The following is a 72,089-nucleotide window of genomic DNA, read 5'->3' on the forward strand; positions in this document are numbered from 1 at the left end:
CTGGAACAACTGCTAAAATAGAAAACAGAAAAGAGATAAAAAAGATAATCTTATATAATCTACATACAAAACAATCAGAAAAATATTTTGTGTAAATTTTGTTTCATACAAATGTGATTTTCCTGGAAAAATATTTGTGAATAAGCAGTGTCAAGGATTTTTGTGTTCCAGAAAATCAGTAAGTACGATTGAAGATGTAGATGCAACAGGCTTCCTAAAAGAAACTTTCATATGTGACAACAAAGTGGAGATCAAAACTGGCCCCTAATATTGTCAAAATAGACAGGAATAATCGTCCTGGACCTGCATTGGGGCCATTAGTGGCCTCTACACAATGATTTAAGCTTGACCAGGCTCACAGAAATAATTAACGGTTTGTTAAAATTTACTGTTCTCACTGGCAAAAAAGCCACAAGATAAGGACTTTTGCTGTTATTTCCACTGGTTATTGCTTGTCTCTTTCTCGCCTCATTCATGTGGGTTTTTTTGTATGTCTGGCTGTGAAGAAATGTTTCTGCATGATCAAAGTTTCCTGACTGTCTTTAGAAAAACAGATCAGCTCAGTTTCTCCATCTTGGGAATGCTATAAGGCTGCGTTTCTGCCTTCCCGAGGAGGATGTCAGATCACTTAGCTGTAACTGCCTTACGTCTTGGCTGGACTAATGGAGCTTTCTCTCTTTGGAGACCATCCAGCGAAGCTGTACGCTGCTTATAAATTTATTCCAAGTGCCTCCACCGCATTTTGTTAACATGGGCTGAAATGTCCTCTCTCATTTCAGTCACGCTGAGGTCACTGGACTGATTTCCAGTGCAAAACAACCTGGAGAGTTTGACACTGTTACTGCTTGTGTTCAAGGCAACTTGAGTTCTCCTATCTAACTGTGCTTAAGCATGACTTCAGCTACTGGGAACAAACGAGTTACCAAAAATCCATGGGCCACCTTAGCCAGTACTCAAGCTTCTATACTTGCTGACATCAGATAATTAAAAATGACAGCGTGTATGGATGTAAAAACCATGATGTATGTTTGTAGATTATCTGAACATGCATAGTAGGGACTTTTATCCCCAGCACTTCTATTATTCCCTAAAACTGGAAGGGTTATACCTCTAATGGGGTTTTGTTTCAGGTCTAAGATGGTCTTCTTTACATACAACATCATTGGCTGCCTAGGTCAGCAGACTGCTGGAAACAGCAAAAACCCACCCTCCACATCCTATTTTGACCAGTGGCATCATCCTGGAAAGCCTGGATGGACTCTGCTACCGCGAAGGGAGTGATGAGGTAGCATGAGGCTGGAGCTACTGCTTATAGAGAGAGCTCACACTGACGCAGCGGTCACCACCTTCCTTCTCCCATCTCCCTGGAGGCAACATAGGCATCAGCTGAAGGCATATGCGCATTTGCATTCACATGCATGCATTGTACGGGCACACAGCTGGGATAAATCAGTGTATCGCTATGGATGGTAATAGACCGTGGCTGTCTTTTGCTGCTAAAGAGACGGAGCTGTAAGCATCACACAGGGATTCTTGTGGATATATTAGGAGAGAAGTCATCTCAGTTGACCTCAGACTTCTAAGAGAGAGCTAGGTTTAAGGTTTAAGCTAGCCTTGACTCCTCGAGTCAAAGAGGGAGCTCAGCATGCCGGAGAGCTATTTGTTGTATTTATTTTAAAGTTATTTTAAAATCAAATCAATACTAATGCCTTAACAAATTGGATGACAAGTTTTCACACTTTATCCAAATTATCTGAGGTCATTTTTTTCCCTCATATTAGAAAATAATTTGGAAATAATTTTAATTCTGTCTCAAAATTGCTTTCTTCAGTGGATTTAAGATTCTATTACATAATTTACTGTTTCCTGAAACCATTTATCCTTTCTCTAATCTTAACCAAAACACCATTAGCTTCCCATCAAATCCTTCTTCAAATAAGAGGCCATACTAAATCCTCTGGTGGGGGAAACTTAGACCCGCTTATCAACACCTCTAAGAATCACTTTTATCAGCCCGTCGATGATTTCTGTACAGCATAAAAAGGCATTCTTAAAATGTATTGTTTCAGAGAAATCAGGGTAGGAGGAAATTTCAGCATATTGCTTAGATCATTCTCTTGCCCCAAAACAGGATCAGTTACAGTTATGTGATTCCTGTTAGATGCTCATGCAACTTGTTATTAAAAACTTGTTAAACTTCATCAGTCCCTCCAGACAATCTATTTCAGGCCCTATTGATGCTGCAGTTAACACATTTTACCTGAGACTTATCTTGAATCTCCCTGATTGAGTTTTAAGTGTCTTAGTGTTCCACTCCCCAGAAAATACAGAGAAAAGTTAATTTCATTCCTTTGCAATAATCTTTTTACGTGTTCAAAGACTGTTACCATGTCTCTGTACAAATTTTTAGTCCATTTGAGATTAAATAAATCCCACAAAAGTGTTCCTGTAAAAGAACAGCATTGCCTGCGCTGAAGAGATTCATAAGGAATGAACAAGCAGAAGTGTGTACAAGGTGCTGCATACGAAAAGAGAAGAACCATTTATGATCCAAAACACATACTAGCTGGGGTGACCTTATTGATTCTGAAAACACAGCAACAGTTTTTACAGGAAGCTGCTCAAAAAACAGAGTAAGATCTTGGATACTTTTGGTACAGTGTTTTGAAAATGTCTGTATCAATATATTGCATTCTCATATTTTGTACATTCCAGTAGATTTCATATTAAGGGGAATAGAAGAGGAAACTATAAAAATCTTCTGCAAGAAAACTGATACATTAGAGTGAGGTATAATTAGAATTCTGAACCTTTAATCTAAATGACATTTCACACAGCATGGATCAAGATTTACCAACATTGGTGCCAAAAATCAAACTCTGATGTTAATATTTAGATAATAAATACCAGGCTTGATTTCTGAAAGAGGCAATTTTTTGACAGTTCTGTTTAAATGAGATGGGCATCATTTCTAAAAGCAGTCCATAGGCTAGAGAATCTAAATATGGACTGAAATTCTGGATTCTACTTTTCAGAATCTTGTCTTAGAGAAGTAGAACACATGCTGCCTAGATGGGAGAATGTGAGCCTCACCAGCAGTACCTGCCAAAGGGATTTAGGTGTCAGGTTTTATTAAGCATTAAACATTTATTTTTCTTACTTAAACTACATTGAAAAAATGGAGTATAAGTAGGTGTATTCAGGAATTTTTTTCTTCTTTATATATAATTATTTTCATGTTGTACAATGGATATGGCTGAGTGAAACAAGATAAAGTCTCAAGGATTTGAGCAGTGTCTCATTTCCCCACTATGCCGGTGATGGTCTCTTGAACTGAAGTCACGTATGTGAGCAAAGGACTAGATGTCAGGGTGTTAGCTTAGAGCTGTTTCATTTGTATAGCGATGCAGCATGTACCATTCATACTGTAGTTGCAACTAGTTCTAGAAACTCCAGGAACCTGAAAATGAGGAGCTTCAGCTCTGTAGGATGAGGGAGTAATGAATCAGACCTGAGGTCACTGCTCTGCTGGAATCCAGAATAAGTTCAAACCACTGTTGATCAGCAGGAACCAAAGCTCATCACAGACCAAGGAAAAAGAAAGGTTCACAAGAGCAACACGGTTTTACAAGTGATGACTTTCTCACAGAGTTAGTTGGAAACTCAAAGCCTGATAAAAATGGCACATTTGCTGAATCTGCTATTTTGGGGATTTTGAAGGAAAATTTGCTAGCTGAACTACTAACACTGAAATAAGGGATGGGTTATATCCTGCTTATCTCCTTTACTTCCATGCCTGGATTTTATTAAGTAGAATTGTTTGAAATCCTTGGGAAAATGATGACGTCAAAAGCAAATTTTCTATTGACCTCAGTCTTCTTGGGATTTCTAAAATAGATCTTTTTCTTTCCTCTTAGAGAAAATGCTTATTGTTTGCTGGCCAGCTGTACAGGAGTTCATGATTTAAAATCCTACTTGGTCACAGGATTCTGTCACAGGATTCAGGTAGCCAAAGTATCTTTGTCTTTCAGATAATTTCTTCCTCGCAGAGGGTTCCTCTGACATGGGGTTATGCATTTTGTGAGCCCTTCAGTTGCTGCAGAGTTGAGGTCCATGTAGAAAGATAAAGCTCTCTTGATCAAAGCAGATGTTGCTGGAGCAGAAAATATGGTTATTCATTTAGCTTTATTGCTGCGTGGTGGCTCAGATTCAGCAATGATGCTGTGAAATGCAAAGATGGGTAGCTAAGGATAACAGGTCATTATATGACCTTGCTGAAATGAGTCATATGATAATCCATAAGAACCAAAGCCCAAAATTTTGTCTTCAGCAAATATTCTGTTTTATAGCCATCAAGGAATTGAATCTTTTCTTTATTTTTTAATATATTCATCACATGAACCCATATAACTAATTTATATTAAAAAGGGATTGAACCTGATATGCTAGACCCTCAGACACTGATTAAATATAATGATTAGGTCTGAATCTATTGACAAATTAAAAAGGTTCAGATGTGATTTTGGAGGAGTTTAAAAGATTTCTATTAATGGTCTCCTTACTGCTTACCCTTTAGGATTCCAACAGCAATTTCTTTTAATCATTGAACTTAATATACTCCAAGGTGCTGAATTCCATGTCAGCTGTAAACATGCAGTAAAACATTTACATGTAGGCTTCTTTCAGCTCCGCACATTCAATTCAAGGAGTGAACAATGAAGCAGCGCTGCTGTGCAAGATCCAAATTGTGCTGCTGGCAAGAAGATTCTCAAATAACCATGGATCTCCTGGGAGAAGGAATATTATAGCATGGAATAGAGAGTATTTGCCATAGAGCAAGCTGGTCTGTAGGCTTTTTTTACTCTTTTTTCATTCTATTTATTTATTTGTTTGCACTGTCACTGATGTCATTGGAAGCCAAGAAATGCAATAAGGTTAAATCCATTGCAGGAAATTATTTTGATCCTCCAATTAAATGAACAAGTTCACCTTGCATATAATATGCCATCAAACATTGGTATGAGCATTTGGTGCAATCAATCTATTACACATCAATTTTATGGCTGTATAATGAGGTTTAATTGCTGCTTTATTAGTCTGACTAATATTAAGTGTCAGTAATTGCTTTGCATTCAACTTGGCTTTCTCATTTAAATTACACATCCAATATTTAACCATAAATGTAGACCTTCTTTTTATCTAATGAATTTTTGCTTTCATCCTTGTGGTACAAGAAAAGCCCATTTGGGGTGATTTTCCTCCTTCGTACAAGTTCTCTGGCCCTGAGGAACAGAGGCTGGAAAAGCTAAATGTTGTTCTTAGTAAATGCATGGTCCTTTGGCATTTGGAAAGTGAACTTCAAATTTCCTTTTGACAGAAAAGTAATATGGGGTTTGTGTCCTAATGAGTGAATTGCTAAGGTGTGTGAACACATTTGTCGTCCCACTGAAGTCTACAGGACTACTCGTACACTTTAAGTTATGCGTATCCATGGGTGAATGGTAGGGCTAATGCTTGCTACCCTGGAGCACACATGAAAAACAAGTCTGGCAGGATGCAGGATGCATTTTGACGGGCAAGCCACAGACCGAATGTCATTGCCAGCCGGGTTTTTAGTGCACTCTTAACATCATAGGCTGAGGAAACCTTTTGCAGACCCAGTCTTGTTCTGTGGCTTCCTTACATTCACCAGGGCTACACTCAGGTGATGAATTATCTGATTGTTCAAGTCAGTAGCAGTTTTGCCATTTCAATTGGCTTCTTCTGATTTCCTTTTTTTTGTTTGAAATAGACTCCATCTGATTTTGCAGGGATGAGCTCAGCTCACTGAATAGACATGCCAGTTGCTATTAATATCATCTGATCCTCCAGTGACAGCTGGCTAATATCACCCTGCAAGCACCTCATGAGCTAAAATCAAGCTGTATTTTGGGAAAAAAGGCATAGTGGTGTGGTGTGTCATATGTCTGGTTCATATGACATTGAACTGCTGAAATTCTGATCAGGAAAATGTAGCAACTGAATCAATAACATTTTATTGTATTTTATTGCAATTCTCTTCCTGGATCCATGAAAGAGTTAATACAGCTAGAGACCCTCTGAGAGTCAAATATCCGTCGCTGGATATCTACTGGCCTGCAAATCAATTACTGAAAAAAATGTAAGTCTCTTCTTGTTTATTCTTTGGTGGTGGTGGGAGTCGCCTTTTTTTTCTTCTCCTTTTTTTTCCTTCTTGTCAAGAACAAACATTTTGAGGTAATAAAAAACTTACCTAGCAAAGTATAGGTTTTAGGAGAGATTGCTTTCTGGGAGAAACTTAATTTGTCTTGTCTATCCAGTTTTCCTTGAGTAATATATTAGTTCTGAAGTAGCAAGAGGTAAGAACGTGTGGACCCAGAGCCTTCCGAAACTAGGACTTAAACCTACCAGCTACCTGGCAGAAATCCAGGCCACAGCCTATCAGCACCATTAATACTAGTGTCAACCTTCAGCTGAACACATGAGGTCAGAAGTGTTTATTCGGTGCAAAAAGAACCAATCAATCCTCCCAGACCTGATCATGAGCCAGGCCTTGAGCATCAACTAGCCTTTATATCAAACAAGACCCTTACATAGTGATTAGGCCACCCATATTTACCATGGTAGCATAATATTTTACAGTATGCACTGAAGAAGCAAAAGACCTGGGCTTCAGGACGCCTTCAGCCTGAATGGTTGGAAATCATCTATTTGTACATCCCAAGAAAATATTGTAAACACTGTCTTACAGAGCATTCTGGGTGAGTGTACAGCCAGGAATGTAAGATCATGGGACCAGGCAGACATCAGGCAAGAAGGAACCTGCCTTGTACATCATCTAGAACATTTGGTGATGGAAGGGGACACCTGGTGGTTTCATCCCCCATTGAGAGACTGTTTCTTATCCAAGGATTGATCTAAGGTAAAGCATATCCACATTCCAGAGAGCAGGTGGGACCTTGTATGTGAGATCTGGTAGCTGAAGTAACTGCAGCCTGAGAAGGGCCCATGACTTTGGTCTTTTACCAAGGAGAGTCCTCTAACCACTAGGTCTCGGTGCTAAAAATGATGGACACTGCCATCACAATAATTTTTTTAAAATATTTGTTTCAAATAATCAGTTCTTTCTCAGTAGATATATTTTCAAGAAGGCAGGATCTTGAGCAGTCATTGACAGCTCCTCACTTCTACTGGATTATTATGTAGTCATCGCAGACATGGTTATCTTGAGAAGCCTTGAAGTTTTCCAAGGTCTCAGAGACACTTTTCTCAACTGACTTAGTCAAAAACATAGCCAATTAGCCCTGTATCCCCTTCCTTTCTCTCTCCCTCCCATTCATGACTGGAAATTGCAATTGCTGTACTCTGGATTTCACAATGTGTTCTACACCAGCAGCCTTAACAGCAGTGTCTGAGAAGCCAGGTGAGACTATTTGCACCATTTCGAGCTCTGCTACGTAACACTGAAAGGCTTCACCACAAAAACAAAGAACCTCAGTGTACAGCTCAGTTGACCTGAAAGTTAAAGAATAGTGTTTCGATAGGGCTGAAATAAGTAAAATCATCCTCCTGCATTTTTCTTATTATTTTTGAGTGCTGGGGAAACATATCAGGCCCAGGGAGCTGATCTGCTGAGTGAGAAAGTGCTATTTTTGCACATCACTGTTCGGAGCCAGACTGCATTTTCAAGCGTGGCTCTCAGTCTTTTCTCTGTCACGTTCAATCCTTACCCATGGTGATTCTTGCTCCTCCGCACCGACTGTCAGCACTGAGGTGAGGAGCGAGCTTCCCCCCATGCCCCGTGGCAAGTTGGCAGGGCGTTGATGTGTAGGGCATTAATCCACCTTCCTTGGAAGCAGTGAGCTGAGGTTCTCGGTCAGGAGCAAAAGGCCAGAACAAAGGTCTGAGATTACAGATGGACAAACATTTGCAGCCCTCTGTTGCTTCCTGTTGCTGTTTTAATTTTCTTTGATAGACATTGCCAGACCATTGTAGTCCAGTCCAGGCCAGTTCTGTTTCTGACAGGCAGAAGAGGAGCCATAATGATGCTTTGGCAGGTAGGAATACACATCCACCTTAGGTCTCAGCTGCACCTTGGACTTCGGACCTCAGATCTCAATTATTCTCTTCAGGGTTAAACTCTGCTTATAAATCCCTCTCAAATCAACCAGGATGATTTTTCTCTCCCAAATGCAGAATATTATCTCTTCAGAAACCCCCAGACATCAGCAAATAAACCTTGACTAAGAAGAATCCGTCAACTATCTTGCAAAGACCCTCTCTCCCCATTACAATTCCCTGCGATGTGCATCCCATGAAGTCTAAAGACTGGAACAAAAAATCTGTGGTAGGGCTGAAAGGCAGCCTCCTAGATTATGCTGGAGACTGTGTTGAAACCTGCATTTGAGAGACCAAGGAAAATGTCTTTATATATATCAATATATAATGTGGGCTTGTAAGAAATATGGAGAAAGACTTTTTACCAAGGACTGTAGTGACAGGACAAGGAGCAATGGTTTTAAACTGAAAGAGGGGAGATTTAGATTGGACATAAGGAAGAAATTTTTCACTCTGAGAGTGGTGAGGCACTGGCACAGGTTGCCCAGAGAAGTTGTGGCTGCCTCATCCCTGGAGGTGTTTAAGGCCAGGTTGGGTGAGGCTTTGGGTAACCTGGTGTAGTGGAAGGTGTCCCTGCCCATGGCAGGGGGATTGGAACTAGATGATCTTTAAAGATCCTTTTGAACACAAACAATTCTGTGATTCTATGATTTAGGTCCTGATATGCTTAAATTCAGACATGAAGGACCCATATTGTCAGCATAAATATATATCTCACCTTGATCTAGATGTTTAGGCAATGCCTAAATTAATGACTTTCCCAGAGCCAGGGAACATACCTTAGCTTTGGAGCTCATTCATCCAGACTTCTTCATTCGCAGTCAAGTCTTCAGCTCAGACCAATTAGCACTTTCCCAAACAGTTCCCAGGCATGGTCTGGGAGCTAGTAAGAGCCAGGGACTGTTTCCATAAATGAATTTGGATGTGAACAGCTTGTTTTGGAAGCTAAGAGAACTATGGAAGTGGTCAAACCATGTCAGGTGGCTTCAGTGGCAGACAACAGACCCCTGCAGTGATTCTTTTAGCAACAAAGATGGAAAAAGGAACTATTAACTTTCTTTGAAATCCAGAGAGGAAAATCTTCCCAGGGTCAGATTCTCAGCTAGTGTAGATCAGTATCAGAGCTGTGCTGGTTTACAACAACTGAGCAATTACCTTGCATCCTTAACAACAAACAACTGGACAAATATGGAGCTGCTTATTGTTTTCTTCAAGAGTCATTTCAGCCCTCCCTTTCTTCCTCCCCTTCCCTCCATGTCTGAAAGTCTTTACCACAGCACAGTGAAAGCAAATAAACAAGGAAGGTTAAAATCTAAACCCACTCATCCAAGCTAATTAAGTTCAGCCAGCCTCAACTACATCATCTGGTAAGATCTGGCAAGTCGTGTGCATGTCTATGTGTGTATGTGTGTACATGCATGCTTGTGTATCTCTTCCCCTATTCAGGAAGAATCCTCCAAAAGTGCACCTCCTTTAAAATACATTATTTATATGTCTGGCTGTGAGGTTTTTTGATTCCCCCCTCCCTTGTCTGTTTCTGTTCTTACAGCTGCTTTCATATTTTTCTCCAACTTCCCATTATTACATTTTCCTCCTTTTATTTATGATGCCTGATTCCCAGTGTACATTATTGCTGCTCTGTTGGTACTTTATTAAATACGATACAGATACTAGAGCGAGAGTGAGGTTTTATGTCCCACACATGGTGTGTCGTAATTGTGGCATTTTTGCTTTCCATTAAGAAGTATCTCCAGGAGGGGAGGATGGGGGACTCGGTTCATTACTTCTATAAACCAAAGAAGAAACCCCAGACAAGCTTGATGAGTTGTTAAGTAGTCTTTAAAGAAGTCTTTAAATCAAGATTAGATGTCTTTCCTAAAGAGACTCCCTAGTTCAACCAGAAGTTACAGGCCTGATAGAGGGATCTATGGTTCAATCCTGTGTCTTGTAGTATGAAAAAAGTCAAACTACATTAAAATAATGGTTCTTCTGGCCTTAAAATTTATGAGAGCATGATCAGAAGATAGTGGTTTTAGTTAGTCAGACAAAGACAGTGTAAAACTATAAACATCTCCATGATGAGAAGATAAATTTACTTATCAAAATCTTTGTCTAAAACGAAGGATAAAAGACTCAGGACAAAGTGAGCGCAGGCTAGGCATAAGAAATATTTTTCGGGACCACAGATTTCTAAGAACTCCTTCTTTTATGTCACCTTTGAGTACGTTGAAATTTTAATGTATTTTATGTCCACAATCTCCCTGCCAGGGAAGGATTGCTCCTACCCCACCTCTACTGTTCATTGATGGACATTTCTGTACACTGTCACTCTGCTGAGCCCCTCAGAGTCTAAGCACTGAGCAGGGCTTAGAGACTTTCAGCTGCATCAGTGCTGGTGTCCTGGCATTAGTGATAAACAAGGAAGGATAGTAAAGTGGGATGATTCTTCTCTGGGTAGTAATTTTCCTATGATAAGCACCAGACTAGGTCAAAGGCAGAGGAGTTCCAGGAAAGCAGACTGCTTCAGCCCATAAAACGGCCGTCACCCTGATTATTTCATGTATGCCAGTCCTGGCAAGGCAGAGCCTCTTCTGGGAAGCAAATCCTCAATGAATTTTGGTCACTGCTCCTGCTTGCCTTCCCTCAGGACCAGTTAGCATCTGAGGACTTTTTCCTGGGTCTCTGACCCAGCTCTATATTTTTCTCTGTCTCTCTCCCTTCTGCAACAGAAAAGATCCAGCTTTGACCTGATTGCAGTTCTTCTCCTTCTTGCCTAAAACTCTAAGAAAGTTTGAATGCTGATGGCATTCATGGTAGGGATCAATATCTGTGCCTTCTTGCCATGGTGGGACAGTCCACTCTCTCTTGCAAACCCCCAAACCACAACTCCAGAGATATAAGAAATATTAATATGAAGTTTGGGATGCACACAGAAAAAAAAAAAGAAATATGCAATAAAAATACAAACTGAGCACTCAGGATGACCTTTCTGGCTCCAGTGAAGTGAAACGAATCTGCAATGAGAAGAGGCATGGTGCCAGTTGAAAAATTTGCTTGATTTTTTAATATTTTTTCCACATTTACAGAACCTTCTCTGTAAGTACTGTTATCTCTATGTGTATGAGCCAAAGAAAGAAGGCAGGAAAGGACAGACAATGACAATCACACATTTATCTGCTGCCCTTTTTGCTCACCCTTTGTTGTGTGACACTTCTTCCTTTACAGTTCAACACCTAAGGAAAGTAGTATTGGAAGAAAAACTAACAAGCACACATGCAAAAAAAAAAGATCAGAAATAAGATCTCAAAACATTGATCTCTAGAGACCAGCTTAGTCTGTTGTGGAGTATCAACCCAATAGGTAAGGCAGGATGACAGGAATTTGTGTTTGTGGGTATGTACTGGGTTTGCTTGAAACAACTGAGATACATTGAAGTTCTTAAAGTCATTACTTTTTAGCAAAATGACTTTGTGTCCCTCATTTCATGGCTGGAACAATATGAAGTTTTGTAGTTTCTTGTAGTAGATTGTTATTTTGATTGGCTTACTCATATCTCCAAATTTTACCCACCTGGCCCAAAGGAAAGAAGGAAGGAAACCTAACTGTGGTATTCCCAAAACACCTCAAAGATGGAGATGTTCACATTGCACTGAGAAGAGTCAGAAACCAGAAACCAATATGCAATTGCTAAATCCAGTTGATTTCAACACCCGGATGATCTCTGCTGGCTCCCAATTCAATGTGCCCTAATAAGTTTTCAACTATGCTGTATTTAGCCTGTCAAACTCAGTCATTTCCTTTTAATCATTTCAGTCATCCTTACGTAATATTGTGCAACCAACTGGAGAATCTCTTTTTACTTCCTTTCCTTTTTTTCTCCTTCAGTCTCCTCTCTCCCCATGGATACATTCCCTCCAAGTGGAATTCAGGCTTTAAACACTTTAAACACCTTAGAAGGTCTCTTTGTAAAACTTGTATTCAAAGAAAAGGACTTCTGTGAATCAGCAGGGGTAACTGAGGCAGGGAAGGTCAACACCAACACAATTTCAGTGAAAAACCACCTCTACTATTTGCTAACTCATATTTTCTTGCAACTTGCGTGCTTTCAATAGAGAAGCACCTGTATTTGATGAATCCCAAAGCTGTGAGTCTGATAACTGACTCCTTTTCTGAAAGCCATGATCAGGCATTCACTCAAACAGGACAAAATGAAGTTTTAGATGCAGGATCAAGAGTTAAGGTTTTTGGTTTAAGCAAAAATCTACCAAGGACCCCAACGCAGTCAGCAACGCATGCCCCAGAGCCCACTGAAACGATGGAGAACGAATCCAGCCCCTGTGCAAGCCTGCAAACTAATTAGAGTTGGTGGCAATATTTGCTTTGTTGTTGTCAGCCCCTTCGCCAGTTATCAGCAGCAGAACTGCAGCTGTCTGCTGAATAACACATTTGTTTATACAGTAGATTGAGAATATTTGTGTGCGCAGCAAACTCCTTGGGGGTATAAACAATGTGTTTCTGAAGAGGCCCAGTGTCATTAGAATAATCAAGACTTGTAGTATGATAAACAGAGCCACAAACAGAAAGTACTACATAGACTCTCGAGTGTGGTATCGCGTTTGGTGTCAAGTCCCGAGGATGATCTGTTCAAACAGCTTTTCCTGTGGCGCAGACACAGGTTGCTACATGCTTTACAGAGGAACCAAGGGGGAAACATGGTCATGGTGCATTTTTGATGAGACCTTGTCAGCAGCATGCTGACATGTAGTAGAAATCTCCTTTTCATTTCAAAAAGCCCAAATCCTTTTAACTGTGCAAACCAAGTGAGATCTATCAGAGTGAAAGAATGTCCACTTTCCTTACCAAGCAGACCAGACCAAGGCCAAATTCCTTTTGTGATATATTTTCCTCATAGTCTGTATCAGGGATATTGTCCCCTCTCAGCTACTTTATGTGAGTTAATTGTGTCTACAGCAGTCAAAACTGTGACCATCTAATGTGGGCCAGCCATACGCAGTGCAAAGCACTTGGCCTGGGTATCTGCAGCATCCCAAATGCTGTTTCTGTGGTCTTGCGACAGTTATTAATTTTGTGAGTGTCCTTTTGAGTACAAAGGGTGCAAAATAGTGAGAGAGATGTGCTGCAGCTCTGTGCAGTGGTGCTTTTTCATACCATAGTTTACCACCATGAAAAACCGTTGTAGGTTACTGAGCTTGTCCTAAGGCCATATGGAAGTGTTTGAGAGTGAAAATCCTCAGGGTACGGTGTTGGGAAAACTCTCTTGGGTAGGAGTGAAAAAGCCACAGCTTCTGGAGCGGACCTTGAAAGCTTTGTCTTGTAATGTGTGGATTTACTGTGGTTTTTTTGAGAAAAGGAGCCTAGGAGTGAACAGAGGTTAACGCAGTGAAGGCAATCAGGTGTTGACCCAATCTAACAGTGTAGGCAAAGGCTTAAAGATTTCCCTTGGAAAGTCAAGTCTGATAGAATTCCCTTGGAGTTGGAGTACCGATCATATGATTAAGCATATCTTCAGAAATGGCTAAATGGGGTTTAGCCCGGATTTCTCCATCTCATGAAAAGTAGAACATATATAGAAATCTCAATGGAAAAATGGTCTTCAAGAAAGTGAGTGGAATCCTAAGTTGTGTCATGAGCAAAAAGAGGGAAACAATGGGAAAAGGAGAGTTACGGTGATAAGAAGGTAGTAAAGTTCTGATAGAAGAACAGAGACATTACTGAATCTGTGCTTTGGTGACATGCACAAAGATGAGCAGTCCACCAATTTCAGTCCTGTTCTTTCAATAGCATAGAGAAAATATTGCCTCCTCCTTTACCAACTGTATCAAATGACATTAGTTGTTCACATACTGTCATGAAATAGTTGTTATGAGAACAGTGACAGTGTAATTTTATTATTTTTCAAATAGTAAGACCTGAAGTGTGCAGCATAAACCAAATGTCTGCATTTTACATATGTATTTCTTTGGTGCTGATAACTTGGTGAGCTGTTAAGATTAGTGCAGCCATAATGAGCTGGTCAAGAAGGAAGAAAGGAAGAAAACCAGACATAAAATCAGTAAAAATATGCCTAGGGCTTTTGACTTCTTGACTTCAGTCTCCTTCTCACAGCATTGTGATGAGTGACAGAAGTCCTCTGAAGCCTGTTCATTTTGGTTTATTCCTTCTGTCTTGTTTTTCCACTTCACTGAACTCAGGTTCTTCCTCTGAAGGTTAAAGATCTCTCCTTAAGAGTATTGCATCTGTTCACTTGTAGAAACACCATGTTCTCAAAATTCATGTGCAGCTAATTAACTTTCCTCTGTATCCTGCTCCTAGTCTCTCACTCTCTTCCTTTACCCCTCTCCCATTCTTCCCATTGCCCACTCAGAAAACAGTCAAAAGGCAGCTATTAAAGACTGTAGAAATTCTGGCAGGAAAGAGTTTAGATGAATGGGGCAGTTGGTCTGCTTTCTTCAGTAAGAGTTGTATCCATACCAAAGAAAATAAAAACTTCGTCTAATCCAGGGTTCCTTCTCTAACACTCTCCAAGAGCTGATGCCTGGATAAAAGACCCAGTGAAGAGAGAGTAATTGTTTAATTATACCTCCAAGCCTCTAGCATTTGCAAATCCTGCTGTCCCATATTTCCCAAATTACATTTGATTTCTCCTCCACATTTCTAACACTTGACATAATTCAGACCTCCTTGTTTGGTATTGTATCTTTTTACTCCTTAGATCTGTACCATCTCATCCTTGTGACTCGACCTCCTCCCACAGATTTCCTTCTCTGGAACTAACAGCAGCTGTTCTACTCTTGTTGTAGTGTCAGGTCCCTTCTCAAAGGCATATCACTTCTCCTTTGTAGAGCTGATGCCTTTACCCTCATGGAGGCAAGGTGGAGGGGTTACAGAAGAGATGTCTACAATTTTTAGAGGTTGTCTCCAATTTTTCTATGAAGTTGCTATACAAATTTGGTAGAACTATTTCCGTACCAGCTCTGTTCACCAAGTAAGCTTATGAAATGGTAAGGACTGGTGTGTACCGTGGCCAGCAAACATTGGTTCACATTTCAGGAAAGTGCTGAATCTCCTCATCATGCGCGTGTCTGCAAAAGCAGAGGCATGCAGACAAAAATAATGTTGCAAATTTGAGGTGTTGTCCCACTGATCTGCCTCTTCACCTGCTTGTACTGGGGCATGTAGGCTTTGAACCCGGGTCAACTGGATGTGGAAGCCAAATAAAAATGAACCAGCTCCTGTCCGCAACTTCAAGTACGGAGTGGTCTGGCTGCAGCTAAACTAAACTAAACAGGTCCGGGGTACATTTCTGAGTATTGACCCTCAGTCATATGCGCTGGTAAATTGCTAACACAGTCCCTGCATGATTTTGACTTCTACTAATTCAGACAACTGAAATTGTTTCCTGTTCTTCAAATCTGGAGGCACATGAAATCAAAAATAACCACCTGATCTGACTTCCTAAAATATGTAGCTTGGGAAATTTCACCCACAGCTTCCCAAAGGGAATGCATGCATCTTGTTGGAATATGTTTCATTTGAATTTTTGCTCTGCTTGAATAACAGTGTTGTCCAAAATAATGTATAAAGTAAGAGTCAATGTGAGGGCATGAAGGGTTTGGAAGCTTTTTCCTATCCTGTGTATCAATGAGCTTTGTTCTAGACAAACTATAGGATCCTGTGCCTTATATTCCACGTCTCAGAACGATACAGTTTTCATCTGATTTAAAGCACTCATATCCTTCCCAGATTGCTGTTGTGTATTGACAGACTAGGAAACATGTGAGAGTAAACTCTTATAAGAAGTAAACAACAAAATAGAGAAACAATCTCAGAGTGGAGAATGGGGAAAAGGGGGAAAGTTTGATTCCCTCATGTTCACATTGGCCAGTGGTAAAACAGCTGCACAGTCATTTCAATTAGACAGCTGCTGCATCAGCTCCTATGCATAAAAACTATATAGCTAAATAAGTTTGTGCTGACCTAAATTCTCTTCATGCTGTCACCAGCTCCTGGTGTTATCGACACGAGATGGTTCTCGTGCTTTCCCCCAACTTCTGTCTTTCCATCCTTCCATTACCGGTGGCATGTCATTTGTTGCGCAGATGTTTCTCCCAAGCCATTGCAAGGTTATTTTTCAAGTGACTTGCTCCAGCAGATGTTCCCCGGTTCCCAGGTGTATGTCTTGTCCTCTCCACTGAGCCGAAACTCAGCCAATGCGCTTGACATATTTCAGTGCCACTGCCTCTTTGAGCTGGAGGGTCTGCAACATTGCACATCACTGGCATCTCTCTCCTCCTGCCAGGCTCCTTGATGACAGCTTCCCTCAGCAACAGGCCTCCCTGCTCCTCTCCTTGCTGGTTCTTCAGGTTACAAACTCACAACCTGGGCTGCACAAAGCAGCTTTCTGTGGTGCCTGAAATGAACTCAGGTAATTGCCGTGTAGCGTGTGCCCAAAAGAAGAGTTAACTTCACCTATTATTCAGGCAGCCAAGTCCTATTTCCTTGTAGAGTCAGAGAGGAAATCCAGATACAATAGCTAATGGACATCTATAAGGTTGTCTTTGGAATACAAGACCTTCTTCTTCCCTTTACCTGGGGAGTCAAGGTCATGTAACCAGGTACAGCAGGAAGGCTGAATAAACCACTGAGCTCTTTCCCTCAAAGCCTGAAATCTAAGTCCACCTCAGGTTCTGTGGTAGATGACTAAATACAGGTATTTGGCCCTGTCTTCCTCTGCAGCCTCTGTTTTCCTGTACAGTTCAGATTCTTTCCTAGCTTTCATCTTTTGGCATTAATTTAACTTCTTTTTTTAAACATCGCAGGGGTGCAGACTGGCTCGTAATGACAGCCTTGTTTGGTTCAGCTAATATCTGGGCTAGCTTTAGCCTCAGGCTATGGAACAACTCCTTGCAAGCCTTCTGTGAGACAAAATGATACGTAGAATCTTTAGTGATTATTTTTTTTTTAAATGGATACTATATATTGAACTCAAAGAAACAAAAACCTGTGTTCAACTAGAAAATATCTGAGAAGAAATTTCTTCTCCCCACCCTTCCCCTCGTTTCTCCCATCTGAACTCTCTCTTCACAGTCTCTCCTTCAGGTGGCCGTGGGCAGAAAAAAGATGGAGCCAAACCCTCAAAACGTCTCTGTAAATAGACAATCTTGGGCCATAGCAGGAACAAGGCTATAGCTAATGGGTGCTGCCTATTAGCACTCAGCTGAAGTAGGCAACGATATGAACAAAGTTTTGCTGCTATTTGTATCTGTGTCAGAAAGACAAATGGATTCCTGCAGATGCGTGAGGGCTGAGAGCCTGTGTGTCTGGAGTACATCACCAAAAAGCAAAAGTTGCCTCTTCTGTCCTCACCACCATGCTGGCTTCAGCAGGGACAGTGAGCTGTTTTTTCATGGCTTTTCTTCCAGCTCTCTGTCTCAGATTGTCCACTTAATTTCTTCCCTTTGTGTTGAAGGAACAGCTCTCTCCTCATCCGTGGATCAACATAATTCAGTGTTTCAGCTCCATACTGCTGAGCCACAGCAGAGGAGAAAGGAACTTGTGTTTTTACTGCCAGTTGAGCTTGCAGAAGTGAGACCAAGACAAATCTCCTGCCGACATTTTGGCTGCATCTCTGCAAGTAAGCTAAGCAGCATCAGGATCGGCGCTCTGTCTCTGAGGCCAGCTGGCACAGTCTGGCCATTTCCTTAGTATTAAACAACCTTGCCTCCAAAATAAAACAGCCAATTCCAACTTGCCTACCGGGGACAGTGCCTGGCGCATGCTGGCACCTGAGCTGTGCCTGGGAATTGTCTGGGACAGTGCTAGCTAGCCAGGATCAACAGCATGCCAGGGACCATCTGACTAGCCACAGAGACTGTTAAATTCTGTGCAATGGTGCTGGTTTGTTTACTGGCACAGACAAAGCCCATGCAGATATGCATGTTCACACACACACACACATACACATGTGCATGCATGTGTGCATCAGTGGGTAAGCGTATGAAAATTCCTAAGGAAGTTCCTCCATGGCCTCATCCCCTTACCACCAGCTTATTGAAGGGAACATGGGTAAGCAGTTGCTTTCATAGGCAGGTTTTTCATATTGTTGATTACTTAATTTCATTCTTGCTGATTTTCCCTCAAATTCACAATATCAGTGCCTACTGTTTACACAGATCCATTTTATAGAATCATAGAATCATAGAATGGTTAGGGTTGGAAGGGACCACAAAGATCATCTAGTTCCAACCCCTCTGCCATGGGCAGGGAAACCCTCCACTACACCAGGCTGCCCAAAGCCTCATCCAACCTGGCCTTGAACACCTCCAGGGATGGGGCAGCCAAAACTTCTCTGGGCAACCTGTTCCACTGCCTCACCACCCTCAATGTAAAAAATTTCTTGCTTATATCTAACCTAAATCTCCCCTCCTTCAGTTTAAATCCATTGCCCCTTGTCCTATCACTACACGCTCTTGTAAAAAGTCCCTCTTCAGCTTTCCTGTAGGCCCCTTTAAGTACTGGAAAGCTGCTATAAGATCACCCTGGAGCCTTCTCTTCTCCAGGCTGAACAGCCCCAACTGTCTCAGCCTGTCTTCATAGCAGAGGTGCTCCAGCCCTTGAATCATCTTCGTGGCCCTCCTCTGGACTCTTTCCAGCAGCTCCATGTCCTTCTTATGTTGGGGACTCCAGAGCTGAACACAGTATTCTAGGTGGGGTCTCACGAGAGCTGAGTAGAGGGGCAGAATCCCCTCCCTCGACCTGCTGGCCACACTTCTTTTGATACAGCCCAGGATACGATTTGCTTTCTGGGCTGCCAGCGCACATTGCTGGCTCATGTTGAGCTTCTCATCCACCAGCACTGCCAAGTCCTTTTCCTCAGGGCTGCTCTCGATCCATTCTCCACCCAGCCTGAACTTGTGCTTGGGATTGCCCCGACCCACGTCAGGACCTTGCACTTGGCCTTGTTGAACTTCATGAGGTTCTTACAGGCCCATCTCTCCAGCCTGTCAAGGTCTCTCTGGATGGCATCCCTTCCCTCCAGCGTGTCCACAACACCACACAACTTGGTGTCATCTGCAAACTTGCTGAGGGTGCACTCAATCCCACTGTCCATGTCTCCAACAAAGATGTTAAATAGCACTGGTCCCAGTACTGACCCCTGGAGGAGGAACACCACTCGTCACAGGCCTCCATGTGGACATTGAACCATTGACCACAAGTCTTTGAGTGCGACCATCCAGCCAATTCCTTATCCACCGAGTGGTCCATCCATCAAAACCATGTCTTTCCAGTTTAGAGACAAGGATGTCGTTTGGGACAGTATCAAATGCTTTGGATAAGTCCAGGTAGACAATGTCAGTTGCTCTTCCCCTATCCATCAATGCTGTAACCTCGTCATAGAAGGCCACCAAATTAGTCAGGCAGGATTTTCCCTTAGTGAAGCCATGTTGGCTGTTGCCAACCACCTCCTTTTTTTCTATGTGCCTTAGCATAGTCGCCAGGAGGATCTGCTCCAAGATCTTGCCGGGCACAGAGGTGAGACTGACTGGCCTGTAGTTCCCTGGGTCTTCTTTTTTCCCCTTTTTAAAGATGGGGTCTATGTTTCCCCTTTTGCAGTCATTGGGAACTTCACCAGATTGCCACGACCTCTGAAATATGATGGATAGTGGCTTAGCAACTTCATCTGCCAGTTCCCTCAGGACTCGCGGATGTACCTCGTCTGGTCCCATGGACTTGTCCACCTTCAGGTTCTTAAGATGGTCTCAGACCTGATCTTCTCCTACAGTGGGCGGTTCTTCATTCTCCCAGTCCCTGCCTTTGCCTTCTGTGACTCTGGCTGTGCCGCTGGAGCTCTTGCAAGTAAAGACTGAGGCAAAGAAGTCACTGAGAACCTCAGCCTTCTCCATATCCCGGGTAGCCAGGTCCCCCGTTTCCTTCCGGAGAGGGCCTACATCTTCCCTAGATCTCTTTTTATCACTGACGTATCTATAGAAGTTTTTCTTGTTGCCCTTGATGTCCCTGGCCAGATTTAATTCTATCAGGGTTTCTATTTTACACCTTTACGAATCATTATGAGGCCTAAAAGAATGAATGGGTTTTGGAAGTTGAGTCAGCAATAACTAAGATAGCCTGAATGCCAGAACTCCACCATGAACTACAACTCGATCTTTCTCAAGCAAATGCAGGTGAGGAAAGGTAATTAATGCCTGCATAGATAGGTGCAGACCTGTCATGGTTTGATGTGGAGAGGGGGGTGGTTCTGGTGGCAGGAGAGGGATTTTGCTCCCTGCGACCTCCCCGGTTTTGGATCCGGGTTAGGCTTAGTTCTGGCCACCGGATCAGACTGCCATCCCCCTCGGGGTTGAGCCAATAGGGCGCCTCTGCGAATTGCCCTATTTAAGTCAGGACAAGGGAACCGGAAAAGGTGCTTCGCCCAGGATCGACCAGAGAAGGGAGGAGGGCACTGCCCCCGCTCCCTGGCTCCCGGCCGGGCGGCTGCCTGCGTCGGGCCGGCGCCGCCCACGGAGAATGGCGGCGGCGGAGCCAGCTGGGGAACTCGGGGGCACCCCACTCCCAGGGTGCCCACTGGGCTGAGTTCACCTGGAGAGGACTGAGATCTGAGAGAAACAGCCGCATCGACAGCAGGTCAGTGAGGATGGAGCGGGAGGAGGTGTGCCGGAGCCGAGTTTCCCCTGCGGCTGATGGTGAGATAGCAGGCTGCCCCCCTGCAACCAGGACGGCCTCGGTGGAGCAGCGACCCACTCGCAGCCCGTGGGGAGAAGATGCCTGAGCCCGAGGATGGTCGTGTTGGGGGCACGGCAAGGCAGAAAGGCATCTGGAGTCTTCGTGACGACCCACGCCGGAGCGAGTGGCTACAGCTCCCTAAGTATCCGAGACTGTGGTATAGCCCACACCGGAGCAATCTGTGGGGAAGGATTGTTTCCAGTGGGCTGGACTCACGTTGGAGAAATTTGTGGATTTTTCCTCGTGGGTAGGGGATCCATTGGAGCAGGGGAAAAGGGTGTAAGGACTCCTTCTCCTTTAAGAAAGAAGCAGCAGTAACAGCACGGAATGAACTGACCTGCACTCCCCCAGTCCCTGCCCCCTGTGCTGCTGGGGGGAGGAGGTAGAGCCGGGAGGAAAAGGAAGATGGGGGGGGGGGGGGGGGAAGGTGTCGGTTTTAAGATCTGGTTTTGTTTCTTTCTGTCCTCTCAAGTAATCGGTTTTTATTTCCCTTTGTCCTTCTAAGTAATCATTAATAAACTGTTTTGCTTTGAGAAAAGCGCTGCCTGTTTTGCCCAGGACCATGGTTGGTGGGTGCTCCCTCTGTTCTTGCCTCAACCCTCAGTCCTTTTGTTTTTTTTTCCTCTCCTCTCTACTTTATTGGAGAAGGAGAGACTGTGTGAGTTTTAGTTGCTGGATCAGCCTAAAACCACGACAAGACCGATGCAAGCTTGCATTTTCCGCTGGTTAGACATGAGTCAGCTGCTGCCTACAGTTTGATCCGCTCATGGACACTAACATGATCTGAGACTGCATTTCCATGACAGCCTAAGCCAGTCTGACTCTCCCAAACTGAGCTGTGTATAGGCATGTATCTGTGCTCCTTATCATCGTATTGGTACACTCAGCACAGCTGTCATGGTTTTGATCCAAGTCAACCAGCAGAGTCATTGGCTGGTCATAGTTTAAAGTTAACATAAAAGAGGGATTTATGCAGTAAACTATTCTTTTTTTGGTGTGGTAAGAAAGTTGGGTCGTACAGGTGCAAGCAGCGTTGTGTTGTATGGCTTCAGAATAACTAAGGAATGATTCTACTTATTCATTAGTGTAGACTTGTCCCTAAACATAGGCTTGTGTATTTCTGTTCTGAGCTCACAGTTGCATGTTCTCATCCTCCTTGAGTCAGGTAATTCAACTGTGTGTTTTGGTGGTCTGGCAGAAAACTAGTGCAAGGCAAGAAATGTACTAATTTTTATCAACCAATGGCACTTGTTCACTGCCTTTTTTCAGCGCAAGAGGAGAGAACAGGTTTGTGCACATGAAACTAGGGGATAAAAGAGAATACCGTCACTCTGGACTTGGGATTAGATTAATCTTTCCTGGAGTTTGGCTGGAAGAACTGAGCAGCCACAAAGATGCCCTGGGAAGTTGTGTTCATGGCACCAATCAGTGGTTTTATGAAGGATAAAACTTCCTTTGGACCCCCTCTGTCAGGCCAAATAAATTCACATCTTTATCTCTCTACCTATATCACATGTATAGCCAGACAAGCACAGTCCCAGGTCCTAGCTAAACTGACTCACCCTTAAAGATGCTTAATTACCACAAGGGTGACATTGCTTCAAGGGTGCAAGATCTGGCTGTGTATCTGTCTTCTAGCTCTGTTGTACACACAAAGAGAGAGATACGAAAAATAGTAATTTTACTAATGTACTCAAGTTCTGCACTGACATACAAATGTACCAAAATATGCACCAATTTTAACATATTTTTGAAGTTGTATTTATAAATGTAAATATACATCACAAGCATTAAAAAAATTAGCAAACAGAACTGAAATATTTCTTTAGGGGAACTGTCTCTCACTGAAAGGACATTAAGAGAATGATGGGAAAATGGACATCACTGAAAAATGGAGGGTTTGTCATATTTAGATGGAAATAACATTAAAGTACAGCCAAATGAAAAGCTGCAGGTGTTCTAAGAAACCATTGCGCTCACAGGAAAAGGAGAAAGAGAAGGGAATGGATAACTATTGGAAGCAAAAATGTTATTACTATTTTATTATTACTATTAATTACAATGCCTATTACTAATTAATAGCAAACATATACAAGTACAGAATTAAATCACTCCAGTCAAAATATCAGAACAGGAAAAACAGCCCTATTTTTAGCCCATTACATGAATATATCTTTGATGTTCCCACCTTTCCCCTTCCCCAGCCCTTTTGGAAATAAATAAATAACTAGATTCATATATTCATAGATTTTCAAGGCCAGAAGGGACCATTACAATCATCTTGGTTGAGCCTCTCCTGAAGATAGGCTTTATAATTTTATTCTTATATCTGGCCCATAACTTTTCTGGTGTACACTATACCTTTTCAAGCTGCATATAGTTCTGATTTAAGTGCTTCAAGCAGCAGACGGTCCACTCATATTCCTGGGCGAGTTGATTTGATAGTTAATTACTGTCACTGCGAAGTGTTTTGCTGTTGTTTCCAGTCTGAAATCATCTAGATCCAACTCCAGGACATGGGATTTTGGGTAGCCTTTTTCTGCCAAATCACAGAGCCCTCAGCCCTCTATGAATTAGTAATGTCCATCTGTAAAAGATTTGGCCTTCTTTCCCAGGTCCTAAAATCATATTATTTTTGTCACCATGTTCAATCAGCCTCTTGATTTCACAACATCCAGCAGTCTTTAAGCCGTAAAGAAGTCAACATTGCAAAATATCTAGGAATCCACAACAACTCACCTCTACCTTAGCCCCAAAAGTGGCCTTCAGTTTGTTCTCTGCCTACAAAGTTTGTTAAGCACTCTGAGAGCTTTGAATGAAAGCCATCTTATAAATGAACATTATTGCACTGTCATTATTATTGTGTTGTCATTCTATCTTCAGCCTTTTAAAATTGTTTCAGCCTGCTGTAGCTCTTGCAGTTTAATTTCTTTTCTTTAAATTAACAGCCCCATTGAACAAAGGAAGTAAGTATGAGGACATTACAAATAGACTGAGTTTTCTGTATTCTTGCTATTATTGCTGCAATTTCACAGCTTACCCTGTTATGACTCCAACTCGTTACAATGAGTGCCAAGAATGTGCAGAATAGCAGGCGGCATTTGTGCAAAGAGGGACTTGCAATACCACTTGCTGAGCAAAAATATCCGAGGAAAAACACTTTTCAGGCAGTGGCCTGATCCTACTGGGTGGGCTGTTGTACCTCAGGCTTTCATGGGCTTTGCTGCATGTATGATTGGGAAAGAGAGAGATCCCATCTTGTTCAGTTCCTGCTAAACCCAGAGCTGTAAGGAGTGGAGAGCAGAAGGTAGAGATATCCAAGGTGTATCCGTAAATGCTAGCCTTGTAAGAACCGAATGCACTGAGGTTGGCACCATCATGACTGCATGGACATGCTGCAGGCCTGGGATCACACTGGACAGGGTAAGCAGGGTCTAAAGCCTTCAGCTGGTGGCTCCAGCATGAATTCATGAGAGGCAGTAAACTGTGCACATTCTAAAGCCTGTCCTGCATTGTGCGGTCTTTTCTTCTCTGGTGGTTGTGAGCTCAGATGTTGCACTGTATCTTCCTTTTACAGAAAGTGTTCAAGGCCAGGTTGGATGAGGCTTTGAGCAACTTTGAGGCAACTTTCTAGGGGAAGGTTGGAACCAGATGATTTTTAAGGTCCCTTCCAACCCAAACCATTCTATGATTCTACAATTCTAAGAGGAAGCCAAGGCAGCAGTTTCCTGATCACGTATAGCTAGTTGAAGTGCAGGATGCCTGCCCCTGCTCACTGCTACAAATCTCTGATAGCTCCTTTGGACCAGCACTACTACTTCAGCAGCCAAGGTGAAAGATGGATGGAGGAACAGATTTGATTTCAAACCCAGCCCTTCTCCAGGTTGACTCTGATCCAGTTGTCATATGACAGAATAAGAGGAAAACAATTAATGTACATCCATGGCCATAAAGTACAAGACAAATTAGTTAATCACTTGTCTATAGACCCATGAAAGCACAGGTTTAACATGAGGAGAAAAAGTGCTGTTGTCCAAAATGACCCAGCAAGCCAATGGCAGTCGTGGGAATAGACCTTACATTTTCTGAACCTTTGCTCACTGTGCACAGACTACAGCTCGAAAATGTTTTGATATTTAAAGAAAATTTCTTTCTGAAGGTTCGTACAGAGGAAAGTTCCTTTTCCATCAGTTCTTTCCTATCCTTCACCTATAATAAAGAGAAAAGGTATGCAGCAAGCTTAAACTTAAGGTTTGGGGGTTTCATGGGAAAAATGGCTAGCTGTGTACTTTGCTTGACACCCACTAAGGAGAATTCAGCATTAGAAGGACATCACATGAGTTAAAAACCATGTATACATTTTTGCAGAATGACAAACGTTGATACCAATTTCAACATGTCTGTGAAAGCCAGACACAATATAATTAGTGATGACAAGATGCTTAGAGCTCCAATCTGAGCTTTATTTGGATTATCTGATTACACCTGTAATAGTAAACAGCTCCTGAGCACGAACCAGGACACTGAAATATGCTCTTTTACACCAATGAATCATAAATATGGTCCCTCACGTGAACTTGCTCCAGGTCTCTTAACTAATTCTCCATTCCTGAGGATTATGAATTAACATAGTTCAAAAACTTCATCTAGTTCAAAGAGTTGGTATAGAATCATAGAATCATAGAATGGTTTGGGCTGGAAGGGACCACAAAGATCATCTAGTTACAACCCATCTGCCATGGGCAGGGAAACCCTCCACTACACCAGGTTGCCCAAAGCCTCATCCAACCTGGCCTTGAACACTTCCAGGGATGGGGCATCTACAACTTCTCTGGGCAACCTGTTCCACTGCCTCACCACCCTCAGAGTGAAAAATTTCTGCCTTATATCTAATCTAAATCTCCCCTCTTTCAGTTTAAAGCCATTGCCCCTTGTCTTATCACTATATATCCTTGCAAAAAAAACCCTCTCCAACTTTCCTGTAGGCCCCCTTTAAGTACTGGAAGGCTGCAATAAGATGACCCCAGAGCTTTCTCTTCTCCAGGCTGAACAACCCCCAACTCTCTCAATCTGTTTTCATAGGAGAGGTGCTCCAGCCCTTGGATCATCTTTGTGGCCCTCCCCTGGACTCACTCCAGCAGCTCCACGTCCTTCTTGTTTTGGGGACTCCAGAGCTGAACGCAGTATTCCAGATGGGGTCTCACGAGAGCTGAGTAGAGGGGCAGAATCCCCTCCCTTGACCTGCTGGCCACACTTCTTTTGATGCAGCCCAGGATACAGTTGGCTTTCTGGGCTGCCAGCGCACATTGCCGGCTCATGTTGAGCTTCTCATCCACCAGCACTCCCAAGTCCTTTTCCTCAGGGCTGCTCTCAATCCATTCTCCACCCAGCCTGTACTTGTGCTTGGGATTGCCCCGACCCACGTGCAGGACCTTGCACTTGGCCTTGTTGAACTTCATGAGGTTCTCACAGGCCCACCTCTCCAGCCTGTCAAGGTCCCTCTGGATGTATCATACTCTGTTCTCTGTGTAGCTGATCAGTGTAGATGCTCTTTCCGGCCTTCACGTGTAAAAAATCCCCACCAATTGCCACAACAGAATGGATTAATCCTCTCTAACTTTAGCAATTAAAATGTTAGATATTTCACTTAAGTCAGTCTTCTGGAGATGAGATGAACATCCTTATGGGGTTGTTTGCTCATCCTAAAATAAATTTCTAAAAGGGATAAGGTAAAACAGTCTCTAGAGAAATATTTCTTTTACCTTTTCAATAGTAGGAGCCTAATTAGAGAGTCTAATTTGCCTAAATGTTTAAAGCAGCAGAAATGAATCTTATATCTAACTCTGTACATTTGATGGTGACTTAAACCTCCATATTAGACCTCACCAAGTGCTGCAGATCAGGCTGAATTCATTCACTAGATGGGACCGGTAATATTAATAATCAGTAATATTGTTATGTGTTATATAACAGCAACAATAAAAGTTAATTATTGGAGGGATCGTTGTTTGAAATTAGTGAAAAGAAGCATTAATAACAGAAAAAACCCACAAGAGTTACAGTACAGAAGGAAAACTCAGTTGAAAAACAACTCAATGCAGCTGAACAAAGAATGCTTACAAGATTCAGACTGGCCCCAGTGCAAATTATATGATAGCATCTTATGATTACTTTGTGTCTGATACAGTTTTAGCCTAGGATACAATCTGTCATGCTGGATTTCCACTGTGTGTTCTACACCAGGGGAAAATATTTATCAGTAAAATTTACCATCTGTTTCATTATGTGACTACATAAATTTCAATAGGAGCATATTTGTTAGTTTTAATTCCCAGATATTATTTTTTTTTCTCACTAAAGTTATTATTTATATTAGCTTTCATTGTATAAACCTTACACTGTGTTTAGGGGTCTTCTTCAGACGCTGGAAAAAATCTGAAACCTGTATTATTCATAAACTTCAGGTCAGGGAGTGCAAAGCTTTTACCTTAGTGCCTTTTTTTTTTTTTTCCAGTCATCCTTACAACTAAAATTGACACCTAAAGGTTAAGGATCACCAGCAGTTATGGTGGGTTAAAGCTTAGCTGCTAATCACTCACTCTCTCCCTCTTATGTCATGCTTTCTGTTGGGTTGCCACTCCGTAAACATTGTTTGATTAATCTTACCCATGCTCTAACGCCTACCTGTGAATAAATATAGGCTGCAACATGAGGAATGTGGAAAAGTCAGTGGAGGTTTAATTGGATTAATCTCTGTGTTCTACATATATACTGGCAACTTTCGTGACAGCTTAGCTAATGTGATGATATGCAACAAAAGGATCTGGTATTTGGCAGGGTCCCACACCTTAGCTAGGGGGAATACACCTGGGGAAGCTTCAGTGTGCAACAGAATAACAGGCAGCTGACAACAATCCTGCTCTGATATTGTCACAAATCGCTGTACCTGAAGAGTGTTTTTCAATGAAACTCATACCCTATTTTTAGTGGTTCGGAGGGACAGCTTTCAGCTAGAAGCTCCTTCCTGACATGAGCTCTGCACAGCACCTCGTTTCTTTCCCTGGGAAAAGCAAAATTGCACTAAGAGACAGTCTAAAAGTATGGGCACAGTGTCTGTGAGATGAAGAGGTGACAGAAGGAAGGAGCAATGCTGAACAATGCCAGCATCATCCAGGGAAAAACGCCTGCCCCACTGGTTCTCAGGGAGCAAGACAGATGTGGCCACGCTGAATGGAGAAGGGAATCCCACCATGGACTCAAGCTGGTCTTTGTACCATACACTCAGGCAGGAGGAAGAGTGTTTGGCACACATAAATAGTACAGAACAGCGTTACTATAGATATGAGCTAGGTGGATGAGAAGCCTTTGCTTGTCTACCTCTGACCTATCCGAATGGATTGGGTCATTTTACTTCAAAAAGTACTAGCTCCATCTAAACATAGCTTCGTTTTATTCCAGTCCATTACAGATGTACCTGAAGAGCTTGATAAAAGCTAAGCAGACTCATATAAATGATCTGATCTCCTTGTCCCATATGCATTACAGATTTTGGTTTCCCAGACACTGCTGAAGTGCATATTTCTCTGTCTTGAAAAGATTCCTTAAATTATTTTATCTTCCGTTGGCATCAATGAATGGTTATAATGTACCCCACTCATCGAAGCCAGAGAGGGTGAGATTCATTTCACCTTTAGAAATGGAAATGTTAGTTATATAGAGAGTAATTATGGTCTTTCTGTATGATCAGCAACTGTTTAGATGCTTTAGAACATCTGCTGGCAACTATAGGATGGGACTATGGGAGGCTTTGTGCTTCTGGACAGGGAACTGGAGACCAGAAGGGGTATCACCTTCTGGAGGTACCTGTCTCCATCCTTGGTTATAGTCTAAGATGAATAGTTTGGACCGTTTGCCTAACTTCACCTCCCTTCCTTTACTTTTTCTACCTGAATGAGGCAACTGTCCTTTGATATTAGTTCCCACAACCCAGAAACATTCCCACTGGTAACAGTGGTTATTGCTTTTAAAAGTAAAGTTTCCTATTTAACTTTCAATACTATTAATCCTAGTGGCCGGTGATCGAGGTAGTAGCTATAAAAGGAGTTAAAATACAATTCATATCTAAGCACAGCCATGTCTTTATGCTGTTGCTATTGCATAAAGCACTTTCTAAAAGATTACAGAGGAAAAAACAGACACTGAAATCAGATCTCCATTCCTGGATCTTGGTCCATGTTCCTCTCTGAAAGTCAATGAAATGGATTGGATATTTTAATGGCAAGCTAACTAATAAGTTGACTAGTGCCAGGACCGGTTCTTTTGTCCTGAATACATCTGCTATCTCTCAGCCACATAGATTATTAATTTCTCTTAACCTCCAAAAGATAATGATCACATAAATACATCTACTGAAAGAGTCCCTTTCTTGTGTTAATTCGCAAATAATGCCCAGGAATGGCTTAGAAGAAAGTCACCAGGATGGGCCAAAAGCAGAACAGGCACCATAAAAATTTAACAACGAGAATGATCAAGATCCTTTTCCCATGTTTACATATTAACATTTTTTTTACTTCCTAGTGCAGACATGGTTGTATATTCACTGTCACATAAAGACCCATTCACGACTATACAGCATGATTGTGTATAATTGTCAACTCATACAGATCCCAATCTCATCAGAGCAGTCATACGTATCATTATAACACTATTTAAGACCAGGTTGTCATGTTCTGTGAGACAATCAAAATCCTCTGGCTTAGAAAAGACATCAAGCTTCTTTCAACTCTGGGCCCCTGCTACTTTCTTAGCTTAACTGAACTTCTTTTGGCCTCTGGTCTCATGTCCTTTGGGCCTTTCTTAATCTTTTCTCTAGCAGTTCTCCTGTTCCCACCTCAGAGGTTTCTGTAATAAGTTCTTACCTGAGAGTGTTTGTTTTGCTTGTTTTTGCTGTTAGACACAAACCAATACGGATTAAAACAGAAAGTTGTGCTATCAGCTTAAAGTAACACAGGCAGAATATCAATCATAAATTAATATGATAATTTCAATCAAAAGTAACTTCTGGATATCATATGGTCCAAACAACCATCAAAGCCATTCTAACCAGTTCAGGTTGGTCTGGGTCATGTCCAGTCCTTGTGTCTCAGCTAGTTCTTTGTCCACCCTAATTCTGGTGGCATCCTCTCTCTGGGTTTGAGGTTCGAACATAAAGGCACATGAGGCATTTGCCCTATGATAGGAATTAGTTGAAGAAGTTATTCAATCAGTGATACTGATCAACTTTGAGACAGAAGACAGCACTTACTGACCAGAGAATCACAATTAGTTTGAGATTATCTATTAGTCTTATATATGAATTTGAATATACACGACTTCAAAAGACTGCTTGACTGCACAGTGGATTGAGGCTGGACTCTTCATGAAAAAAAGTGGATGTGGTGGGTAGGAGATGGAAGGCAGTAGACATCAGTACATGTGAAACCACCAGTTTCAGCATCTGCATTCCCAGGCTTGGATCTCAAATAACCCAAGGTTTTTATCTTCAGAGCATGACAGGAGGTGTCCATTTTCACTCAACCCTAGAAGAAAAGTGGCTCAAGAGCACTGGTTTTATAGGGTTGGACGGGATTCATACTTTGCTGGTTTATTTGTTTGATTGACCTTTTAACCTGTACACTAATTATGGAGGGGTAGAGGGTGGGGAGAGAGAGAGAGGTATTTCATAGAAATGTTATGAGTTTGGATAGAAATCCTGAATCAAACTATGGCAGTAGTAATAACTCTGAGTTTACAGACATCCAGAAATTATGAGCACATTGCACTTTTGGAAAATATATTACGTGTGGGATAGCTTGTGTCCCTAGGGGAAGTGTTCTGCTTCTTTTGTGACCCATAACTCAAGAGTGTGGCAGGCATTAGCACTTTACAAAACATCTTCATTCTTCATGACTGAGACAGAACTCATAGCATGCAGAGTATCTTACTTATTCAGGAGTGATTTGAGTCGTTTTATTTTAAACACTGACTTTATGTGGTCAGTATCCCAGATAGATGAAGGAGGGGAAAAAAAAAGGCAGTAGAAGTGTATCTAATTTTTTATTAAATATATCACTATTGCAATCTGACTTGTACTGTAACGGGAAATTACACACCATAAAACAGTAAGAAGAATGGATCTGATGCATAATACAGGAGTCTGCCTGGAGAAGAGTGCATCTCACATAAAACTGTAAATACATACATACAAATTCATGCATTTATGCACATTGGGAAAACAGATAGATTTTTGCACTGTGCCACTTGAATCAGGAAAAGGGAAACACATTGATATAGTTTTCTATTTGCCCCAATCCTCCTTTGCCAATATCAGAGGGCATTCTTTTATCTTTTTAATCACAATCACTAGAACCTTAACAAAAAAGAGAAATTCATACACAGGAACTCCCTGAAACTTCTCCTATTCCAGTGTAACAAGTAGGTTGGTTCTTAGCATTTAATGCTACTTTCCTGACCTTTCTGTTTTAGGCCAAGATGCCAGAAAAACAGCAGCACTTCAAAGAAATTGCAGTATTAGTTTAAGTTCTGAGGAAAGGTAAGTCATTTTAGGTTCAAACATCAAACAGTCTTAGGATGGTCTCTCTATATGAGATACAACAAGACATCTTTTCTTAGGATTTTCGGAAGTGGATTTGGAGGAAAGTTTTTCATCAAAACTTAGAAAATCCTTAAGACTCTCAGTGAATAAGGAAATATTTCATACGTTTGTTTTTTCTTTGTTTATTCACAATAGGCAGAAAACTACACACTGAAAATATATAAGCTTTTAATTTTCCATTTAGAAGAACTTTCTATTTAAAATAATATTTCATTTACTTTTCACAAGTTTAAAATCAATACAATTGGTAAGAAATGAAATTAAAGGCTGCTTATTTTAGTTGAAAAATTCAGTTTGTTCAACTCAACATAAAGATCACCTTAGCTTTTTATTTTGTCAGTACATTATTTCCCTCAGACAATATCCTTTATACATATATCAGCAAACTGCAAAAATCCACTGCTTGTCCAGCCCTAACTAAACTATTTACCACTTTAGACTTTATATGTTTGCTCTCCCACTTCACGATACTTTTCAATTATTGAATTATTGAATTATTTCAATTATTGAATTATTTTTAATACTTTTCCATTATTGAGTTTAGTCCTGAACACTTGAAGATCCTATGATTTCTCTTACAGGAGTAGGAAAGGTAAAGTACTCAGTATTTTGGTGCTTAAAATGTCCTTTTGCAGAGGTGCATCATAGTTTGCCTTGCAGATCAAGGTATCAGATCGGTGTCTGTAATTAATATTGAGGTATCAGCAATTAACAAAAAGCTGTTGTTTTCTCCTGGTAAATTTTTTTAAGAAGGATTTTTACCTCTAAGTGTACTCTCAAGTGTTGTCTGTTTTTAGATAGGAAACAAAACAAAACAAAGCAAAACCAACAAAACATAAACAACAAAACAAGCTTGTTTTGACAGTGGAAAGAAACATTTTTTTTTTTATTCAACGAGATGAATATTTTCCATAAACATTCTCACTTTGAACAAAGACCCAATTTCCATTCAAAGCTGTTTAAAGGGAAAATGTTCAGAGCAGTCCAAGCAGCCTTAGGTGACTGCATTTCACTGATGGGTGAAGCAAATGCTTAAGAGATGTCACATTCGTAAAGCTTTACAGGATCCTTGGGAAAGGCAGCTGCTTGCTAAATATTAGGTGCTAATGTTTAATATTATTTTATCTTTGCCTTTTTCCTTTCCTTCTTATAAATCAGAGCCACATATAAGAAATGTGCACATGTATTTGAAAACTGCTGGGTTCAATTCACGCTGGGACTGTGCAGAAATAGAATATCTCAATTTAGCTACTAAGAGATATATACATGAGCTGAATATATCAGTTATGACACTATCATATCAACAAAAATTGAGAGGTAGCAGGAGATAGAAGATCTTTAATTATAAGTGATTAATTTTTATAGCATACAAATTTCCATTAATCTTCCTTATACCGCTTGTCTTCCCTGGCCTTAATCCCACAGCACTAAAGTTCGTATCTAGCTTTACTCACACAGGCAGAATAGCTGGGACTAGCTGCAGAGAGCACAATGTCCTGCTCAGAAAAGTTTAGCTCAAGCTCGAACACCGCTGAAGAAAAAACAAACAGCCTTATCCTTTCTAAGAAAATAAATACTATTTTTTCTGACACAGTCAGGATCAAGTATTGGTGGTTTATGTTATCCACACAAGAGTAATTTTCTGTCCTGATAGAATAAAATTTGCTGGAATATAGATTTTTAAGACTAATTTCCTGGTCACAATGTTAATGCCTCCTGAATTCTACATTGATATCACTAATCATAATGATAATTTTATTACAGTTAAATTAAATGTATAGCATTGCAAAAGAACAAGCTACAACAAACTGTATGAAAGGTATAAATAGAATGTAATAAATATGTTATCACGCATTCTTCCCACTAATAGCTCTGGCTGCATACATTATGCTGAATCCTATTAGAAGTCCGGTTTTCAAAACCAGAACTGGGAGAGTAAACCCACATTTTTTTCTCCTGTACTCTTCTTTAGCACCAGTTTCTGGAACTGGCTTGTTTTACCAATGAACCATTTTGTCTTGTCAGCTTAGATTAGGTCAAATTAGTTCTCATTTCAATGACTGACAAAGATCATCTTTGACAACATCAGTGACCTCACGTGTCCGGACAAGGGCACATAATCAAAGTCTATAGAATAGGAAGAAAAGTTTTTTAAATTTTGTGCAACAGGAAGTAAGTATTAAGCTAACACTTAGGTTCTCCTTTAGATATACAAAGCCTTGAATGAGAATTATGAGTTTTCAGCTGTACTTCATAATTAGTTTTGAAGCTTAATAGATAGATAGATAGATAGATAGATAGATAGATAGATAGATAGATAGATGGATAGACAGACAGACAGAAAACAAAACATGACAGATAAAAGAGGTAGGCAGGCAAGAAACGAATTAAACAAGAAAACAAGTAACAAATTCATTGACTGCTGTCTTAAATGTCCTATATGTCAAGGATTGTAACTACTTTAAAATTTGCTCTCACCATTACTAACACAAAATTCAGGTGTATTTTTTTCCTGTGAAAATCTGTATAAAGTCAGTTTAGGCACCTCCAAGCTAAATCGCATCATATGGTGAGACAAGACACAGTCTGGAAGATATATATGTATATAAATATTTTCCTCACTTTGAGGAATTGATTACTGATATAATACACATCTTTTAAGTTGAGCATCTGAGTTTCTTTACTGAATCAGGACTGTAGGAAGTCTTTGCAAGGTGAAACATTCTCATGTACGTGAGAGATTCCCTGCTGGAGAGCTCGAAAGAAGTTTGTGTCATGTCTCTGGTACAAAAGCCTCTGTACAAGACCCATTCGTGAGGGGTAAATGTCATTTCCAATAGAGTAAGTTGTTCAAGGAGGCAAGGGAATGCCTATCAGTTCTGTTTCTCCTGACTAGACCTGACATTCATCTGGTGGTGTCAGGGATGGTTTAAGGATAGTGAAATGCATCTTCTGTCCTTCTATCATTCAGACAAACAAAATACCAGATAATCCTTTAACCAAGGAGATACTTCACAGCAGACATGCTGGAATCCCTTAAAATGGGAAGACTTTAGACAAATGTATTTCTTATCTCCCAATACAAATCCACTTTCGTTTGTTTTAACTACTGGAAGAACTTGTGCCTCCAAAATTTTTAGCAACTATTAACAGTGAATTCTTTATCATTTGTGCCCCTCCTATCTCATTGTTTAAGGATACATAAAAGGATTGCTACTTCCAACAAGACATGGCTATCTTGGGGTGGAGTAAACCAGTTGCGCTCAATAGAGGGCCAAACTCTTTAACACTACAAATCTGCCTGAGAAAGATAATATTAAATCTAACAGAAGCTTCAGGATCAGTTATATAACAGTAAATTGTTCAGGAGTTATCTTCTCTTGCTTTTCTCTGAAATATGGAAACTAAACAATTAATGATTTTGAATACAGCTCAGAAATTTTGTTATATATATTAAAGGTTAATTATTTTAAAAGAGACTTAAAGATATGGATCTGCTTGTATGAATGTATGTAAGCTTTATAGCAGTTTTGTATTATGCAGTGGATAATATGAAATGCAATAAAAGTCCAGCATGGCTGTGGGGAGATTAGTCTGTTTTGTGCAGAAGATCAGGTTTGCATGGGTTGATTTAGTGGTGCCTTTCTAATTTAATCATGTCACTTATTCCTGACACCCTAGACTACTAATCTTCTGTGTCTGATTTTTAGTTCACATATAATGGTCATTATATCCAAGAAAGCAACATAACAATTCTCTGCTCCTGAGCTTGAATCTTACATATTTCAGAACTGAATGTAGGAATACCATGTATTACCAGTACTTAGCATAGCCTCAGACTGATGGAGATCCAATTGCTCATGACTTTTGAACAGGCATGCAAGAAAAGGTTACCAGATGCTTTACCGCCTTACACGTGCCATTGATTATTACAAGAACAATTCTATAATAATCTTGGGGAAGAGGTTGCAGTGTATAGGGCTCCACATTCTTATTAATCTTTGCTCTCTCCCCACTTCCATGGCATGTGAGCATTGTCCAGCACCTGGAGCACCAAATTGTGACTGTACACCCAGCCTAATTCCAAGTGAACACGTTAGAAGGACTGAGGAAGAGGTTAATAGAAATCCTACCATTGATTTCAGCTACATCACAGTCATGCCAGTGGTGGATAGGGTGGAAAACTTCACCCTCTATGCTCTCTGTCTATATGTCAGCTGTATGTCTCGTCTAGATTAGCTATATACTCTTCATCTATAACTAATGGAGAAAGATGGGTAAGTCCTGGAGTAATTAGTCCTGCCTGTCTTAGATATTTAACAAAGAATGAGATGACTTACCCTCTGAAAGTGCCGATAATGATAGTAGCAGGATGATCAATCAATAACAGAGAATAAATGGTGAATGAGTACTACGAGGTCAGGCAAATCCTTTCCTCAAAATCATACTCCACATCCTCAGCCCCGATACGGGTAGGATGGCACCTTCCATTATGAATGTTAACAAGACAGCATTAACAATTGCTTTAAGAACAAATGCAACATCCTCTTCATGTGGAAAAAAAAGGTTAAGGATAAAAAAGCTGTATTATACTCTTCCAAGTGACATCGTTCAAAGTCAGCAGATAGACTTAGCAGATGACGATGGAGAACTGGAAAGAATGAATAACAGTGTAGTTCAGTGTGAATACCAAAAAAGAGTATTAAACAGTTTGATTTCTGTAGTCAGAGCTGTTCATTGGTTTTCTCAAATTCATATATAAATTAAAACAAAACAGTCTTGATTGAAAAATTTCTAGTGGTAAAGAATCCACAATGCTTGCTATGTTATTGAAGTGATTAATTACCCCATCTCTTAAAAGTGTGAGCTTTACATTTACTGTGAATTTCCCTAGGTTTGGCTTTTTATTTTTTATACCTTTATCTTCTGAAAGTGCACATGGCAACTAGAAAAATGTTGTCTTGCCATGTAAATTATTAATCAGACTAAATCACTTATCAGATTTTGACACATTTGAAGATTCATTTCCTTTCCCCAATTAACCCATTAACCCCTCAACTACCATTTCATTAAGTAAACGGGAAGGCTGTGTAAACCAGTTAATATTTATTAACAATGTTGTGCCAATTAGTAAGGAATATATTTTTCCTAGGCAAGGGCCAAATAGCCCTCCAGTCTTTTTTGTGTACACTTGTTTTCTTTTAATTTGGCTAGTGAAAGTAGCAGGTGTTGAAGGCTAAGTGTTGTATGCGATTTGAGATTGTTCAAGTCTACTGATCAGGTGATCACAATTACAGAAATTCTCACTGGAAGGCAGAATTCCTTCATTTTGGTCAGTCTGTAAAATGTCTCTTTGCAAGTAATATACTTGCTGAACTTTGCTGCAGAAATGCGCATCAACATTTATCCCACACGGGCACATTTTGAAACGATGATCTTCACAATAAAGGCATGTACACAAAATATTGCATAAAAGGGCTCACTGCCTCTGACAAAGATCAAATAAAACCTGGTTGGTTGATCTGTCCGTGCCTATAGGGTATTAGTGATTATAATATTGCGCTTTAATGGACTATGGACCCAATTTACATAACATTTACATGTCATCTACATACTCTTTATGAAATAAAAAACCAGTGATTCAGACACAAAAAATATCTAAGACATACAGATGCACTCTTCAAACTGATTTCTTCTTTGCTCTTCAGCTTGAAGCCTAGAGTTTTGACTTTACCTGTTCCCACTGGAACTCAAAAGCAGAGCAGAGTGATCGCTGCTGCACCACTGCCATTACTCACAGTGCAAAAATGGCCACTAAATGCCCGTTGAACCAAATAAGCATTTCACTTTGAAGGAAATTACATTTTTTAAAAAATATAAATGCATTAAAATGTTCCTTTTTTTTTGAGGAATTTCTACTTTTCTGGGTTTCTACCTAGAGAATCCCTGGCATAGACAGAAACAGAGGTTTTGAAACCTCTTCACAGTGCTGCTGTACCACTGCTCTACATTTAGAGAAAATGGACTGCAGAAGACAGAACTGTGGCTCAACCACAGTGAAAAATGGCAAGCTTTCTGCATGATAGCTGCCAATCAAAGATAACATTTAGGAATTTCTGTTCAAGAGAAAAATGTAAGGAAACCCTTTGTCAGGTTCCTGGCATGTCTTCGTCATTTAAAGATTTGGAAAGAAATTCATAGAGCTCCTAAAATGTTGAGATGCAAAGTAATGTCCCAGTGATGGTTGAGTTGGCTGTCCTGGCCCCTGGAGGCCTGAACCATGAGAGGAATCTACAGAAGCCACACAGAAGCCATGGAAGGCTATTGTGTCTCGTTTGAGCTAAAAATAAAATGGGTATCTCAGGGCAGTGACTGCTTTTTATGTTTTAATCAACCTATGCAACCATAATAGCTCTGATAATAACCAGAAAGTAAAATTGCCAAGGCCAAAGGGATACCATATTAACCAGGACACATCCTACGCTTAGGATGAAGGTTCATTTATCATACAATAAGCACGAAAGCGAAATGATATTAGAATTCAGACAAAAACTGAGAGGTTTGGATTCTAGGCTTTCCTGATCTGTATTTGGGATCCGTACATTTTAAAAACTATCTGAGCCACAACATTTCTTCTGTTGGAAAAGAAATAAGAAGAGAAAAGGAAGGAGGAAGAAGATAGAAGAAAGAAAAAAGACAAAGAAAAAAAGAAAAAGAAAAAGAAAAAGAAAAAGAAAAAGAAAAAGAAAAAGAAAAAAAGAAAAAATGAAGAAGAAAAAATGAAGAAGAGAAAAAGAGAAAGAAGGGAGGAAAAAAGAAAGAAAAAGAGAAAAAAAAGATAAAAAAGATGTTAGGACCAGTGTTTTGGACCTTCTACTATCCCTGGGCAGGAGGTTAAGGAAAAGAATAAAAACACAACACGTAAAAACTTCTTGCAAAAACTCTACAAGGCACTTAAGTACAAGACAACAGTTCCAGGCTCCAGCACAGATGGGCAACTCCAAAATTTGACTCAGATACATATGGCTGGCTTAAACCTGAGTGCCAGGAGTCACTCTAGCATCTCTTTTTTCCATAATAACTAACTTCTTGCCCAAATCAGCTTTGTGACTTTCTATCTCAAGTTGGGAGAGAAGTAGTTTAATGCAGAGCTGAAATCTACTTTTGCACATTATACATTAGCAGAATCAAGCCGAGAAAGTGATTGAGGCAAGCATGTTACGGGCCTTGAGTATGCAGACGAGGTAGTACTGACTGATCACCTTGTTCTTCTACTGTTCCTCACAGAAAAGACAGAGAAAAGGGCTAGATGGGCTTTGGGTCTGACTATGTACAAGAGATTTTTGTCCTTATGTTCCTATAACAAATTAAAGGAAGGAACTCAAGTAAATACCTTGCATGTGAAGCTTTGGCTGGGCATATTCTTCCCGTATTTTATAGTGTTGGCACAGGTTGTGTGTCCAATTCTACCCTCAAAGATTTGGCTCATATTCTTAGTTTTGTAATCTCTCACTGAAAACTAAAGACAAACCTGGCATATTCTGCTGTCTCAAAGTCACTGAAAGAGATTACTCCATTTCTTCTGAAACGTCTGTGACACTGCAGCAAACCTGGCTGCAAGTCATAGCTCCCTTGTGAGCTGTGATGAAATCCAGGTTTCTGTTGAATAGTACTTTGACAAGAGAGTATGATATATGAAGAGTAATGCCAGCGCACTGCTATAGTCCATTCGTCATGGAACAAACCTTTTCTCCTCCGTATATCTTCCCTGCTGGTACCTGTAATGGTATATGTCAAAACAATAAAACATGGGTCCAGGTCTGAAAGCATGGAGCAGGGAGAAGGACCTCTTTACCAAATCAAGCATGCAGGAACATCTTTGAGGAGAGGAGGCCCCAGTGAGAGGAGCAGGGATGTGTGAGGATATGGTAGTAGCTACAGGTGGCATATCTTCTTGCAAAAAGGCTGGCTGTGGCTTGAGAATATGCAGGGAGAGGGTTGCAATGGGGTGAGTCAGAAGCTAGCTGTGGCTCTAGGAGCCAGGGTCAGCCAAAACAGCTTGGATCACTTCCAGCACAGCTGTAGAAAGGAGGTGAGAATGAAGGAAGACAAAGATGAGCGCTGCTTATGTAAACAAACAGGGGAAGCGATTTCATTCCTTCTTATCAAGGCTTCATCTTGGAGTCTTCCAGAAGGGAAACAGAAGCTTTTTATCTGTGTGATGGGACAAGCAGAGCAGAGGCGCCTGCTAGTCCACTACCAGGAGAGCACCCAACATGTACACCTTGGGCTCACAGTGGGACAAGAGTGAGAAGATCTCAGAGGCTTCTGGGAGTTTGGAGTTGGTATTTTATCTGGGAACTCATTTTGTTAAGGAGGAGAGCATATACAATGCTCTCTGCAAGCCAAAGCTTGGAAATGTACATATATTGTCTGTAGAAAGATGGCGAAAAAATGGAGTTGGGAGAATCAACCTGGAAGACCCATATGTCTTGCTTCTCTATGATGTGTATCCTTGTATTGCAGGGATGTGTTCATGTCTCCTGCTCAGCTGAACACATTAATTAGACTGTCAAATGGCAGATAACTAGCATCACATCTACAGTCCTAACAGGGGACCAGGCTAAGCTGGACCAAATATGAAAAGAGCTTTTGACTAGAGCAGTTCGTAAGCTGAGGATCATGGCAAGGGGAAAAAGGAGGGTCCCACTTAAAACTGAAAGAAATTTGAGGAAAACTGTCATGCTTCACATCTTAAATTTAGGACAAGGAAGATAAATTGATGACAGCTGATGATACAACCCTGACCCAAACTAACACATAGTCAGTGACAAGAGAGACCTGTAAGCAGAAGCTGTAGGATATGTTGTCTCCCTGTACGCATATTGACACAAGGTTTTAAAGTAGGGAGTATTTTATCCATAGAGTTCATAGCTGAGAAGGTCTGAGCAGAAAGATGCTACTGGATGCAGAGATGAATTGGACAGGGCATGGTGGAAGAGACAAAAAGATCTGTGGGTAATTCAGAATGTTTTGATAACCACTAATCCAGCAGAGTGCAAGAGGCTGGGCAGATGCCTGTAAAAGTAAGATAATAAGGCAAAAGAAGAGTTTCTTTGTTGGAAGATCGAGTTGAAAAACAAGTTTTCTGAATAAGAGAACTGTGGAAAGAAATGGGCAGAAAAACAGGTGGAAAAGAAAAAAAAAGAACAATTCTGTCTTACAAAAAGAGATTAAGAGACATTGGAGAAGATGCTAAGAAGAAACAAGGTCGGTGTGCAGCTAGTTGGAGGGAACATGGAAATTTTTGCAAGCAGAAGGAGGAACAGAAGAGACAGATTGTGGTTCACAGAGTTCATGGCAGCTCCATGAAGGCCTGTGTTGCTGTGGTCTTCTGTCGGGGAGAACTGTGAAACCCGTCGCAAGAGTGGGTAGAGAGAACAAAAGACCGTGTCTTCTTTCCGAAGAATGCACACCAGAGGCAAAAAAACCTCACTGTATGAGAAGAATACACCAGTTAGCTCTTCCCCAGTAAGTTCATAGGCACTCTGCTTTTCCCAGCTGGGGAAAATGAGGCACATAGATTAATTAGTGTGTGGCTGGTTTTGCAGTAGACTAGAGACAGAAGTACGAGTAAAACAACCTCTGTGTAACTTTGGGCTAATAACTCTATTCAATGATCATTGAATAGACCATGCTTTCTCCAGAGACAAAGGTTTGAGTTCTGCCATATTTTGAACACCCTTGCCAATACTCTATTATTGCTGTTAATGTACAGTGAGACTGTTTTGACAACACGGTCACAAGTTGTTGACTCTGAAAATCTGATTAACATATTAATTTAAATCATTTGCACACCAATAAGCCTTTGTACTTTTTTTGGAAGGAGAACATAAATTGTCCCCTGTATTGTGAGCAGCAGATCTGCAACCATGTTCACCGCCACCAACATGTTGTTTCTCTTTACAAACCAGACCCCTTGATGTAGATTTCAAAGCGGTCTCGTGTAAAATCCTGCTTGACCTTGTTGCATTGTCAACAGCAAACAACTTTTATGTGCAATCTCTGGTGACTTTCTTTTCATTTTTTTTTTTTTTAAACATCAATATGTAATGATACAAAAGGATTTCTGATAACATATTTTTTTGACTGGCAGCGAAATAGCTGCCACTTCACTCCACTGTCTATATTATTATGGGTTTATTTTCTTGTCATATTTTTCTTTTTCTTTTTCCTCTTTACAGAAAGGGTTGTTTTAAATCTCCTTTTAACTGGAAAACATACTCAAGCCCTTTTTGCATTTGCTTAGCCTCCACTTATTAATTCTTCTGTTAGACAGCAAGGAAGAGAGGAATAAAAAGGCTGCTACAGTTGTTCCTGTAAAGAAAGAATGTGTGTTTTGTAGTCAGAGCAGGAATTGAAAAGAGTAGGCTCTTGGGCTCCAAACAGTTCTACTGTGAGTTAGGGGACTTCTTTTTATTCACTGTGGTTATGATTAAGGCTGTATGTTTGTATTTCTGTGATGACTGCAACAACACCAAGACATTCAGGTTGGTGTCTTTCAAGTGAAATGAGATGCATGAATCAAATCCCTTGCTCCATCAGTGCTTAACGTATGGGACTGTGGGATACAAGTGACTTGCAGAGTATTTGAGCCGAACTAAGATCAGTAAAATTGTGATAAATTGTCGGACTCTGCCTAGGCGAATTACCCCACCAGGTCTGATGCACATCTGTTCCTCTATCTTATGCTGCCATTGCAATTATCTGACTAAACCAGCTCTCTCCTCTTTCCTCCTTCTAACTGGGACAAAATCTCCTCTGTTTCTTTCATTATTGTGCTACCTAGCCATAGCAAGCTACCTCTTTTACCTTCACCCAGCACTTCGATTTAGTAGTGCAAGTTTGGTAAATAACCCCACTACATCTGAAGAGGTCTGCTACCTTCTTTAGAAGAGACACAAAAAAGTCAGATATATGCATGTTAAGTGCATCAAATTCCTCACACAGGAGTTGTTCTTTGTGACATAATGACTGTGTTACGTCAGACTGAAGGTCCAGCCAACCAATCATTCTGTCTCCGAGTGTAGCCAAAAATATGTGCCTGTAGAGGAATAATAAGAATGAGCATATCTGACAATTATTTCTCGTATTTCCCCAGTTTCCAGCATTTCCAAGTCAGGTGCTTCAAGAGTCAATTGTAATTTCCATATACTTAGTAATCGTCGATGTATTTCTTCTCCATATGCATTTCTGATCTCCCCTTGTAGTTCCAGTGAGTTCAGATAAGCCCTGTCACTTGTTCCTCAAATGAGAAATTGTTGCACAATTCAGGTCCCAAGGGTCTGCAAACAGCTCTTGTAGGAAAATTGCCATCGTGGTTTGACCCATGGTCCTTCTCTAGCAGGTGATGTACCCAGGAGTGATATTTCAGAACAGAAATAGACACAGAACCAATACTTCCAGCATTCATGTCTCATGAATTTGTTGATTTCCCTTTCCTTCTTAGTTGTCTTCTTGTGTAAGCCCTTCTTTCTAACCAAGTGGCTTGACTTATAGGGTAACTTATTACCCTTTTGTGGTGGTAACGGTTTGTTTCTTATAGTTAAGAGCAGCACTAACACTCAATCTTCAAACCTGCCCATACCGGTGGCTTCTGTATTCCCCTGAAAAAGTGGAGAGCAATGATTCAAAACTCCTCAGGCTTTAAACAGCCAAATGACTGAACCTAGGTCTTGGTACATCTGTTCCAAGGATTAAATTCCTCTAGTCATCCATTGAGTACCAGAACTAGACCCTCAACTGTAGCCCTTGCAGGGATGTAGAGAGTGAGCAGTGATTTTGCCTAAAAAGTTATTATTTGGCTTAGTGCAGAATGTCAGTGCAACTACTTTTAACCCTTTCTTTTCTTATGTTGTCTACAGGGGGAACAAATACTGCCCAGACCAAGATCCACCAGTATAAGAATCTGCTGAACGTCTGCAACCTTTTCATTTGTTCCATAAATGCTATTAAATGTGTCTTTTTATGTATTCCACACCGTAAAGAAACCCATCATTAAAACAATAACATTTGGAGAGGAGGGGGCAACCAACCCCAAATGACGAATCATTCCGTGTAGAAAGGGCCACAGTCCCGTTAATTCAAATGACATTTTGACAGTAGCATGCTGTCAGCCCAATGGTTTGACCTATACAACAACCTCTAATTATTACTAATTAAAGAATTAATTATTCATGGCAGCACACACTATTAGCATAGCAGAGATGTGTTGGAATATGAGTTATGCGCGTCTTATGAATCTTCAGAAAATAGATTCTTTAATAAATTAATAAAGGGGCTCTGGGGTTTCATTAAAAGGTGGCTGGAGGGGTTGCAAGCCAGTTTCCAAGGAGACCACAGGTGGTTTGCTTGGATTTTTTTTTTAGTTAAACTTGTTTGGGCCAGATGATTTCCCTTCCTCCCTCCCCCTCTCACCCTGTCCTCACTGCTCTTTCCTCAGGCAGAGAGGAGAACATTTTAATGAAACCCCTGTTGTCCTCATATCGCTTTGATCCCCGTGTGGTCTCCAACCTCCACGTTGGCCAGTTGGAGGATGATGCAGTTGGGTTTTTTCTGTTCTTTTTTTTTTTGTTCTTTTTTTTTTTTCCTGTTTTGATTGAAAGCTGCGACCAGCTCTGCCATGAATAAACAACAGAAATGATAAAAGCACACGGGTAAAGGAAAATAGAACAAACAAAGGAGAAAATAAAGGAAATTGCATAAATTCAAGTGAGACCATCAGTATGGGAGCAGAGTTAATTACCCTGTTTTCTGTCTTAAGAGCAGATTTGGTGGTTGTTCTTCTTATTATTTTTCTATCCATTTTTATTTCTAACATAATATTTCTTATTCTTTGGATTGTTTTATAGATTTTAGTGTTATTAAAAAAATAGGAGTGAGAAAATTCTTCATTTTTTTATTCTTTTTTTTTTCATACTGTCATGAACAATGTTTCCCAACATTTATTTCACTCTAATAATGCAGAGGGCAATATTAATACCTTTCAGTACTACTAACTAAACAGTGATATAAATAGCAATAACAGTGTTTCCAGGCTTTTTCTCTGACTTCCAGATCACATTAAAATTCCAAATTTGGTTAAGGAAAGCCTCAACAAGATGGCAGCTACATTAATCAAATAAAATTAAATGTCCCTGTCTTGTTTCATGAGGGCTTGTCTTCCAGCCAGTCTCACTAGTGATGGGCACAAGCACCAAGTGGAGAGATCCTTGCTGCTACGTAAATCACACCAAAATTAATGGTACTGCTCTCAGCAGCCAAGAACGTCCATCATCTCAAAGGAATCAGGGCTCCATAAGGATGATCATGAGATAGGATTCATTTCCTCTGTCATTGCTCATCTCAATGTTATGAGAAGGACATACTGTTGGAGGTGACCCTTCCCACCTATCTGAGACACTGATGTTAGGATAAAAGGAGTTACCTCCACAGGCTATAGGAGGAGCTTGGTCTTAGGTGCACAACTTTTCAACAAGATGCAAGATGAGTCTCACACCTTGCACCTTCAGGTTCTTGCATGAAGCTGATCACTTCTCATTCAGTTACAACACCACTTCCAGACAGACACAGATATATTTGACTTTCAAATCTCCCTTGATGTCAAGTTTACTCAAATTCTTTGCAAGCAGTTGCAATGACTAGTTACTATGGGTGTTACTTATTTATGTATTAATTTCTGTTGATGTCTCTTTTGGGGCAGTGATCATATATTTCTACCTCTATGTCCAGTGTCTAAGACAATAAGGTTTCAATCTCAGGTGAAGTTGCTGCTCTGATAGTACCAGTTATACACCTCTGTTGCCTTTGTGATCATTTTTACTTATTTTATCATAACACTTAGAGACTCTGATAAGGAATTGAGACTCTACTTTGCTCTGTGTGGTATGTACATATACATAGGATCACATTACAATGCTACAGCAGCTGTTTAAACTTGATCTCCCCGTGCCTGTTTTGCAAATTGACAAGCGAAGCCCACTCTTGTTGAAGACGGATATTTCAAAGAATGTGGTTGATCTCGAGCAGTTAACCTAGTAGGTTAGAAAATGTCAGCTTCAAGAGCCTAAGAGTCTGGATAAAACGTTGTGCTTGGAAAAGACCACTTACCAAAGCTAAATTTCCCACAGAAACATATCATGTGTCATGCCACATATTTTGAGACAACTCCTCAAGTCTAGCAATGAGTTCTGTGGTCAAATTAAACAGTCAGAATGTATTCAGATTATGATATCGATATCATAGTAATAATATCAATACCAGTAATACTAATATTTCAGTAATAATACCAATAACCCAAGTCAGCTGGGACATCCTGATTTACTGGAATAAGAGCAAAAGCATGCATCTGGTGCTCACTTCCCAGCTGAGCATATGAAGCATTAGAGAAAGGAAGTGCCTCTTATTTTCCCCTGAGAAAAAAGTAAAAAACTTTTGATTTCAAATGAAAACACATGCTGAAATTTCCATTTTAAAATATGCAGGATAATTCTTGTTTTCCTATATGGATTAAGTCCCTGTCCTGAACAAGATATCTGTCTCTGGGATGCTTTATAATAATTTTGCTCTTGGCAAGATAAGAAATAAACTCAGGACGTAATTCAGAATTGAGTTCCTAATCCAAATTGGGATTTAAAATATAAAAAGTCTCAGTTCAACTCAGACGTGGAAGATGCTGCTACACTGATCATCTAAAGTTTTAATGAAGCCTGAAGAAAATTGACTCAGAAGATTCTCAGCTTCTCAGAAAACCTAACCAATTTTATTTAAAGACCTGAAAAATAATTTATATGCTTAACTTCAGGCACAAAGGTTTGAAAACCTAATTGGCTTAGCCAATATTACACAGAAAATTAACATTACCCTTTTCTGTCTATAGCAGTTAACTAGAACCAGAGCACGAGCTGAGATATTTTCCAAAAATCTGCTATAGATTTTAATTATTGGCTTGCTCTCTGCCAAGGTTTTGGACAGATATACCTAGCAGTCACCAAAAAAAATGAGCAGGTGAGCTCACACAGGCCATGGCCATTCCCAGGAGATGAGGAGGATTCTGCCCTGGGGAGGAAGCCAGCTGTGCTGCTTCAAGTCAGAGAACCAGAGGACCTCTTATTCATTGACTTACCTCTAAACACAAAGACTAAGATGCTACATGCTGACAAGAGACTCCTGCAACACCTTTACCTAATGTCAGTTTTCACCTTTCTGTAAATAGAAACAAATGAATTGAAATAAAAAATTTTGACTGAAGAAGATGGTTTGAAAACATTCTCCACTCAATTTATTTTTTATTTGGGGGGGGGGTGGGGGGTGGGGGGGTGGGAAGGAGGAAGTGTTTTGAAGTGTTCCAACATTTTTTACATTAATTAGGTATTTAAAAAGTTCCATAATTTTGCAAATATTTTTACAAAATAAATAATTTATAAGAAATATTTATTTTACACCAAGCCTGAGAGGAAATGGGTTTTATTTTATTAAAGCAATATACACACAATTCTGCACTTCTGAGTAAATACATGTACTCCCAAATCTATAGACAGATACAGATAAGGTTTATAGTCATATGCGTGTTTCTGTGTATGCTCATGTTTTGATACTTTGAGGAACAATATCAACATTTTTATCTTTGTCTTGAGTCACAGGACCAGCGAAGCATTTCAGTTGTTTCTGAACCACTGAATAATATTCTTTTCCTTCCTTCAGTTCTTCATCTGTCTTTGAGACACTTTTACTACCTGCCAATGAAACTCATACAAACTTTCAGGGATTAATTCCACAGTGCATGATGGTTGTTCTACTTCAGACATTTCCTGACATTTGCAACCTCTGTGGCTGAAAAACGTCTCAGGTGTTTTCAGGCCAATATTTGGAAATTTCACAGTGATTCTTAGTCCCGCAATACATTTCCCTCTTTCCACCATATTTATGCCCCAGGAGTATTTATTTCTGATTTCATCAGATATTTTTCATCAAGCTTCTTTAACGAAGAAAGATATTTCACTTGCTTCCTTGTGCCTCTTGTACTTTGCAGATCAGTTTGTGTCTCGACATTTATAAAAATATTTCAACCAAGAGTATTAGGAGCATTTATCTCTGCATTTTGAGTATCTTTTCCGTGAACTAGCTTTTTTTTTTTTTTTTTCCTAAATGATATTACAGCCTGATAAAAACTCGATTTTTGTTTCCCGGAGAGATTTTATATTCTGAAATTTGAGTTCACTAGCCTCAAAATCTCAACATTTTTGTAGAATTTTTTTCTGTCTGGTTTATCTGCATCAAAAACAAAGGTCCAAAGTGATCTGCTAGCTCAGCTGTGGGGCAGATGGAGATCAGCTTGCGCCAGAGGAAAGATGCTGACTTCCAGGGTAGCTATGTCTCAACTTTAACTGAAAAACAATTGTCCAAGCAGTTCCATCAATGTTATTATGGTGTTGCTCACCTAACAATGATCTGGACTGAAACATGAAATCAGGAGAAATAAATGGATATCTAAACACTGAAGTTAATTACTAACACAAATGGATGCTTACAAATATATATTGTAGGAGCAGTTTTCACTTTAGGAAAATATTATCAGACCCTATGGGCATCCATTCCCCACCTTTTTTTTTTTCTTTTAATGAGCTCAGGAAAGATTAAAGTCCTAATTAAACACATATTTTATTTCTGTATTTAGGGTTTTGTTTTGTTTTTTAAACTGCATCTTTTTAATGTAAAACCGACATTCTGGCATTGCTCATATGCCCAGAAGAATTAGATAATCAACAACAGTTCATAATAAGAGTGTGCCAGAACAGAGTATGAAGTTCAATAAAGAGGGTGTGTTTTCCTTCACTCAGTTAGGAGAGATCAGATTTTCTTCTAGATTTGAAGCTTTATTCTGCAAGTCAGGTTCAGGATTGCAAATGTGCTACAGTTCAAATCCGTTTATTTGAACTGCAGTCAAAGTTGGGATCTGTTCTGCCAGGAAATGATAGACACAGCATTAAATAAATAAGTAAATAAATAAATAAATAAAATGTTCATAATCTGGGCAGGATAGTGAAACCAAATACAGACAACTATATTAATACAGATCATCAAGCTGGGACTCAACTCTCCTCAACGTCACACATCTATGGTGTTGGTGGCCACATGTGGGTAGTTTAGATCCCATTTCAGGCTAAGACTGAATTAATTTAGTCAATAGGGTGTAAAGATCAACATGATGAATCCTGAAGGAAGAATGTACCTTCAAACAGATGAAATGCTTTCCAAAATCTGACAAATCTGCTGCCTCAACCTCCACTGACAGGCATGGGGCAGCCAGCAAGCGTGGAAACACCTGCAAGTCATTAAAGTTATAGTGCTAGAAACTGACACTTTCAGTGCAGAATTGCTGCTTGAAATAAGTTAAAAGGAGACCGCAGTAAATAGCTGAGATATAAAAGTCTATTTCTGTGGCTGGTGGAGTTATCTAAAGTTCATCCCATTCTTCCTGTCCCAAATACCATCATATCCTATTCGCAAGTGGGTGGAATAGGCAACATCAGGATGCTTATACCAATAAAATGATGGATAAATGTATTTGGACTGTGTCTAAGGAATATAAAATTTGCCTGTAAACAAGAAACAGAGAGGGATAAGAACTTCTTACGTGAAATAATTGTATTGTCATTAAGACAATACTGTTGACCTGGATGATGTATAAAGTTTCTAAAATTTAATGGGATGCGGTTCTGGAATAGACAGATCTTATACAGAAAACCAGTGGACCATGTTCATGGCAGTGCTGCCCAACAGTAGCAGTGGACAACATGTGATGAGCAGCATGATTTCTTCTGATTGCGTGAGTCTAAACAAGAGCTGGTGCTAATAATGTGCCCTGGGGTGAACTACTAGTGTTTATGATGCATATTCTTCCTAGTGTTGTGGTAACTAACCAAGAAGGGCTTCTTTATGCTCCTTGCTATGTGCAAAAGCAACAAAATAACCCTGACTTCCCTAAAGACTTTACAACTCACAAAGATTTTACTCTCAGTACCCTATTTCACAGTAGATGACCTGTTTTAATTTTTTTCTAAAAAAAGGTCTTTCTATAAATAAAGGCAGTGTACAGTAAATATTTGAAAGAATATCAATATGTGGAAATTATCTACCTTGCAATTCAAATGTAGTAGCTGCTATGAACGTCTCAGAATGTCTCTAAGGAATTTCCAGATAGGTGGTAAGACGACACATTTTCACAACCACAGAATTATTATGAAATAATACAAAATTTATCCCCATATAAATATATATAGCAAAATCATTTTTGTCACTGAATCACCAGACCAGCTATCACACAGTAACAGTCCAGAGAGAAAAGTTAGTTGCAAAGCACTAAAATCACTGAGGGTGCAGATTATCAGATATAAATTAGGATAGCTTGCTTGACTCCAGTGCTGTGCATAGGTGACTCACTCCAGCTGAACATCCAGAGCCTTATACCTGGTAATAAGGATCCGAGTCTGCTCTTGCCGACTTGACAGAAAATCCAGGCTAATTCAGCAGGTTTAAATCTAGATTAGCTCGGTGTAAAATGAGATCCAAATTGGCTACGGCTGAGGGATTTACTTCATGTTCCGGTTGAGTTTGATTCGCCCACAATGCCTATGTTTCTTAAGATATTAATGGAAATGAAAAGAACAGATTCTTGTTGTTCTTAACTGCAACCACTAATGATAACCGCTGTGTAGAGATGTGCCAGGACTGAGGGATAAAGCTTCTGTGATGTAACATGACAGTTATTTTTAATCTACTTAATATTTGCGGTTTATTCCTGTTGCTACAGGCCAGGGTCTAGGATGCTTAAGTTTTGCTTTGTAGTGCATTTCCTTAGTGAGAACCTCCTCTCCAGGATACAAGTTAATTAGTTCACTCAGATCACACTCATTGCGCTCAATAGGTGCAACGCTGAATGGAAACTCACCTGAAAGATGACATTGTGACTATCACTGCATTGAGGATACTATTCATATACGAGGATTAGCTCTTCATACATTTGTCTTTACATCCATATACTGGCTTTTTCCTAGTCAGAGAAATTTTTCTCAGGGTAACCCCACTATGTGCTGCTCAGTGATGGTCAAAACTCCAAAAGGTCTTCACTTGGTATTAAGATTGAAAGGTATTTGTGATTCCCAGTCAAAAAAAAGGAATTTTAAGTCAAATTCTTTGTTATCTTTTTCTTTAAAGTAGAACCTGTAGTCTGTTAGCTATCAGTTTCCCTATAAGATCCTACAGAGGAGCTTCAGAGAGTTTGAAACAGCCAAGGGTTTGTTTAACTTCTCTCTGTGGCCAACTTTCACCTGAACCCAGTGAACTTTGTGGGTAGACTTAATGTAAGAGCATGAGTGTTCGGCTGGGCATACGTAAGAGAAATGGACTAGGTCAAAGGGAACACCACCACAGTGTGAAGGACGGAAGAATGTGAACACAAAATCAAACAGGTGAATATTGTTTTGTTGATGTCCACCAATGAACAAAACATTTGACTGAAAAGCCTAGAGTGTTATTGCCTTTCCTGCTAGCTACCCGGAGAACCTTGTGCAAATTGTGTCTCAGGTTCCTTATCTGGTAACTGAAGGTAATAATTTTTTTTTTAAATAAAGTGGCTTTTAAGGCTACAAGTGTAAATCATTATAACTATTCTCATTAGTCAACCATGAGAAGACTCTGTTTAAACCTGAGACATGGAGCATGTCCTTAAACACAAAGAGAGGCAACCCAGAAACACTTGTCCTGGTTCTTAGAGAGCTTCCTTGAGTCCTGGAACTGGATGAACTGCATTCTGCCCAAGCTATTTATTTCAGCTGGAAAGCAGGAAATATTTTTCTGGACAGGGTATAACACTAACAGTGTGATGCTGTTGGTAGTACCTGAATATGCTCCAGCAGATCCACAGGCTTTGTGCTGTATGCACAGGCTCCCATGGGAGTCAGATCAGAATTAATCCGAGTGTGGCACTTTTCTCTATTCCTTTCTTTGCCTTCACTCACTCTGCAGTTCTCTTCTGTTTAAACTTAACGGCCTTGACAGCAATTATTTCTCACTTGAGTTAGTGAAATCATAGAATTGTAGTACCATTTAGACTGGAAAAAAACCTTAAGATCATCGAATCCAAATGCTTAGATTAGTCTTGGAATTTTAGTTGCAGATACTGGTTATTCATAGTAATAATTATTATGATTTTCATTTACCCATCTCTGTTTTGCATGATTTCTTTTCTCTTCTAATGAGCTTTTTCATGACCACCATTCATTTAACCAAGCGGTCTTGCAAGAAAGGGAAGGTGGGGATAAGTGAAGAGGTATTTTATAAGTAGAATTGTTATAATTCTTTAATAATTTAATGGGAAACTTCCCATTCCCACTGAGAGAGTTAGATCAGATTCTTAAGTCTGACCTTTCTCTGCGTTTCATTTTTCCTTCCTTCCATTACCCTCGCACTAATCCTGGTGGGTAATCCCTCCTTTTGTCATGCTGTCATAGATTTATGGAATCGTCAGACATCTCCAAAATACTTCTCTCTCCCACCTTCTAATAATCTTCAACATTGATAGGATTTCACACAAGCTTTTACAAGAGATGTCTTCAAATGCTGCTGGATTTTAGTCCTGCTGTGAAGGCTTTTTCCTCCTTTCAGGCTGGAAAACACTCAATCCGTCCTATTTTTTATGATGTGATGTTGTCCCTTTCAAATCCTGCTGAAGGATCTCCATGCATGGCACAGCTTCCCTGAATGAGCCTGTTGTCTGAAGGGTAGAGACAATGGGCCTTATTTAATGAGATTAGTTACAATAGGAAAAACAGCTAAAAGAAAAGAAAAAAAAAAAGGAGGCAGTTATAGCAATTGGACTGACTGTTAAACCATTCTTTTATGCAAGTTTGGCACCAACCATACCTTTTCCTGGACTTCTGCCAACATCCTTCACAGTATAGACTCAGTTGTTGATTTTTTTGGTTACAATTTCCGCTCAACTTTACAGTTGCATGGCCTATGGTGTAATTCATTTCCGCTGTGAAAATGCTTCAGTATATTAACACTTCTGCCTGCTTGTAACTTGATCAAAGACAACATATCTGCTTTAATTTACTCTTAAGGGTGATTTTTTTTTCAAGTAATATAGATTTATTTCAAGCTGTGTCCCTATTGAAAATGGAGACCTTGTTTTCAGCAGACAACCAACAGCAATTCCACTTACAGAATATGTTCAGATGTGGAAGAATAACCCCAAATGGCAGCTGTCGCACATCACAAAAATATCCTAGTGCTCACTTCAAGGACACAAGCACCTTTCAGAAGGTGACTTCTGTACTACTGCATCTAAGCAGCTGTCTGTGTTACTGCTTGGATGGGTAAATCTATATTTACACATAACATGGTCTAGGGATTGGCATTGGGAGTAGTTGCAGCTAACCTGTTCCCCTTTCCTCAGTTTTCTTGGAGAAGACAGATTATAGCTTTTAGGGCACTATGAGAAGCCCAGTAGTCGAGTGCCATCTCTTTGAAACTGGACATGGACAGACTCAGAACCACGAGCAGTAATTGCTGGGTTCACTTGGCATCTGAGGGTGGGAAATACTAAATTCAGCTAAGAGAAATAAACCAAATAATCTTCGAAGAATACGGTACGAAGATTCAAAGAATAGTTATGAAAATTCTGAAGTTTAACAGTTTTAAGATTAAAATAGTTTGCATATGTCTACTTATTAAGATAGAGTTTTTAATTATATCATAGCATGTTGTAGATTGGTTTCCATAGGAGACAACCTGAATTGTTTCTCAGGCGATGTAATCACCTAAGGTTTAAAACCTAGAAACACCAACAAAATCTGACTCATATTGCTCTACCTTATAATTTGTTACTGGACTTTGCAGTTTCTTCTTCCTTCCTCCGATCTACACTCTGCCGGCATAAATCTATCAACAGGATTCAAACCTCAGCTCACATTGACAGACGTAGCTAATAGTAAGAGTTGGCTGTTATTCTCTACTACCCCATCAAAAACACTCTACCAAGCCGCTCATGAGGTTTTCCCCTCCATGATCTTTACAGACTGTCAGGCTTAGGCTGACCAGCTCTGAGACCAAGAAGCTATGAAAGTTAGACAAGGATCTACAGTCTTCTAGGAGACATGAGGGGCTGAATCATGCTGAGTACCAACTAAATCACTGGATAATTGCTGGTATTATTACTGAGCAGTTTCCAAAAGCTCACAGATTGGCCAAATCTGGGAAGGTTTTCACATGAACAGCATTCCTGAACTTGTTTTAGGTGATTCCTCAAGCAGGACTAATGGTGTCTTGACAATTCTTTGAATTTGTTCTTTGAAATAGCAAGATCTTTAAGTAGAAATATTTCAAAAGAAAAAAAAGTAGAAAAACACTACCACTCAAAAAAAAAACCAAACCAAAACAAACAAAAGAACAAATGTCTAGATGTAAACTCTGAATAAAGCATTTTTTTTAGATAAACGGCTCAGCTTTGGCAAAATTTTAAACAAATAATAATTGATTTTTATACTAGGAGGCAATCTGATATGATTCCCAGTCATACCTATCTTAAACAGTAAAAATTAATTTGCTGATTTTTATTCATCCACATTAAGTAGTACCTCACTTTCAAGTATTGGTACGATTTGAGGGGAGGGGACAATCAGAATTAGGAAATACTCTACATATGTTGGGAATCTCATCCTAAACAGATAGGTTATTTCAAGTCCTTTGGTCAATTAAGTCATTAAAGACTTTGGTGTGCTGTTTTGTTCTTGCTTTTGTGAGTGGCATAAAATTGTATGATCTCTCTATAACTTGACAACTGCATAGTTTAAATCCATGTATAAAGGCAAAATTTCAACATGTTATAACTGTGAGAATTCATTCTACAAAGAAAATAGCAATGTGAAAGATAATTCACAAAACAGAAAGCCCTGAAAGTGTCTGTAATCCACCTATGACAAATACTATCTGTGTTAAATGGTCTGCAGCTGACCCTCCAAGCCATATTACTTTTATAATGTTTGATAGTAACTGTTAACAGATATATTAAACCATGATATTTTCACTGACATTAATCAGTACTATATTATAGTATCTAAGTTCAAGAGAGGGGTGAACAGTCAAGAATCCTAGCTAGTTACTAAACAAATAGAAGGAGTCACAGGGCCTGTTAGGCATCCTCAGTATACGTCACAACTACCTCTATTCATTGATTTTACACAAAATCGATTTGTGGCAGTCCCTTATGGTCCATGGGATGAATTCTTATCCCTCCCTTGAATGCAGATACAGTAATAATGTCTGAATAAGTGTTAAGTGCCATGGCAGACCATCTAAATACAATATTATGTTCCTAACTCGCTGAGACTCTTCTAAAACCTCCAAACTTCAATTAATTCATAGCCAAAATTGCGGGCAGATCTGCTCACTTCAGCAGCTGAGTGAAATTCATCTAAAAGGTAAACACAGAAGTTCACTAATAGAAGTAATAGTATGTAGTGACTGAAGGGAAAAGGTAGGATGAGTGAGATCTAAATATTAAAGAAGGAATTGAGACTTAGGTCAAGGAGAAAAAACCTACATTGCTTAAGATTTGTGTTAAGGCCTGAAATGACTTCAAGAAATGTCCAACGGGACTTCTAAGGAAAACCAGTTCACAACAGTTGACTGTGCTGTATATATGATCAAACTCAGAAGTGAAAAGGACAAATTTCACTTATATTGTGTGGGAAATACTATAATATATTTTGGCTGCTTTGGATATAAGGTTTCTAAACAAAAAAATCTCAAAACTTTTTTGTTCAAAAAACATGCTCCTGAAATGACCTTCAGAATCAGACTTACCAGGCTCCTGCATTAATGATCAGTCACAGAGGCATCAATAGTTAACATACTACTTAATGCAGTTTGGCTAGTGTGTAAGAATAAGCAGTTCATTCTATGTTATTCACCGAAGCAGAGATGATGAATCCAAATTTCCTATTGGGAATAGTTCTTGGTCCTTGCTAAGCCAAATTGCACATGGAAATCTTTGGAAGAGCTCTAAGTGCTCCGTGACAGACCCAAACCAGACATGACTTAGTACTACAGGCAATTGAACTCCATAGCATAGGACTTACTCTGATGTTGTCTATTGTAGTAGTAAGGTTGTAGTCTTAGAGAACTAGTAGGTGTCATCCACAGACTGCTCATCTGCAAGACAACCATATGGCTGCAAAGCAGGTGGAATACAGGGTGTAAATAAAACTTATCTGTATTTCTCTGCAGTCACAGGGTAAGTATGAAAAAGGGGAGTTAATATTATAGTACCATAAGGACATTAATTCGGCATAGTAAACTTGTTCTATTGCATTGTTATTTTTATTTTATATCTCCCTTTATTGCTTTATTACATTTTTTGTTGGCAGCTTTAGAAAGCACTCATCAAAGAGGAGTTTGTATTACAGAAACAGCCACTTTTATCTTTGATGCAAATACAGATCTTGCACATGCAAAATGAAAGGTTTAATCAGTGCACCATCATGAGAAATGAATACTTCTCAGCTTGCCCCTGAAATCCCACTTAGCTCCAGGGGCAGCAATTTTAGTTTGCTTCAGGGAGATGGGGAGACAGTTATTTTTCCCACTGCTGTTCAGCATCTGCCTACGGTCAGGCAAAAGGGAAGAGCATGAATTTACGCTTCCGGTTCATTTCAACAGAAATAATGAAACTGTCAACAAGTAACGAGAATGGAGGAATCCTGAGCAGGGCTATTCGTTTTTATCAAACTTTATCTTTTTATTCAATCATTAAGAAAAGAACTGATAGAAAAAGAAGATGTTAAGAAACACTTTGAGAGTATATGAAGGTGTATGAGTTAATCCCAATTTATACTGCATTTAGAAATCAAATCTGTGACTATATCAAAAAAGCACAAGTTTGATTTGCTGTGCCTGTTTATATTTGGCAACTACCTTAATATATTTTCACTTACTTTATGTTAATAATTATAACTTAAATAATCCTTTCCATAATTTTATTAAGATGCTAGAATAGTTCTCCTGATCTTCCATTTACCAAGCTATTTCTTCAGTCATTTGCCAATTGTGTCTAAAATCGATTGTGAATCTCTGTGAATATTTTACTGATCTCTTTTTTTTTTTTAATTTATTTCATACTTTTGGGTACAAGGCACCCAAACCAGCTTCCAGTATGGTTATTGGGCCCTACCTTGTTTTCTTGATATATCAAACTTGTTCACTGTCCTTAACATCACTCAGATCCTTAAGTGAGTTACTCTCTTTATCTAATTGCCAGTTTGTAGAGGATTTGTAGGAAAAAAAAATTTCCATTTTCCATTTATTAAATTCGTATTTTAACACTTCAGCACATATTTTACTGCATGTCCTTTTGCTGATCCTAGTTTTAGCAGAAGTAACAGAAGACCCAAAAGCTATGCACCTGCATAAACGTACACAAGATTGCTCTCTACACAAGATTTTTTAAACATCAGTAATAATCTGAATTAGGTGATGAGCTTTCCAGCTGTGATTTTTTTCAGACTGGACTTCATTAACACATTTTTAATGAGTTCTGAACACATTCCTTCTCCTTCTGTATCTAGATTTTAAGAGAAATCTGAGAGTTTTTTTCTTGTAATGCTGAGTCACTGGAGGGAAAGCTGAGAACTACTGAAAAAAAACATACACCTTTCTGAATAACATCCAGTTTTAATAAAATAACTTTTCAAGGACTAAAGTAAGTAGGAATGAGAGTATTTTCAATGGAATCTGAGTGAAACTCTGAGTGTTTCCTTTTTTTTTTTTCTCCCAGAGCTAAATACTCACATTTTAATTCCAAAGTCCTGCTTTACCTATGATAGAATTGTAGAATCATAGCATGGTTTGGGTTGGAAGAGACATTAAAGATCATCTAGTTCCAATCCCCTTGTGTTAGGCAGGGACATCTGCTCAGCCTGTGCACATTTACTTACACAATTTGCTTACACATTTACAGACACAATTACTTGCTTAGATTCTTTTCCTTAAGAAAGTCTCATGTTTTCTGGGCTGCCTAAAAAAGAACACATTTTCAAATTTATTTTTTCAGAGGCTTCAAAATAAAATGAGGTAAGATGCTGTAAAAAAATAACCCAACCAGAATATTTACATCGTGGAGTTAGACATTGCTATGCACTTTCGTCCAGTATAGCTGTCTGAGTTTTAAAGAGATAAAATGCTGAATCTTCCATTTTCATGAAGAATGAAAAACATTTTGAAGCTAAGGCAGGACAGTGGCAGTCATGTCAGCTGTCAGTGCCATGAGTCTGTGCCTGAAAATCCATTATGGAAATCAGTACCAATAAATTATTTGCTTTGACTTTTCCCATTTCATACAAAGTAACTGTTCATTGTCCAACTAATAAAAGAGAGAAAGATTTAGAAAGCCCTTAATAACCAGTAATTAGCTTTCTATTTCCTGTTATAAAAATTGAACACACTGAAGAATTGAGTCATTTGTATCATTTTCAAGAAAGGATTGTCATTTCTGTCATAGATCCTCCCACAAAGTTATACTTAATTTTAGCATTCAGATTCTAACTCACGGCCAGCATTGTCATCATCATGGAAGCAAAGAGGATGTAGGAAATGGGAGAAGGAAACAGAAATGCTTCTAGATTTGTTTGGAATTATGAGTTCTACACAGACCGAAAACCAGAACAAAACAAAACAACCCCTCAAAAAAAGAAAAAAAAAAGTCTAAGGAAAATGTGGGGGCAAGATAATTTCTCCAAGATGCAACTATCCATGCTCAACATTGGCAGGCAAGCAAATCGTTAATAACAAAAACAAGGGAGCATTCATTGTTGTACAGCCATGTAGCTTAGTGGCTCTGTGCTGTGTGGAGAGAGACTAATGTTGAAAAAAACAAAAAACACTTCTAATATTTCCTTCCTTCATAGTAGAAACCATCTGAAATTAATGAGTCTTATTAATGTAAATTGCACCACACTGTCAGACATAAATATCCCAATACCAAAGGGGCCCATTACCATTAACATCAGAAATGATCAACAAATAAAACTGTTAATGCCACAATATTTACTGGACAAATTGACTATGCTCCAAGATAGTCTTATGATCATGTCTTGCTGTTCGATTTCATTTCCCTGCAAGATGCACTAATGCATGTTGTTATGTGCAGCTGTGGTCGCTTTCCATAAAAAATATGTTTTCTATTGGGAGGTGTAGAGCTCAACTTAATCACTATTATTTTCTCACCCTTGTGAAAACTGAGCATTTTGGTCTCTTCAGAATGAATGTAGGAAAATCTTAGATTTTTATTAGAAAGGATAGAAACAAGCTTGAAGATTGCTTCTCAAGAGAAAAAAAAAAAACACTACACAAAACACCAGACTAATGATTTAAGTCAATCACAAACAGATGTTCTCCTTGGGAGCTAATAATTTTTTTTTTCGATTTTTTTTCCATCAGAAATGCAAAACACAGCAGCCTTCGAGTAAAATACAAATTTTTCTGCTGACATTTTCTCAAACTTTGAATTTTAAAAAACCACCAGATTTGCAGCAAGAAAGCTCCAGTTTATCACCAGTAAAAACCACAGAAATAATTTTTCAAATATAACATGCATATATGAAGATGAAAAAGGTCATGCAAATACGTTTCCAATTCTATGAAAATAATAAAGACATCAACTTTAAATTTTAAAAGTTTTACATAACTTTTTCTCTGGTTTCCAAACAGCTAACTTTGAGTATTTAGGATATACTTCAAAAGTTCAAGACATAGCTTTATCTAACAAGATTGTCTTATAAGACTAGGGTCTGTTTCTCTCTTCAATGTGTGTATAGCACTTAGTTATGTGATGTCCTGTTTATGTCTGAAGACTTTGAGCTCTCCTACTGTAAATATGTTAACGGAGTTCACAGAAGTAACACTATAGTCTGTGTGAGCTGTTAAAGAGGTGAAATGGTAGAAATCAGAGAATGAAGAGAAAATAAAAATTTGTGCATTCTACTTAATTCTGTTCAGTGGTTTTATTTCGAAGGGTAATTCCTATTCAAAAAAATCTGTCCTCTGATGCTTCCTAAAATTGGACCACTGAGTATAAAATAAAGCAAATGGTGCTTATTTCACTTTACTGGTAAATTTGGAGAGTTCTCCAAATGGAGTTCTAACTGACATGAATCAAAGTTTACTGCTTAACTATTACTCATCACTCAAGACTGTGAATTCCCCTATAAGGCAGAGCTTATTGTTCCTACACAATTGGATAAGGAGCATTGATCTACCCAAAGTTTGGCTTTAGACACCTAATTCCCATTGACTTTCATGGGACTTTGCATGTTCTAACTCCTTTTGCAAACTGCAAGTCTGTGGATGCCAGTTGTTTCTTAATTTAATCATTGAAAAGTCAGGTATACATTCTCAGCAAGTCATCTCAGCTCCCTTAATAGTTGATAGAGGGGCATATGCACCTCCAGGAGACAATTTGTCCTATCTGGAGACAAACTTCTAGGAGATGGGGGTAAATTTTATTCTGAAGGTGTTTACCTCTGTTCTTTCACTGTAACAGCTGTTGAGCTAATACTACATACCTAAACTTTAGACTAAGTGAAATTAATCCTAACTGTAACATCAATATTGTAGTATCACTATAGGCTCCAAATCTTTGACCTCCTAAATATTTTTAAGAAGAAAATCTGGCAAAAAAACCCCCAAGATCCACTCCTATACAGCAGCCAAGCAGAAAGCCTGTGGTTTTCTGATCTTCATGTCAGCACATGTTTTTTGTGTTCATTATAAATTCAAGATCCTTGATTTACAACAAGAGATATCTGAGTAAAGGGTAAATAGATATCATAGAGGTACACTGGAATTTCTTCAGCCTCACAGACTGCACATTTAAACTGAGCCAGGGACAATCCTGGGACTCAAACTACCTGGCACAGCAGTGTTTATATCCACACAGCCGTTACCTATCACCCTTGAATACAAACTACCTGATGGGGAGTGCTCCAACACTGTTGCCCAAATCATTCATGTGAATTTTCTGCTAAAATATAGCAGAAAAATAGACACAATCCAGTGGCTATTCTAACAATTTAATGGTAGGAACTACATTGTGCCACTGAGCTGCTGTTCAAGGTTTACTAGTTCAAAGACAGCCGCAGAGTCTAAAGCAACATCAAACAACTCATCTATAGTAGAATCAAGGAAGCCTTGACACAGTTATTAACACACTGGTCCACAGGCAGAGGTGAAAGGATTGCTTGGCAGAGCCTTGTCAGCACAACAAAGTGTTCCCTGGCATCATCCTACCCATGTTTGATTGCACGCTACAAATATATCCTTTTCCAGCCTATGGGCCTCATTGCAATTTGTACTAATAATGATCATTGTTTTTTTCTGCTATTTTATCCATCTCATTTTAATCAACTTAGTCACTCCACTTGTGTGCTTGCTGCATGATGTAATTACTGAAGGTAGCAGCAAAAGCCTGAAGCAGAAGAAGTGGCAAAGTAAACTGGTGGGGCCCCCAATTGACATCAGTTGACCTACTTTTGTTGAAATCAACGAAGCCAGCAAGAGTTGAGGGTTTAGCTTATTTTTCCTAATTATTTCTGCTTTAGTCACAATTCTATCCTTCCTTAAGGACCACCAGAGCTGGGAGTTGCGCAAGAAATAACAATAACCTTTCCCAACAATGACTGTAATAAAGCTCTCGGTACCTACTCTGGTGGTTTATAAGACTTTATACTGACACTTCCTTGAATTGATTTGGCAGAGATGAGCAGTAGGCAAGCATGAAATGCTACATGCTCTCCTGAATTTAGACAGCATACTAAAAGTACTGGCTTTCTCCAGATCATTCAGCCAGTCAATCCTGATAGCATGAAAGAGTAGAATCATAGAATCATAGAATGGTTTGTGTTGAAAGGAACATTTAAAGGTCATCTAGTACAAACCCCTGCAGTGAGCTCAGAGCCCCGTCCAACCTGACCTTGAATGTTTTCAGGGATGGGGCATCTACCACCTCTCTGGGCAACCTGCTTCTGTGTTTTACCACCCTTATCGTAAAAAATTTCTTCATTCCTAGTGTGAACCTACCCTTTTTAGTTTAAAACCACTGACTCTTGTCCTATTGCAACCGACCCTGAAAAAAAAAATTGTCTTTATTTTTCTTGTATGCCCTCTTTAAGTACTGAAAGATCGCAATAAGGTCTTCCTGGGACTTTCTTTTCTCCAGGCTGAACAATCTCAACTCTCTCAATCTGTCTTCATAGGACAGGTGCTTCAGCCCTTGGATCATCCTGGTGGCCCTCCTCTGGACCCACTTCAACAGGTCACTGTCTTTCCTGTGCAGAAGACCCCAGAGCTGGACTCAGTACTCCAGGTGGAGTCTCACAAAAGCAGAGGAGAGGGGCAGAATCACCTCCCTTGACATGCTGCCCACATTTCTTTGGATGCAGCCCTGGATACCGTTGGCTTTCTGGGCTGCAAGTGCGCATTGCTGGCTCATGTTGAGCTTCTCATCCACCAGCACACCAGTCCTTCTCCTCCATGCTGCTCTCAACACCTTCATCCCCCAGCCTGTACTGATGATCGGAATTGCAGGACCTTGCACTTGGCATTGTTGAACCTCATGAATTTCACATGGGCCCACTTCTCAATCTTGTTCAGGCACCTCTGGATGGCATCCCATCCCTCAGGCATGTCAATCACATCACTCATTTTGCTGTCATTTGCCAACTTGCTGAGAGTGCACACGATCTATGTAATTGGTGAAGATGATATTAAACAGTACTGGAGTATCGATACACAAGGCAGATAATTCAGGTGTGAAACTTCAAGACAACAGACGCTTTTGAGGCCAAAAACATAAACAATTTCAAAAAGCACCTAGAAAAACTGATGAAAGAGAAGTAAATTCAGTTATGAAAAATAAAGACATGAGTTGAACTTCTTGTAAAGTCTTTAAAACTTACGTTCCTGGAAGATAACAAGATACACTCAGGAAATACATACAATTTAAGCTTTTTCCTGTTTTGCAGTCTTCACCTGAGGAGCCATTGCAGGTCACTCTCAAAACGAGTGTGCTCTCAGTGGTCGTTTAGCTCCAACTCAGTTATGATCATTCTTAGTAAAGCACTCTCACCCTTAACACTAAGAGCCCTGTCTCTGCTTTCTGGCTGGATTTCATATCTTCAGTTCAAAAAGCTCTTTCTGGTTTTGTATGGGTATTTTTGTTTGTTTGTTTTTCTTTTCTGCTGTTTTTTCCCCCCCAGAAATGCCCATATTCCCCTCATCTTTCCTTTTGTTTGATCCCGATTTCTAGTAGGAATCTAGATACGGAATACCATATATATGCACATACATACGTGTGCATGTGTGCATACATATATATACTGTGCTTAATTCTTTCCAATTAAGCTTGGTGATAATTGTTTTTGTGCATTAGTCATAATCACTTTTTAAGCAGTAAAGCCTATTATTGCTGTAGTGTGCATTTCAGATGCCCTGCAGATTTGAGTAATTTTGGGTAAAGCAGCTGTGTGTGGTAAAAAGATTTTACAATGCCTATAAAATTTTGCCTCATGACATGTTCAGCAAGTGAATCTGTGGCACTATGTAGCAGTTTCAGTATTTTTATTAAATACTAGATGCCATCACATTATGCAGTTTTTAAACAAGACCCACCCTTAGAGACAGAGGTTAGAAGGTCTGGAGTCTGGGGTGAGAGCTGTGCTTATGAGGAGCAAATGGTTTCTGCTCGGCTAATCCAGTCTGTTCATTTTACCTTTTTCTTAGGTTTTAGATGCGGGAAACTGGCTCATCTTCCCTTAAGTGGATTGAATGCTGCTGAATACAAAATGTTAATGTTGCACAAATACCACAGTGTTGTACAATGAACCACTAGAAAAAATATTTGAAAAAACTTTTCAATTATCATACAAATATACATCACTGTAAAATCAGAGGAGAGAGACCTTTTCCACTGGAGCCTAAAGTTTCACTCTCTGTCACGAGACGGTGTTAAAGCATTTAAATGTCTGTCTGCTCATCTCATGTAGGTGTCTAAATGTTATTTGCCAGAGTCTCAGCTAGGCATTGAAGGGTGCTTTCACAGTCGATAAAAAGAGATCTTTTCAGATAGTGACCTGTCTTTTCCTAACACAGGTCTCTGCTGTGAGATAGGCAGAGAGCTCTCAGGAGGAACTCATTTCTATTTACTGGTATAAAAAATGTCAAATCTAACTACATTAGATTTAGGTGTCCAATACTTAACTCTCTAACACGAAAAGGAGATGAATGTCACCGTTTTCAATCCTAATCTGAGTCAGCTGGACCAAGTAATAAAGAAAATTATATCATAGCTGTTCTTATCAGTCACAATCCTATTCCCCCCCAAAGAGGCCTTTTAAGGATTTTGGAAATCTGGCTTATATTCAGCTGCTTCGCTTGTTATTCCTGAAGAAGCCTAGGGGTCTAAAGGATATCAGCAACTGCTTTTGTAGCCATATTCAGAGCCATCATTTAATACAGTTTTAGCATATGGTTGGGTTTTTTTTCAGTTTTCAGCCAGGGCTTCAGTAACAGGGTTATACAGAGCTCCTAGATGAATGTTGAGTTACATCACACCAACTTAAGTACTGAATTGAGAAGTTTAGTTTTTGTCTGCAAAAAGCAATATCAGCCTTCCCTCATTCAGCTAATCACAAGAAAAACATTATTCACATCCTGATCTTTTGTGCAAAAACCCTAGAGGCAAATGCTGTTGTTTCTGCTGCTAAAATATCTGTTGTCTAAAACAACAAATGAAAATCACGACCTACCCACACAATATCTCTAAGGAAAAGGAGAAGCTAAATTACCTGGGTGCATTGCCTGGTGTGATTTTCTCCATCGCTCTGAACTACTGTGATGCAAAACACCATCTTGCAGCTGTGAGCGTGCATCACTTTTATAAAATCAAAGTAAATTTCCTTCTGTTTCCTCCCTATTCGCAACTCATAGCCAAGACAAGTGCATGATATAAAGGCAGGATTTGAAATAGGAAGAGTTTCAAGTGTTTTAGAAGTGATTAAGATGGGATGAGCACATGGTTCTTATTAAATCTCTTGTACCTTGGTGAAGACAAGAGATGGCTTACACAAGCACGCTGCGATCGTATCAGATGTCATGAGGACTGTGCCTTTAGAGATTATTCAACATTATGTCCTAAATAAACCCACAGGCACAATTATTGAAAAGAAATGTGTTGCAATCACACTTAATTAGTTTCAGTTGAGCCAGGATAGAGACATGTTCTGCAATGGACTTCAAACTTCACAAGCCACTTCCACTTTCTTCTTCAGATCACATTCCGTTTGAATATCCTTCTCCACTCCTCAGCCCCAATCAGAAGGACTCTCTTTTCTGAAAAGCCACTATTATGTTGTATCTCTGCAAGCATTTGGGTGAACACAGTTCACAGTATCAGAAAAACTCTTAATTTCCTTTTTTCCTGAGAGTTCATAATGCCTTGCTGGCTTCTGCAAAAGAGTAAAAACTGACCCAACATCTCCCTCTCCCAAACTAACACCAATTTTAGCTAAAAGAAATAGCCATTTTTAATTTTTTTTTTAAAGACATATCTTGACATTAATTTTCAGGAAAGAAAAGTTTCCACTGGAAAACTGTTTTCTTGCCAGTTGACCTAGCTATCCTCCTTCTTCATCTCCTCAACAACATACACGGCAGGTGTAAAGGAATCTCCTTGAACAGTCTAACTCCATGTGCAGCATCCTGCATGGAGACTTGATAAACCCAGGAAGAAGAAATCCTGGGAACAAGTCCACCTGTTTGTTTGTTTGTTTTTTTCTTTCCCAAACATGTCTCTCGTTTTTTTCTTTCCTTTCTGTTTTCATAAATATTTATTTTTTTTCCTAATTGACTTGCTTTCAGAACAGATAAAGTAATATCCAGCCAGCTCCATTACCTATTATTTCAAGAACGTGCATGTCAAAATTAATCTCATTTCTAGTTTTTAAGTATTATATTTCAAGTTTTCAAAATTTTTCATTTGACTATTTTAAGATTGTGTTGGATGGATGGATGGGTAGATAGATAAATAGATAGATAGATAGATAGATAGATAGATAGATAGATAGATAGATAGATAGGAAGAACATGCAAACACAGTGGTTCACAAGTTGATTTAAATCAAGACACTGGGCTTTTTTGACCTGGGAAATGACAAGTCCAGATTCTTGAATAATTTTTAAATGTTTTCCAGAATTTTCATAGATGAGAAAAGTGTTAAAAAGAATATTTTCCTTGTGACAGTTTAAGCTTTGATGAATCTACACTCTCCAATGAAGCAGATCACATTGAAAAATCCCCATTCACCAACCGTTTCTGCTTTACCCTAATTTAGATCTCCTGGAGTTTTATGAAAGTATAAAAATTACTGACTACAAGCTCTGATTCTTCTTGCTCTCAACAAATCTTTTCCCTTTTCTAGGTCAGTGCTGTTCCTTATGCTAAGATCTCTGAAAATGAAACAGTATTAATTGAAAGTCTAATATCCAGGTCTCATTGATACATCTTCTCTCCATCCCATTGAACGACCCCAAGATTCTTTCCTGCCACCTTTAAAGATGGGTGACACAAAATGAGGAAAATTCTCATTCCTGACCTAAGTGGTAAGATACAAAAGCATATTTTAAGATTCCTTGAGTAGCCAGTTCCTCCAGTGCTGTTCAGCAAAGTTTGCAGACCACTGCTTTGCTGGGGAATTAAAAGAAACAACATCATGTGCAGTGCTGTCAACACCTTGGCAATATCAGCCTTTCCTCAATTACTTTTGCTTACAAATTACTCCTAATTTTGTTCTTTAAAGCTAGTTAAGAACAAGTGCTGGTAGGATTGATGGGGAACTAACTGCATGATTAAGTAATTACATTTTTAAAGCTTGCCTTACACTAAGACTAATGATTTGTCACACAGTAGCAGAAACCCAAGATAATGAATGAGAAATGTTTACATGTAGTTAGTTTTTTCCAAGTCTTTTATCATATCGTGGCTAGTGCCACATATGCATATGACTCTCAAAGAAAGAAAATCTATCTCATAATCTCAATATTTCTGAGCAATTTATTAGACGTTTGATCACATGTACCATTTATTATGTGATTTGTCCTATGATCAAAATTCATTTGTGTTAGAAAAGACTGAAGTGGTTTCGAATAAAATAGTTTCCTATCAGAAAATCATGGTTTCACTAAATTCTAACATACTGTTGATACACAATGGCTCAACAAAATTCAGCACACCGAGAATAATTTGAAACATTCTGTTTCAATAGTTTCAGAGTTCATAATTTTGGTTTTACTACTTTAATATTTCATTCACCTGAAAGAAGGTTTTTCAGACTGTGTATATCTAAAGTTTTAATAAGGTTGTTTTAATTTTCCTGAAGAGAAATGCTTCAGTCATTCCACATTTTAAGACACTTCTGAATTTTTTTTATTTTTTCCTCAATCGAAACAAAAGAATATAAAGAAATAATGTTTAGAAACAAATATTTCAGGTTTTGATCAACTCTAATCATGATCTGATTTGATAGTCAGCTGGATAAATTTGATGAGATATTTATTGTTATTTGCAATGTGGGAACTTCAAATGTGGGAAGCTTCAAATGCAATTGTACCACAGCTGAACGAGGCACTGCACAGTTGCCGATAGGCTGATCCAGAGTCCTAAGAAATCAATGGAAATACTCCTACAGACTCTTTCAGACTTTGAATTTGACTCATAAGGAGAGTAGGTCTCTGCCTCAAGCAGTTGATAGAGAAGGTAGATGGTGAAGGAAGAAAAAGGGACTTACTCAAGGTCAGAGAAGACAACCTCTGGTTACTATTCCAATTCTGTCCTTGATAGAAAATATTAATTCCAATAGTGTCTGGCTGTTCTTTAACTGAAAGAAGAATGTGGGGTTGGATCTACTTCAAGGCATTCCTGTCACAAAGAAAGGAAAGATTTCAGAATCCACTTTGCGTCAGAGCTTAGAGAAACATAATTGGTGCTGCAGTTAAAGCCAGAAGTATGGAAGAAGTGGGAGCCCTGTTTCCTTCCTCAAGGACTGCCCGTCATGTCCCTCACATCTTATTACCTTCATGTCAGTCATGTCATCCAACCTGGCACAGGCGGATTCAGTAGTAAGACCGTGATTAGTCTGCTCTCTCTTGAACTATGATGTCTTTAGCATCTGTCCAAAATCACCATTCAGCGGTGCTCGCTGCTGAATAATTCATGACAAAGTAAAGAGTTTTATATGTTTATTGTCATCTCAACATGATAAACCCATTTATACTCTAGACTTAGGCTTTTTTCATAAAACACAGACTAAAGGTGTCTGGTTTAGATGAGATTTGATTCCACTTGGAATTCCAAGTGCAAGGAAGAGATTACTACTGACCCAGAGAGTTGGTGAGCTACAGAAAAGCATGTCAGGAGGAGTAACAGATATGAAGTGATTGTCCAATGCAGAAAGTCTGTAACACGATGCGACACAAATCTCTGATGTCCTAGTACAATAGTTTTATTTTTTATCCTCAGACAATTATGCCTTGAAAATACTCACTCCTTGCTGTGAAAAGGTAACTGACTGTTCATCCCTGTAGAACGAGGAGTAATTAGCTGACAGCAGCAGTCGTAGCAGGTCTTATTTGGTGTTGTCAGTAGACTAAATAAAATCTCAGTCTTAAAACAGTTTATGCAAAACTTCCTTTCTAGCCAGAAGAAACAACGCCCAAAACCCCCAACAAATCAAATTGCCTATACTAATAATGTTGAAAGAAGACATGAAAACTGCTTTGGATGTTGAGCTGAAATGGATGTGCATGTGGGGTTTTTATTGTTTGGTTTTTTTTTTTTTCCCTGTGTGCTTTTAAAATTTTCCCCTTCCAAGCAGTTACTCTTCCAAACACAAAGGACAACTAAACTGACATCAAGCAAAGTTAGTATTCTCCTGTCATTTCTCTGGACATCATCTGTGACAGTTGCGCTTGCGGTGATTCGGTCCCTCACACGTCACTATTTTCCTGTCAGCTCTCCGTTTCACGTTGCAGAAATCCCTTCTGTCAGCTCCCATTCAGTTTGATAGGTCATGCTTACACCTGCGAGCTGGGGCAGTGCCTCTCTGGCAGGATCTGTCACAGCACAGCAGTCACCACGCTCAGCCAAACAGCAACTTCACTCAGCAGCAAGTTTGTGATGATGACTTTTAAGATTTGAGATTTTCTTTTTTTCTCTTTTTATTTTTTCCCCCCCCTTTCCCTCTGCCTCATTTCTGCCAGCAACACACACTGGAAACTACAAGAGAAATGACAACTTTTGTCAGTGGGGAGAAACCAGAGACTTTTCTGGCAAAGTCAGGCCAAGATGATGGCTTGTTTTTCTTGCCTTGGTCTGCGCCAAGCCTATTACAGGATGTCATGACAGCTAAAGTGTTCTTTGGGTGTGCAAAGCTCATGAATCATTTAGATACATGTCCCTGTATTTTGAAGCCATGCAACTCAAGGAATCATTAAAATTAGAGATGGCAAAAGCCTCTGAGGTCATCTGCTCCGTCCACTCCTGACAACTCAGAATTGTTCTCTGTAGGCTCTGAATGGGTATGTCCTCTGGTCCTCTGTCCACTCACATTTAACTGCATGTAGGATGCCACTGGGTTTTCAATTACTCCCACAGACCTCACTCTTGGAAATTCTCCATCATTATTCAACCTCCATTTTTTATTTTATCCTACAACAAGTCTTGGTAAGTTCTTGGACCAGTAGAAGCTATACAAATTAGTGGAGATGGAAGAGGCCTGAGATCCAGGACTTGTGTGCTCTTATGTTCTGCTTCTTGACCTTCGGTAACCCCCTTGGCCTTTTCATTTTTGTCTATGTAGAGTCATTTTATTAAAGCCAAGACTTCGCCCCTTGGTATGTTGTGCACTATGACTAGCACATAGTTATTAATTACTGTCCCTCTTTGGAGTTATATCTTGTTTATTTTACCACACATAAATACATATTTCAGTTTTTCACTGTCAAATGGCTAACTTCAGTGTGATCATAGAGGACCTAATCAGCCTTGGTTGTTGAACATTGCTTGTGCAGGTTATGATCTTAGTTTATGAGGTGGAAGAATCTCTGCCCTTTGTACTCAATACACTGTCAGGTATCTTCAGAAAACTGAAACCCTAGAAACAAATGTGAAGAGTCTACAGCTTTGTTCCCACCACACTAGAAAAAATGGTTCAGTATAAAGGAGTCACATGAGATCATGAGGACAGTATACTGTGGTATCACAATTTCACATATAGCATGAAGGCAACCATGGAATATGTGGACATGCAAGATTTCAGGAGAATTCAACTTAATTCTTCCCCTTCTATCTTCAGAGTATTACAGATACTTGAATTCTGTCTGCAAAATCTATCATTAAAATTGAAGTGGCATATCATTCCTTCTGTACCACAAACATCCAAGGTGAATACATGGTACAATGCCACGCACAACATGAATTTGCACAAAATTACAGTATTTACTGTCTGTGCTCTCAGACGACATAAGGGACACACACACAAAAAAGAAACACATCTAGGACTGTTTTCTAGATATGCCTAACATTAATATTTAACATCTGTCCAACTTAAATGAAGGAACAGTGTTTAAATTTCACAAATTAATTTGAAGCTCTGAGATGGGTTTTCCTGGAACAAAGCAGAATTTCTTTTTATGTTCTCTGGCAGGAAAAACTCAGGTGATGTAAATTTGGGCAAAACAGGTGTTGAGACTGAAAAGGAGATGGATACAGGTTGAAGATTTAAAGTTGCAGTGAGAAAGTTTTGGGTCATGTCCAGAATAAGTTTAAAGACAGAAGTTCTTTTGTAGTAAAAACTTGTGCTTTAAGGTCTAGTAGTCTATTAAATGTGGGAAACATTTTGTGGCCAGATAAAAAAGGCTATTAAGGCACAATAGGTTATATGAGGCAGAGAAAACTAGTTTTGTGCTGAGGATATTTGTCTGATAACTTGAAGCGAACTTTCGTTACCAGTGCTGCAATAAGATCTTTCATTAAGGTCAAGCAAATCACTAGAAATACGGTCACATCACATGTGGTAGAACATTCAGACGAATATGAGAAGACACCAGAGTATTCTGTTTCTAGAGTCAGTATCAGTGTCATCTTGGTATCATAGAGCTGCGTCCAGAATAATTGGCTACGGGAGATGCACACTGGTGAGTGGTTGTTGTATTTCTAGCGTCAAGGTTAATAATTCTCCATGACCATCACTGTGCTCTTATTCAAAGCAAGTGTGAGTCTGTCCTCATTCCATACATACCTGTATCACATGACCTTGATCCAGTCAAGCATACTTAAATATAAAAGGATTTAAACGTTTTACGCCTTGGAATTACTTTTTTTAAAAAAAATCTGTCATGGACAGATATCTCTTCCTTCCCTGCCATGGGTCGCCCATGGACCACAATCCCCTCAGAGTTGCACTTCCTTTTTCACGGAGCATCTTCCTCCAAGAGCCTCTCCAGTTGTGTCTCCAGTAATATCTTCTTCCGTATGTCTCCTTCATTTCTCCCTCCATTTTCCAAACACATTTCCTCAGCTATCTCCTCCCATCTCCTCTGCCCCTCCTCTGCATAAACATTTTGTTGCTTCTTCCTGTTGGTTTTTTGATTGTGGATTATCTGGGGCAAAGATTTTCCCCTTTCCTTGTAACTTCACTGAAGAAATAACTGGGAGAGGCTGTGTGAAGTCTGAACACCCCTGTGTCCTGCCTGTCTATAAACGTCCAAAACTTGTCGTTGCATCCTCCTACCACAATTGCAAAGACTTCTGGATCAAATATCTGTTTTCTATGTATGCATGTGTTTGCAATTTTGCAGTTAACGTATCTTTTTCCAGTGGCTTCCAGGGAATTGGTCTCTTTTGCAAACACTCTTCAGTCTACCACAACATCCTCAGTGCAAATATTAGCAATACCAACCTGGACAAAAGTATCTCTTAAATATTTTTCTAATGTCTTTGTTTAATACAGACAAAAAAGTCAGGGAAAATCAATTACATGTGCGAGATAAAGTAATATCAAAAATCTGAGTTGAGTTTAACCTCTGTTAATTCTGCACAATGAAGACATAGCTTTTCTATACATCTTGACATTGCTTGGCAGACTGTGAAGCCACACTTGCTATGGGAATTCTAGCATTGAAGTATTATAAAAATACAGACACACATACCAGCTAAACACCTCAAGAAGCAATGCAGAATGAGGAGGAAACAGCATTTGCCTTTCACTGGGAATGTTAGCTTCCAGAAAAGAAATAATTCTTTGGGCTTTTACCCAGTGAATTTTCCATTTTAGTGTATAATTCCTTTATTTAGCATTACACCGATTATCCAT

This window comes from Tauraco erythrolophus, chromosome 2 (genome assembly GCF_009769465.1).
Source record: "Tauraco erythrolophus isolate bTauEry1 chromosome 2, bTauEry1.pri, whole genome shotgun sequence".
Taxonomy (NCBI): Eukaryota; Metazoa; Chordata; class Aves; order Musophagiformes; family Musophagidae; genus Tauraco; species Tauraco erythrolophus.